The sequence below is a fragment of the Brassica rapa genome, chromosome A07 (genome assembly GCF_000309985.2).
Source record: "Brassica rapa cultivar Chiifu-401-42 chromosome A07, CAAS_Brap_v3.01, whole genome shotgun sequence".
Classification (NCBI taxonomy): Eukaryota; Viridiplantae; Streptophyta; class Magnoliopsida; order Brassicales; family Brassicaceae; genus Brassica; species Brassica rapa.
The window spans coordinates 4,381,002-4,453,090 of NC_024801.2; the positions used below are offsets into that span (position 1 = coordinate 4,381,002).

The 72,089-nt window shown below is 33.5% G+C and overlaps 5 protein-coding genes, 1 long non-coding RNA gene and 1 pseudogene across 8 annotated transcripts in view; 2 read left to right on the forward strand and 5 right to left on the reverse strand.

Moving 5' to 3' along the window:
- Positions 1-5,943: 5,943 nt before the first annotated feature.
- On the reverse strand, positions 5,944-7,824 carry LOC117126723. Its single transcript, XM_033275654.1, has 4 exons — positions 7,631-7,824; positions 7,017-7,560; positions 6,841-6,940; positions 5,944-6,774 (listed from the first exon to the last, which is right to left on the reverse strand). The coding sequence occupies exons 1-4, from the start codon at positions 7,761-7,763 to the stop codon at positions 6,094-6,096; spliced, it is 1,458 nt and encodes a 485-aa protein (XP_033131545.1). The 5' UTR covers positions 7,764-7,824; the 3' UTR covers positions 5,944-6,093.
- A 1,950-nt stretch (positions 7,825-9,774) lies between these two features.
- Positions 9,775-29,543, reverse strand: LOC117126518. The gene is made up of 2 exons (XR_004449129.1): positions 12,351-29,543; positions 9,775-11,498 (listed from the first exon to the last, which is right to left on the reverse strand). It is a non-coding gene; the product is annotated as an uncharacterized LOC117126518 (long non-coding RNA).
- A 217-nt stretch (positions 29,544-29,760) lies between these two features.
- Positions 29,761-32,374, forward strand: LOC103828481 (protein unc-50 homolog). The gene is made up of 10 exons (XM_018653055.2): positions 29,761-30,070; positions 30,183-30,250; positions 30,409-30,434; positions 30,676-30,766; positions 30,875-30,970; positions 31,226-31,294; positions 31,468-31,526; positions 31,626-31,748; positions 31,826-31,897; positions 31,989-32,374. Exons 1-10 carry the CDS (start codon positions 29,975-29,977, stop codon positions 32,051-32,053), a joined length of 765 nt encoding a protein of 254 aa, XP_018508571.1. The 5' UTR covers positions 29,761-29,974; the 3' UTR covers positions 32,054-32,374.
- Positions 32,179-37,223, reverse strand: LOC117126786 (annotated as a pseudogene).
- A 3,954-nt stretch (positions 37,224-41,177) lies between these two features.
- On the reverse strand, positions 41,178-43,502 carry LOC103828480 (triacylglycerol lipase 1). Its single transcript, XM_009104082.3, has 9 exons — positions 43,194-43,502; positions 43,002-43,112; positions 42,783-42,923; positions 42,581-42,691; positions 42,349-42,492; positions 42,231-42,271; positions 42,067-42,143; positions 41,806-41,901; positions 41,178-41,686 (listed from the first exon to the last, which is right to left on the reverse strand). The coding sequence occupies exons 1-9, from the start codon at positions 43,335-43,337 to the stop codon at positions 41,364-41,366; spliced, it is 1,188 nt and encodes a 395-aa protein (XP_009102330.1). The 5' UTR covers positions 43,338-43,502; the 3' UTR covers positions 41,178-41,363.
- Positions 43,503-46,317: 2,815 nt separating this feature from the next.
- On the reverse strand, positions 46,318-48,156 carry LOC103828479 (3-ketoacyl-CoA synthase 8). Its single transcript, XM_009104081.3, has one exon. It carries the CDS (start codon positions 48,105-48,107, stop codon positions 46,497-46,499), a length of 1,611 nt encoding a protein of 536 aa, XP_009102329.2. The 5' UTR covers positions 48,108-48,156; the 3' UTR covers positions 46,318-46,496.
- A 22,906-nt stretch (positions 48,157-71,062) lies between these two features.
- LOC103828478 overlaps positions 71,063-72,089 on the forward strand; it is a 2,605-nt gene continuing 1,578 nt past the window's right edge. For 2 of the 3 annotated variants that reach the window (XM_009104079.3, XM_009104078.3), the window contains exon 1: positions 71,063-72,089. This exon is cut by the window's right edge and continues 331 nt beyond it. The gene's annotated coding sequence lies outside the window, so the exon portion shown is untranslated. The other variant, XM_009104080.3, reaches the window with a different exon arrangement.

Consider the following 72,089-nt stretch of genomic DNA (forward strand, 5'->3'; position numbering starts at 1 on the left):
TTTTTTTGTGAATCTCGTGGACTGATCTAACGCAGATTGGGGTTCATAGGTGAAGTTTCAAGAAATTGTTATAATTTGATTGGTCGATTCTTTTTAATTTTTATTTATTTAGTTTAGATCTAAAAATTTAAGATAAGTCTAAAATCATTTAACATCACTTGCCATATAATCTAACGAATATTACAAATAACAATTTGTGGAAACTAATTCTCGAAATTATAGAAAGATTAATAATGTTTTATTTATTACTTTTAATATTTATAAACTATAAAACATAATAAACGAAATTTTATATAAGATAATTATAATAGTTTTATACTCTACTTGATGAATTGTGTTCGAATATAATTATATAATAACTATTTTAAATATTACAAAATCCAAAAATATTTATTAATATTATTTTTAAATTATTTATCGTTGTTTAAAGAATAAATTTATCATAATTTTAAAATAATTTATAAAATGCTTACAAAATGCAAGGCAAAGTTACAGTTTCAAGAGTTAAGTCGAGATTTGGATTAAAAATCTTAATAACTGGTAAAAAAGGAAAGCCGCAGACAAAAGCATTGAATGTTGTCTACAAACAAGTTTTTCAGAATATTCCGTAGTCACGGTACGTAATTTTAATCTATTTTTTGTCAAATACAAATTTTAAAATATATAAGCTGTTACAATTAATTATTTTTTTTGTATTTGCCAGATGGATTGTGATGAGTTGGGAGACCGATGACGATATGTCAATTTAATATTATTTCATGTTCAATAAAATTTAGAAATTGATAAATCTATCAAATAATGTTAACCCGTCAAATTGCTTATAAATTTTATTTAATTTTTTTGCAGGTTTCTAATTGAATTTGTTTTCTTTATCGAGAAATGTAGTTCATAATTTTTATTATTTATGGATAATATTTTGATTTTTATTATATTTCTTTTAATATGTCTACATAAATGTTTGTTTATTATTTATGGAAAAATAATATTATTCACCTAAAATAAAAAATTACGATACATATACAATATAATTCTAATTAATGATAATATAAAATCTGTTACTTCTAAAACTATATACTATTTATTCCATTTTTTGAATGAAAGTATCTTCTTAAACACACAAAATATTTTGTGACTTTGCAATTATACATACACACAATATTTGTCTTTTCATATTGATGTTACTTTGTTCCCTCTCGTCCATCTCAAATATTGACTACCAGCTTTTTTCCATGACTGATGAATTCTCCCAAAGACGGTGGTATTATGTTGTAAAATATGTTACTTTTAAAAACTATATAATATTTATCCATATTTTAAATTTTCTTATGCCCGCACAGGATGTGGGCCGGTCACCTAGTTATATATTTATATGGACAAACATAGTTTTCTTAGGATTCTAAAAATGATTGTGGTGATGACATGTGGCTACAAAAATATGTTGTAATGCTTCTATTTTAATATATAGGGGATTGACGAATTAATTAACCAAAACTTGTGCTCCGAAATTGTTGCCTAAATTTCCTTAACACAGTATATACCACTTTGATCACGCAATTGGCTGTAAATAAAAAGTTTTTTTCTCTGAAACCTACCTTAGCTATAGCGCATGGTCGCGAATTCAGCAATAGAAAAAAAAATAGTTAATGTCTCTGTCAAATTTGAATCATCCAAATCTCATTTAAAACGTCATACACTTAATTGCATCAAGTAATCAACGAATTTCTATATGCTGCAAAGAAAAAAAAAATTATAATCTCATCAAATCTTTTCAGATTTTATTTATTTAAATGTTGCAAAGAATACTGATATCAATGTTTCAAAAAAAAATTATAATCTCATCTCAATTAGTGAAGATGGTGTCTACACCGACAGAATGGCCGGCGTTCACTACACACATGAAGGAGTTTCTGCGATGTAAGGAATTCTTTCTCAACTTTACTATTCAGCATATACCAAGGGCGCAAAATACTCTGGCGGACAAGCTGGCACGAAGTGCTAAAACTTCGCCATCTGCTATGGTTTATGTTGACTCAGTTCCTCCGAGTTGGCTCTCGGATCAGAAATCTTCTTAGTTTCTTATTAGCCTTTTGTCGTAAAAAAAAAAAAAAACCGATATCAATTAATGTATTGTCAAATTCGAATTGTCCAAAACTCATTTAAAATGAATACATTTAATTGCATAAAATATTAACATATTTTATTTATTTATATATGTCGCAAAGAAAACCAATGTAAGACCATAAAATTATTTATATTTTAAGGTATAATCTCATCAAATATTTATCGTTTTTATTTATTTAAGATTTTATTTATTTATATGTCACAAAGAAAAACAACATAGGACCATAAAATTATTTGTATATTATTTTTATTACATTTAATATTTTATTTATTTATATGTCGCAAAGAAAAACAACTTAGGACCGTAAAATTATTTGTATTTGTATATTATTTGTGTATATTTGTATATATATTTTTTTGAACAACTATATGTTCTGACTTATAACCCGACCATATGTTCTGACTTAAACATAAAATTATTTGTATAATCTCTTTTTTATGAAGACAGTAGGACCATAAACATTTTATTTAATTTGTGTAGACAATAAGACCATATAAAAATAAAAACGTTGACTAATATATGAACATTCCGCGTGGCTTAAGTTTAATATACGAACAGAAACATGATGCAACAAAGGTTGGTTTATAACAATGGCAAATAATGTAATAATTTTAGTAAGATGAGGGTATTTAATTAAAAGGTGTAAGGAGAGCTATAATGATGACACGTAGGAAATGTCATACTCGTTAATAACACATGAGTATAAGGTTACTTTCTAGAAATGCTCCTATTTTAATAAAAAAAGGATGTAGTGATCGTCTTTTATTTTGCAGATCGACTGTTTTCTTCCGATGCACGCTGTGTAAACAAAATATGTGATCTTTTAGAGGAAGAGTTGGAAAGCGTATTTGAAGATGAAATCGACAGTATTTTCGCCATCATATACCTGCAACAGAGCATGGAGAAATAGCTGAAAAGGGTGAACCCAACTTAAAGCCTAAAATATTATGTGGTCATGCAACTTAAACCCAACAGAGTATTTTGATCACCTTCTAGTTTCTATCCCTTTTTTTTTTATTTCTGATAAGACTGATATGAAAACTTTTTAGAATTATCGAGGATTATAAGTAAGAACGAACGATTGCCTTATATATTGCCACTACAAGAAAACATATTTTTTACGAGGGCAATATACGTTGTAACTTCGTCGTAAACGGAGTGTTACGACGAATGAACTTCGAAACACGTTTCGTCGTAAAACGCCCGTCGTAACCGACGATTCGTCGTAAATGACTTGTTACGTTTACGACAAAATATATTCCTCGTAAAGCGCAGGGCAGATATTCGTCGTAAATGACACGTAAAATTTCGTGGTAAACTCCACGTAATGGATTCGATGTAAAGCACACGTAAATTGTTTCGTTGTAACACCCTCGTAAATGTTTCGATGTAAACTCCACGTAAAATTTCGATGTAAAGACCACGTAAAATCTTCGATGTAAAAGACTCGTAAATCATTTCGACGGTAATTAGTTGTAAATGTTTACGTCGAGCCTACATCGACGTTTCGTTTTATAATATATTTTGAATATTGTTTTTAACCTCAAATATATTATAATTTGAATTTATTTAAAATTCAGAATTTTAAATAATTTTAATTTTAAATAAATTAAATTTTAAAACGAAATATGAAAATAAAAAACATATATAAAAAAGCATTTAAAAGTCATAATATTTAAATTCATAATACAAACCGAAAATATTAAAAAAACTACATATCATCGAAGTAGTCGGTGGGGTTGCTCGGCTGTTGACGGGTTGGATCGGACTCTTGGGGATCTCGTACTGGCAACCCAAGAGCGGCTCGTCTCTGACTCAACATTCTCTGCATAACCGGGTTTCCCACGGCCATCACGTCTAGCAAATCCTCAAGAGAGTCTAAACGAACCTGCTGGCTATCCATTCGAGCTTTCATCTGAGAAGTCTCTTCATCCCGTCTCGAAGTGTATGACGAAGTTGCCCTTGCAACTTGGTTAACGGAGCCTATACCGACTATTCGGCCCTTCTTTCTAGGAGCCAGCTATAAAATTAAAACATATATTAATATAGTTATTAAAAATAATGAAAAAAAAAAATTTTAGTTGTACTACCTCTTCGAAGATTCGGTCGGCTTCTTCGGTGGACAATGTGACGGGTAATCCATCGGGAGACTCCTGAGTTAGTTGCGTCTCCCGTTCTTCAATCCGAGTAGCCACTGCTTGAGCGAGTTTCTCAGATGCAGGATCCACAAAAACTCCGTCGGATGTGGCGTGAGTCATCTTGAATAGGTCAGACAGAGATGGTAAGACTCCCGTCTTCTCCAACTACAAAAAAAAAAATATTAAAAGTTATATTAATTGAATATTTTAAAATAAATATTTAAAAACAAAACTTACAACGTCTAGACGGATGCCTGCATGTGGTTTTTGGCCGGTTCTGTGAAGCATGGGCAAATTACCATCTTTATCCTTCGTTCTTCGAGAAGCCGAGCACGAATTGGCCTTTTTGATCGAAGACGGGTGCTTCCAATAGGCGATGAGGCCATCCCACACATCCTTCGTGAGCTCAGTGGGCTTTCCCTCATACCCGTCGAGCTCCCACTTGTCCTTCCAATCGGAGACTGTGTTGCAGAGGCGGATCTTTGCTTTTGCAACGAATTCCGCCTTCACCATCTCGGTGATTCCCAAAGACCAATGCCACTTTTGCTGAAACACAAAAAATTTGAAAAAATTACAATTAATAATAATATTTAAAAAATATATACATATTTAAAAGTTAAAATTTAATTAAATTTAAAAATCTTACCGCAAACATTTTAAACCACGTGATCTTAACGTGATTTGGAGTCTTGCTCCAGTTCGGATATGCCCCGTCGTAGTAACCCTTAATCGTTTTCGAAACGCTCCGGCCAACACGGTTATTAGCCCCAAACCTGAAAGGAAAACAATTTAACCGTTAGAAAATAAAAATATTTTAAATTTTTATGTAATAAAAATCAATAACTTACCAATAAGTTCCTCGGGGTCTATCGGGGTCTAGAACATCCAAACCCTCTCGTCCGGGCTGGGCAAGCAAATCCTCTACCGTATATCTCGCGAATGGGGCATATGAAGGCACACGCAAATCCGGATGAACTGCACCTTCTGGGACAGGCTCAGGTGCAGCCGCTGGAGGAGGAGGTGGAGGCATATGCGGTGGAGGCATTTGCGGTGGAGGCATCTGCGGTGGAGGAGGACTCCAAGCAACTCTCTGAGAAGGCTGAGAGTCTGGAACTGCGGTGGAGGATGATGGACCAGAAGACGATGGACCGGAAGAAGATGTACCGGAACCATCGTCGCCAAACAAATCTCTATAACTAGGTGCTCTGGATTTTCTTCTAGGAGCCATCTAAAAAAAATTAAAATAAATTTTATCAGTTACACATAATAAAAATATTATTCCGTTACCTAACTAATCACCTAAACTAATTACCTAACTAATCACCTAAACTAATTCCGTTACCTAACTAATCACCTAAACTAATTTAAAAAAAAAAAAAAGAGAGAGAAGAGAGAGTTTACCTTAGAGAGAGCAAAGGAGTTTGGGAGGAATGAGCGAGGCAGCCTCGCTCTCGGCGTCCCCTTATATAGATTAGGATTCGTCGTAAAATCGACGTAAATTTACGACGAATTTACCAGGCCCGCGTTTTTCCATTTACGACGAATTTACCAGGCCCGCGTTTTTCCATTTACGACGAATTTACCAGGCCCGCGTTTTTCCGTTTACGACGAATTTACCAGGCCCGTGTTTTTCGTGTTACGACGAAATTACCAGGCCCGCGTTTTTCCATTTACGACGAAATTACGACGCTTAACCCTAAACACCGAGAATGAAATCCCTAAACCCCAAAGTGACATATCATCTAACATCATATCTTATATCATACTACTTCTTACTCTTTCTTTTAGAAAATGTTACAATAGAGAAATCCAACATTTGATACATATATTACATCACTCTAAATCGTTTTCGTTCTCATCACTATCATTACAATCATCATCGTCGCTTCTCTCGAACTCGTCTTCACGTGCTTCATCTGTCGCATCTTCGGGAATATCTTCATATTGAAAGTTTTGCGGGTCGATCAAAAGGATTTCATCAGTTGGTTGTTCTGGTACCTCAACTTCAGTGATAGCGTCTTCTTCTTGCAAGGGCGGTTCTTCTCCAACGACAATGCGTCCACGAGGTGTAACTTTGATAGCAGTTACCCAGTTTATCCCGGAAGTTCGAAGCCGAGGATAAGGAAGGAAGCTAACTTGCTCGGCTTGTGAAGCTAAAATGAAAGGCTCAAATTTGTTGTATCTTCTCCCAAAATTGACATCCACAACACCAAATTTGTTATACCGAATCCCTCGGTTCACAACAGGATCGAACCATTCACATTTGAAGAGCACGCATTTTAGCTTCAATAACCCCGGAAATTCCACTTCAATAATCTCCTGCAATATCCCGTAAAAGTCTGTTTCACCTTTCACACATATTCCGTAGTTACTCGTTGCCCGATGTCTCCCATACTCGTATGTGTGAAAGGTAAATCCTCGTGTGAAATACATAGGTGATGTGGTGACCTTTGCAACTGGACCTTGAACCAATTCATGAAACCATACGGGATAATAAGGATCGTCATAATCAACCTGCAAAAAACATATATATATTCTTAAACACTTACTTAATTAATATAATAGTATGAGATATATTACCTGTGATTTTAACCACTTGACAAAGTGTTTATCTTTACGTGTATCCACATCAGTTGCAGATATTCCTGGTATTGCTTCTTCAACTTGAGATACAAACATCCTGCAAATTGAACAAATAATCAAATCATACATAATTAACTTCAATTCATATAATTAACATTCACAAAATAATTTACCTTTCAAAGTAACGGGTCATTGCATCCTCGCAGTTGAGCAGAATATAAGTGTGGGCACTATGTTTATCTTCTTCACATGACCACCATACTTCTTTCGTTTTACCACCAAACCGTCCAATTTCGCAGAAAATGTCAGGAACACCATCAATTGGATATGATGTCGGTACTCCACCATCATCATATCTTCTAGGAACTCTTTTTCTCGTACGAACAGTTGGAGCAAAGTAGTATGATGTGAAGTTAGATGTTTCGGCTGTCAAACTCCCTGCAACTATTGAACCTTCTACCTTTGCAAGATTTCTTGCTTTCCCCTTCAAATGTTTCATCTGTCGCTCATACGGATACATCCATCCGTTGTGAACAGGTCCACGAAGCAATGCTTCATACGGTAGGTGGACAACTAGATGCTCCATGACGTCAAAAAATGAAGGAGGAAATATCTTCTCCAGGTTGCACAATATGATCGGAATGTTCTGATGAAGTTGTTCGATGACTTCTTCTTTGAACGTACGTGTGCTAAGATCTCTGAAAAATGCTCCGATGGCTGTATATTTTAAAAGGAATCAAATTAATAACATTTCGTAACATAGGTATATATATAAATTTATAATTACCTGCAAGTGCTTCGTGGACATTTGCTGGAAGGAGCTCGGCAAAAGCAAATGGAAGCAGTCGTTGCATAAACACATGACAATCATGACTTTTCATTCCGGAGAACTTTTGACCTCGTTCAATACATCTTGACATATTTGAAACATAACCATCAGGAAACTTAACTTCCGATGCAACCCAGTCAAACAAGGTTGTTTTCGCTGTGATGACAACCGGAAGATGGGAACAGGAACGTTTCCATTGCTCTTGATATGTAACTCACTTCTTGAGCAAATATCAGGTAAGTCCATCCTTGACTTTTTGTTATCTTTTGTCTTCCCAGGGACGTTAAGTAATGTATTCATGATGTTCTCAAAAAAGTTCTTCTCGATATGCATGACATCCAGATTGTGGCGTAAGAGAAGATCCTTCCAATACGGTAACTCCCAAAATATACTCTTCTTATGCCAATTGTGAGATACACCATACCCATCAGGCATATTTCCAGGAACATGCCAATTTCCTCCAACCTTAACTGTTTCCTGAGCTCCGTAATAATCAATGTCCGCTTCGATCTGCTGGCCGGTGAGATATGGAGGAGGACTGTCTCTGACAATTTTTTTGTGTCGAAACAATGTCTTGTTTCTTCTGTACGGATGGGCAAGTGGAAGAAACCGACGATGACAATCAAACCAACAACTCTTCCTACCATTCTTCAGTTGAAAAGCATCCGTGGATCCAAGACAATACGGACAAGATAATCTTCCATGTGTTGTCCAGCCAGACAACATCCCATAAGCAGGGAAATCACTTATCGTCCACATCAGAACTGCTCGCATCGTAAAATTGGTTTTCAAGGAACAATCGTACGTCCTCACCCCTTCTGACCACAATTGCTTTAGCTCTTCTATCAACGGTTGAAGAAAAACATCAAGAGACCGTTTTGGATGCTTCGGCCCTGGGATTAATATGGTCAAAAATAGAAATTCTTGTTCCATGCACATATCCGGCGGTAAATTATACGGCGTAAGAATGACTGGCCACAAAGAATATTGTCTACCAGACATTCCAAATGGACTAAATCCATCGGTGCATAACCCAAGATAGACATTCCGAATATTTGTAGCAAAATCTCCGTGTACCTTGTTGAAATGTTTCCACGCTCTTGCGTCTGATGGATGTGCAACCTCACCATCTCTCTGGACATGTTCGGCATGCCACCTCATCGACGCAGCAGTCCTCTCAGATTGATATAATCTTTTCAATCTGTCTGTAATTGGTAGGTACCACATCCTTTGGTACGGTACCCTATTCCTCCCACGGCCTTGCGGTTTGAATCGTGGTTTTTTGCAGAATCGACACTCTTCTAACTTGTCATCTTCCTTCCAGTAGATCATGCAGTTGTCGATGCAAACATCAATCATCTCCGAGGGTAACCCAAGACTATAAACCAATTTCTGAATCTCATAATAAGATTCAGCAGACACGTTGTCTTCTGGCAAATACTCTTTAAACAACTCCGCCCATGCATCCATGCAATTCTCAGGTAAATTATGATCCGTTTTAATATTCATCATCCTAGCTGCTAGAGACAATTTAGAGAGACCTTCTCTACAACCAGTGTAGATTGGTTGATTTGCAGCATCTAGCATTTCATAAAACCTTTTTGCATCCAAATTAGGTTCTTCTACATTTCCAGTTCCATCTGCTATTGTTGTAGTTGTTTCTAAAAATGCATCACTAATCATATCTTGAACCCTATCATGATCTACCATCTGCTCCTCTTGATGATAATTATATTCATTATGCACATGATTCGGTTCTTCATTATGATGAGCATCCTCAAAATTAGCATTACTACTACTAGCTTCATTTCCCCCATAACCCTCTCCATGTTGATACCAAATGTAATACTGTGGTGTAAATCCTCTGTTTACTAAATGATTCCATACAGTTTCACTACGTGCAAATTTCGAATTTTTGCATTTTGAACAGGGGCAGAACATCTTACCGCTTTCCTGCGTGATCGGTGTACAGCCCGCCTGGTGCATGAATGTCTCTAGCCCGTTCAGAAATGCATTCGTCACTCTCCCGTCGGAATCTTTGTGCAAATACATCCAACTTCGTAACTCGTAAATACTACCGCCACCGACCATTTTTTCTACTATTTTTTTTTAAATTTTTTTTTTTTCCGTTTGTGTGTTGTGAGGAAGAGAGTTGTGTGTTGTGAGGAAGAGAGTTGTGGGAAATGACATATATATAGAGAAATTTTCGAGTTGGGTAGTTGAAATATAACAACGATTTTACAAGGGAAAGTTTACATGGATTTTACATAGATTTTTTACAACGACTTTACAACGAAACTCGATAAGTTTTTCACCTAAATATAACGGTAACATGATTCGTTGTAATAACGATGTAAAATTTCAATTTCGACGTACTTACGTCGTAATATTACATGGCGTTTACGACGAAATTTGGTTTCGTTGGTTTCGTCGTAATTGCGTTGTTACCCCACCAATTACTATTTCTAAAACAACGATAAGGAACCTGTGTCGTTCGTCTGTCTGCCAATTCAGTGGAACGACAAGGAGAAAGTGGACGGAAGTGCAGCTGGTTTGTACTTGAGAGGAACTTTTGACGATGGTCGGAGGTTTCACTCAAGTATAAACCAACTTCACTTCCCTCCATTTTCTCCTTATCGCTCTACTGAATTGGCAGACAGACGAATGACTCATGTTCGTTATCGTTATCTTCGAAATAGTAATTGGTGGTTCGAGAAGAAGAGAGTTGTGTGTTGTGAGGAAGAGAGTTGTGTGTTGTGAGGAAGAGAGTTGTGGGAAATGACATATATATAGAGAAATATGGTAAGTTTTACATGGATTTTACATGGAAAATTTACAACGCGTTTACAACGAACTTAGGTAAGTTAAAGCACTTTCAATACACGTTTTCACCTTTATGTAACGGTAACATGATTCGTTGTAATGTCGATGTAACGTTTACAACTATTTTGCATTCCACGTACTTTCGTCGTAAACTTACATTAACTTTACGACGAATACATTTCGTCGTAAATTACCATCGAGTTTACGACGAAGTCATGTCGCGTCGTAATTGCGTTGTAAAGCTCATGTAAATTTACGAGGAAATTATTTCCTCGTAAAATGCCGTTGTTACTGCTACGTTTTCTTGTAGTGTGCTGCTTGTGGCTGTAACCTGATTAATGGTTTGTTGGTCTATACGGGAATCCTGTGAAATGGAAATTTTCTCTATAAACCTCCATTATCCAACCGGTAGACTGCGATGAACACGTACGATACATTAGAGTTATTTTGCAACTGGCATGAATTGTTACAACCTACGAGAAAAAAAATCTAATATTAATAAAGCTCAACCTAATAAAACTGTGATATAGTCCAGACAGATTATGAAACACGATTATAAATTGTTTTTGGACTAACAATATATGACTTGAACTTTTATCTTACAGTTTTGCTTGCAAGGATGCACTTTGAGAGTTTCTCCTGCCTAGCTGGTATTTTGCTTCCATGAATGAATTAATTTCACACAAACTCCCCAACTGTTCTTAAAAGGTTTGACATCGTTAAGAAAAGACAGGCTTTTTGCGTTACATTTTTTCTCTGAATTGTGAATGTGTACAGGGTAAATTCAGAGTAGATATATATGGATCATAGAATCTAGGTTAAGAGGCTATATATGGCGAGATTAGAACCAGAATGGTATATCTTAATATTCCATTTAAAACAAAATCGTATCAACCCGAATATATTCTGTACGCAACCGCTTGGTATTGTTAAAACTGAACCGCAGAATATGGATATAGGTCTTTAATGATTAGATCTTATAGGTGATCCGAAAGATTTGAAACTAAGGGGGTGGTATTCAATCCAAGAATTTAATAGAATTTGAAAGAATTCATAAATAATAATTTTTGTAGTAGTTTAAAAGATTTGATGAGGATTTAATGCATTTACATAATTCTCATGTTTACTTTTGTTATGGATTTTAAAGGAATGCACTTAAATTTGATAGAATATCAATTTCTCTAAAATCAATTAAAATTTTGAATCTTTATTATATTGAAAAGATAACAAACATTATTTTAGTTATAAAACTGAAAGAAATATAACAGTTACTACTACTACAAAAGTTCACTGATTGTAGCAATTTTATTTCATAAAACAAAATAAAGGTATATTTTAATTGTGCTACACTTTGACGATGAAAAATATTTGTGTTATTTCAATTTTGTCACTTTTTGTTTTCATTACTTAAGAAATGAAAAGAAGCTTAAACATGAAACGTGACTAATACCATCTCGTTCACGTTAAGGTGGTCGTTGAGTTACCCAGGTCCGTTGAATAGCCATCTCGTCAATTATAATACCATACTTGTAAGAAGAATGGAGATGAGGATTACTAACATCACAAAATTTCAGACTTACGATGCCAAATCTCCTCATAAGAGGAAGGAATTGGTTCTTCACATTTTTACATTACATTTTCCATTAAATTCTTTCCAAATAACATTACTACAAAATCTACCAAATATTGAATAACACTAGAATTTAAAAGAATTAGAAAATTAATTACAAATCTTTAAACCAATAACACAAGATTTTGAAAGAATTGATGAAATTCTTAATTGAATAACAGTAGAATTTAATGGAAACTATAATTCTTTCAAATTCCATCAAATTTCTAGATCCAATACCCCCACCTAAATAAGATTCTTGTAATTGTACGGTTAAATAATAAGGTAAACGTGTCGGTTTAGAAAAAAAAAGAAGCAAAAACGTTGTGTTTAATGCTAGTTGCATAAAGTGGTAATTATTGAAGAAAATATGGGCTAAGTACAAAATGTACTTCTGTTTTAATAGTATTGATAGGAGAAGCAGCACCACCCATAGGAATCACAACTATACAGATAAAATGAAAATTTAATGTATATCAAAAATAATACATCCAACATAATATTTCCAGTCATTTGACTCATTTCAGAGTATATATGCATGAATACAATCGCAAACTATTGATACGTTTGACTAGGATAAGACGTAACTAAATTGACGCATTTTGGTATCCATGTTGAACTTACTTACCTTGCAAGCAGTATCAAATTTGAAACTCGTGGAGGCTTATTTGCTCTTCAAATCACCATCGATTTTTTCGGGACACCCAATAACCCCAGATTTCATGTTTTACCTCTGAAAACAAATATTAAGATTCATAAATAACGGAACAATTTCTATATTTCTTAAACCGAACACTACAACTGAACCGGAATCAAAAAATATAAAAATCTGGAATCAAACTGAAAATTGAAAGCATACCTAATCATATTAGTGAACAAACAAACGGATTAATAATTTTGTCAACAAAAATAATCATGCGCTTTCAAAGCGCGGGTCAAAATCTAGTAACTATTAAAATCCTAAATCCCACCTTCCAAAAACCTCTTCTCTCAACTCTCAACCCTAAATATAGATTAGTTAACCTTAGAGTTATAATTATCTATTTACCTTGTTAAAAGTAAGGATAAATGTGGTTAAGATAAACATAAAAAGTAGTATTAAGAATGTGATAGTTTAAACAATTTCGCAAAACAATATACATCCTAAGTTGGTATTCCCAACCATTCATTCCACTAAATATAAGTAATTATGGAACGGTTTTGTATCAAACGCATACCCCAACGGAAAAATAAGTGTTTAGGTGCGGAGGAAGCTAATCAATCCCTAAACCCCATAAAATAACCAAAGGGGGAACCTGAGAGTGATCTTAGATCAAACGAAGAAAGACGAATAGCAGCAACAGTAGAAAGAGAAACGAAAGGAGAAGACGAAGATGTTACCCACAACTTCCAGATCTCTTTTCTCTGGGAAACCGCCAAGGAAAATAAAATAAATCTGAAGCAATGAGTGAAGATTTGATTTCCAAACCTTGCTCTCTCCAAGAGAAGGAAATGAAATCCCCAACATATTCAAATAAAATAAAGGAATGGATTTTATCTAAGAAAATCTCCATGGCTCTCAAGCGTTACAACTAGGATCCTCCAACAAGGTAACTCCTCTCGTCGAGTCCTACCTCTGGATCTGGACTAGAGATCCCTGCTTCCTAGCAAAGAAAAAACCTACAGCAGACTCTGACAGACCTATTCAGTATATTTCACTTGGAAAAATAAGTATTATCATTGCAGCATTCTACTACTTAAGTCATGGCCTAGGCCAGGATCCGTCGACTAAAACAGGGAAATAGATTGCCCATTTCAGTACATCGACAATCCCTCTATCTGATCCGGCTACGCGGCATTAAAATTAGGCTATCATAAGGCTACTTTCCTATAGGTTTGTATGCCATCAATGCCTCGCGCCAAGAAATGGATCTCATTATTCACTAAAATGCAAGTACATGATCACGAATCCTTGGAGATTACCCGATCTCATTAGGCTCCAAGCCTAAAATCGCTTATGGGATAACAATCATCCCTCGACTATTCAAATGTAAATATCTACTACTGGCTTCATATGTGGACTGTGGTCCAGGCCAGAACAACCCAAAAAGGCACTAAGGAAGTGATGTGGTGCTTATGGTAGACCTTGTAAGACCCGTTCCTGGCCTTCCGACCCAACTGGACCCGCGGCCTTACTTCCAGACATTATTGCTTGTTAGATTCATTTTAAAGTATATTATTTACTAATTCATATTCAGATATGAGGTTCTTAAAAAAGCGACCAGATAGTATACAGAAACACAAGGTAAATTGCTTTGTATTGTAGGAACCGAAATTTGCACCGTCGATTTCCGTAATCGGAGGAAAGTCAAGAAACCCTAACTTTCACTGAGGTCTCAGATTCTCTGCGAGAGCCAACGACAAGTAACCAAATAAACGCGAAAAATATGAAAAGATAACAAAACAAATTTATAGAAAAGGTAGATCTTCCTCCGAATCCGCGTAAGAGCGTTGCGATCATTACAATAGGTTATAAAAGCTTCGGCCACGAGAGCTGTCAGCGAATTACCTAGTTCTAGCAACCTAAAACCTAAAACCTAGTTGAGTTGCAGCTCGATAACAGAAGTCGAAAAAGATACGAAAAAGGTTTGATTGATTTCGAACTGAACCCTACGAAAGGCTGCCTACGTACCCCTTTCAAGGATCAACCCGAACGTAGTTCGATTGAAAGAGTAGTACAAGATATCGAACTGCCTTTGCGGGTTCGTCTAGAAATCGAGTGCCAGTCATAGAAACAGAACATGTCGAGAATAATGCCTAAAGTTTCTAAGTGCAGAAAGTTCTCAGAGTAAAAAGAATTGTCCTTTGCATCTTCAACCTCGATGTCTTTATATACTCCTCCTAGAGGCGGTTTTCTCTTTCCATTTCTGCCCTCGGTTGATTTTATCGCTTCGCTGAAATATTCCATTTTCTTTCAATCTTCGTGTTTATCTTTGGAAACTTCACATTTATCCTCCGAACTTGACATTTATCTTCTCCTGCAAATTAAAAGATAAACCGTCATAACGTTTGGGCGATTTCGTGTAAAATCGTGAGTGGGACTTCTAGCTGCGTTTTGGACCCTTTCGGGCCGTTTTCCAACTTAAGCGTTTTTACGATTTATCGATATAGCGCTTCCGAAAAGGCATTGATTCCAAAGAAGGTTCGAATTTCCCGTATAGTGGAGGCAGTTCGATGTGTTTAGTTAGCCGTTGCCGTTTTATAGGATCAATCCAAACTTCATACGAGAAAACGAGTTCTTCTGGTTTTTAAATCGTAAAGTTCCAATGGTGACTCCGATCGAGATGAAACAAGAGCAGGTTCGATCCGATCTCGAAGTAGGGAGCTACGAGGACGGGATGAAGGCAGGCTAGTTGCTCCAACTCGCCGAACGGGCGAGTTGGACGACTTGCTCGATCCAACTCGCAGAACGGGCGAGTTGGACGTCCTGCTCGGTCTAACTGGCCAAACGGGCTAGTTGGACAACCTGTTCGATCCAACTCGCCTTTTCGGTGAGTTGGACGGTGCGTTCGGTCCATAAAGCTTTATGGTTGTTTCGTTGTTTGGGATCCATTTGTCCGGGGCCTGAAGTAACCTTTCTCGAAGACTTATTGTGTGAATCCTTTTCAGAGTTGATACGAAACTCGACTTAGGTTTTCCCGCTTTTCTCTTCTTTTGAATTTTATTCTTCTTTTTCAAAGTGAGACATTTTTTTGAGAACTTTCCGATATGGATTCCGTCGTGACCGAGTGTGACCCCAACATGTATTATTAATCAAGATGAGATCCAATACAAAAGTTACAATGTGTTCTATAAGCTATTATAAGTTTATTCCTAACATGATCTACCCACACACCACACAGCCTCTCGTTGATAGAGTTTTCAAGGCTCCTTGGCTTTACCACGATCAGCCTCAGTTCCTGAAACCACAAACCATTACATTAAGTACAATCTTATATCCTACCAATCGATTCTAGCAATGCAAGGTTTGGTTCCAGGTCCTATATCATAAACCTCTATCAAGACTATCATAGAACAAACGGCCAAACTCAGACCAAGACCAAGACCAAGCCAAGCCCAAACGATCTCGATCCAACCATAGCCGGATCACCCATAGTCTCTTCCAACCATTCGGTTAAGGTCTAGGTTTAGTCGGCCATTCCATAAGTCCGTCCGAAAGGCTCATGGACCTTCTTACCTGATCCGGCCCAAGGCCTGGATCTATACAACCGAGTAAGTCCCAAGCCCATCTGACTGCCTTCTAACCGATCGGACCTTGCAACACTATACTCCGGTTAGACGAACCAAACGTCCATCCGGCTTACAGCCACAAACTGTTCCCAAGTGGATTGGCCAAAGCCTTGATCCAATGACACCGTTTGGAACTCCAATCTTTGGAGACTCGTACCCTTTGATTCACTTGTGTCTCATAGCAACTCATGACTCTTGGCAACTCGTACTCTTTGGTTGTTCCAACCGTTCAGTAACCGACCCATTGGTCTGGTCAGATGCATCCGTGGATTGATATCACTCAAATTACCCAAAGGAGTTATTTATACTCTCTCAAATAAGAGGTCGAGTTGTAGTACTTAGGGATCGAATTCACAGGGAGCTAGGGAACCTAATGGATCTAATATTATTTGTTAAGTAGGAAGTTTTTAAGATTTAAAATGTAAATTTGCAGTTTTGCTTGAGCAAGTAATCGCTCGATTGATTGGTTGAGGTTTTCGTGCTTAAAAGGAAATAGCTAGACTTAGGGTTTCTATTCAGGAAACTTAGAATTATAATCCTACAGATGTCTAATGAGTTGCATGTATGATAATGTAAAGCTCAGCTGTCATTTCAACAAGTCCATCAGCTATGGCATGTTTGAACTCGTCTATTAACTAGATCTAATGACCCAAACAAATGTGTTCGATCAATAGCAGTGTCGATCGATAATCCTATAGGGGTATCGATTGATACACCTTTCGCTCTCTCGATCAATTATCCAATATGAATATAGATCGACGCGCTTCTAGTTAAGCTCTATGTGCGGGTTGAATAAAGCTTACTAAGCTCACTAGATCAGCTATCGCCTTACTCTTAGCAAGAAACTTAGCTCAGTTAGAATGTTTTCAGGATGAGAATGAAACTCTCGCTTTTATCTATCAATCCTATGGCAAGTTCTAGGTAGCTAATTTAGAAACATGCATTAATGAACAATCCTAATGACAATTACCACAACTCAGCAATCTATAATTGGGGCTAATCCCTCATAACCTATTTAAACCCTAAATCTAACAGTGGAACTACTCAGACAAGGCCAAACAATTCATGAAAGCAATTAGGTAAGAAAACTTCATAGAATAGTAAAATAAAAATTAATGGAGTTCCAATCACAAATTATAACTTTGGATCTTCTCTCCAATCCATCACAATCCTAAAACCACCCTTTGCTGAAAGTAATACAACTAAAAACACAGAAAAGCACACTTTGCCTCTAACATGGTGGTAAAGCTTATATAGTTAGGTTAAAACTCGTCAGGGGTAATCTTGTAAATTGGTGAAGACTTGGCTTCAAGTCAGCTGTGACCAAACGGGCTTTCTGCGCGCTTCGCTGTCGATCGATGTTCAAGTGTGAACATCGATCGATATTCCTCCTCCAATATTGACCGATGGTCGAGCTCGATGGTCATCTCGGGTGCTTGCTCCAAATATCTCAAAAATGCTCCAAAATCATCATTTATCTCCAAATCACTCCTGATCTTATAAATATAATAAATAGGTTCTATAATATAATAATAGATAGTAAAAACACCTATAAACCATGGACGAAAATGAGTCAAATCCATGGTCTATCATGGATCCAGCCGATGACCTAGGATCGTGGCTTGGATGCGAATGGACTCGTTCCAGGGACACAACCCTTCGGCCTAACCATCACACCCCTTCGTGATATCAAGAAAAGAAGAGAATAAGAATGTATAGAATAGAATAAGGAAGAGCGGATGTAACCTACGAACCGATCAGACCAAAGACCCGACCATTGGGGCCACCGGCTTAGTCTGATGGATCGCCGGTCCATCATGTACCTTGGAGCCACACTCATGGGTTTCCACTTGCTTCTCCTTTCCGGTTTCTTCCATCTATTGTCGGTTCCTTCTTTCTCAAACGATCGGACTAGCCGAAAGTAACCACCACATGATCGGCCTTTTTCTTGGCTGGATGATATCACTCAAATTACCCTAAAGAGTGATTGAACTCTCTAAAATAATAGGTCTAGTTGTAGCACTTAGGGATCGAATTCACAGGGAGCTAGGGTACACACTAGATCTAAATAGTTATTGATTAAGCTAGTCGAATAGTTTTAAATGTAATTAAATAGCAGTGGTGTGAGCAAAGTAATTGCTCGATTGATTGATTGAGTTGTTTGATGGAAGGATGGTTGCTAGACTTAGGGTTTCTATTCAGGCAATCAGGATTATAGTAGTATAGAGACTAAGGTTGAATATTATAGAAGTCAAACTAAGGAATAATCTATCAACTCTCGCATGTTGATCTTGAGAAAGTGTCGATCGCCGATTCTATAGGAATGTCAATCGATACACCTTTCAGATTGTCGATCGATACATCTAATGAGTTGTCGATCACTGATCCTTCTAGAAAGCTTTAGCGACCAGGTTTGAACTATGTTCACTAGGTTCCTAGATCAACTCTCATCTTTCTCTAGCAATCCTAGCACAATATGAATGGTTCAGGCAATAGACCATGCTCTCGCTTGCACCTAATTATCCTAACGACATGATTCTAGTTAGCTACTCTAGAACACAAGCAGTAAGTTCAGTTCAATCCATGGATATCGTAACAACTTAGCAATCAATATTTTGGGCTAATCCCTCATGATATGTGAACCTAAACCTAACAGGTGAATCTATTCAAGCATGATAGTTGTCACATAAATCATAGAAAGAATAGGCATAGTATAGAAAGCAATATATATAAGAACCAATGGAGTTCCAGGAGGACTCTGAAGGAGTTCCTCCCTTCTCTCCTAACTAAGAACAATGAATAAAGCTTAGCCGTTAAGAATGGCTTAGAAAATACATAAATAGGTTTTAGGTAGTCCAAGGGTATTTTGGTAATTTGTGGTTGCTTCTGGGCTTAAGTCAATCTTGAAATATACTCGGCCCGCATTCTGGAATCACCGTCGATCGACACCAAGGGTGCACCGTCGATCGACGTTCCTTCATCTCCTCGACAGGTTTCTCTCGCGAGACAGACTGACTACTCTTCAGTAAAACAGGCATACCTTCTGATCTAACCGTTGGATTGACCTCAAACCAGTGGCATTGGAAATCTAACTCAAAGCTCTATCTTTGGTAAAACGATAGGCTCAATCTCACCGTGGGAAGGTTTCCATCCATATCTAAATATCTGACAAGTATGTGGAGTTCTGCACTCACAAGGCTCCAAAAGACCCTAAATCACCACTTTCTTCCAAAAAGTACTTAAACCTGAAAACATATTAAAAAGACTCCAAAACAACTATAGTGTATTTAAAAACACTTATATACCATGGCTAAAAGTGGGTAAAATCCATGGTATATCACCGGACTATCTTTCTTTCTTTCTTTCTCTCTCACGATATTTCTCTGAGTTTTTACTCTGGAAACTGATGATATAAATTGAGAGAGAGGCTCTATATTTATAGGAGTCAAGGTCTGCCATTGCCTTGGGCGAACATGCATGACTTGATGGGAGAACATGCACAAATTGATGGACGAACATGACTTGGCCGAATGGTTGCAACCCGAACCATTCCCACCCCATCGCCTATAACCGCCCCCTATTGGGTCGATCTGGGGCCCAACCAGTTTTCCAAGCCCTTGTGGCTTAGCCCACGGCCTAGCCCAAGACCCCTCCGTTCCATGAACAACCTGTCTGGCCAATCGACCCATCACTGACCCGGAACCGGTCCAACTGCCCCAGACCCAAACACTCCATCAAGCTGAGTTGCTGGCTCCCAGCTGACCCAGCTCAGTGAGATAGTATTCCAGCTGGTTGAGCTGACCCAACTTGGAACAGCTAGACTGACCTTGATCGAGCTTCGTCCATCTGACCGAGCTTCATGTCTGCATCGCCCAGCTGCCTTCCAACTCGTCCAGCTTACTTATCCTCGTTTCCTCCTTATTCGGTTAAATCTTAGTCTCTTAGAGCACTTAACCTTCTTTGATAGATCATGATACGCTTCCCTTATGATCTCATGATCGGCTGGTACGGTTCCTCGAACCATGGTCTATCCCGACAATCCTATCTAGGACCGGGGACATGACAGACCTGCTGAGAATGAATCATTCTGGTAAACTAAAGTGCATAAGTTATTACTCGTACCTCCAAGCAGGACACCCCCCCCCCCCCCCCCCCCGGTTTTTTGCCTGGATAAATCCATACCCCAAACTTGGGTCAATTCCTACCTCCAGGTAAAATGAAATATTTTTACCAAAGGGGTGTTCTTCCATATTTCAAGAAATAGAATGACTTAACCTAACTTTCGACTATGAACAACATAGAAAAGTGGAGCCCAAACCCTAGAAAAAGAGATCCAAGTGTTAAACTGTAAAGTTAGGCGACTAGAATTAAGGTTCATAATCCAAACTGTTATAGTTTCGACTCTAAATATCAATAAAATAATATTCTCAATCATTGTTCTTGCTTGTTATTTTTTACTTCTCGTTTCTGTATTACCAACAAAGAGCCTACACATATTTACCCTAATAAATGTCATAGGTTTTTGTACGTACTTTAAAAATCTGAATCATGTAGCTATAATGATTTTTGATAGTGAGATGTAATTTTCTGTGAGAGAAAAATGGACTTGGCAGATATAAACCAACCATGTTTAAACTTTGGTTTTGGATTGTCCTTGTTTTGTAATTCTTTTCAGTTTGATAGTTTTTAAAGTAATAGTACATTTAAATAATTACACATTTGTAAGGAAAATATTTGGTCTAATTCTTTTCGGTTTAGGAATTTTTTTTTAAAAAAGGTTAATGCCACATAGTTTTATATTTATAATGACTTTTTTGGCCTAATGAAGGAAAAATACTATTCTGTTTTATATATTTATTAGAAATCCGTAAGCCCATGTCACATTTATAGCTTTTTATTGACATATGTCACAATCATGTTAATTAACAACTTTCAAAATTAAAAATTATATTGTAACTAATAAAACATACAGAAATTGCTTGAAATATCAAAAGTTAAATACTAATTTCAAAAATACACTCAATCAAAATACTTTAACAATTGGGTTTTGGGGTTTCGCAGTATTTAGCGGGTGGAGTTGAGTTTATAAACTTCTCAAAATAATTCTTAAACATTTGTAAATGATTTAGATTGGTCGGTTTATTCTTTTTTTCATCACAAACTTAAGGTATTTATGAAAATAGTGAATACTAAAGATAAATTTGAAAGTTGTATCAAAATTGTCGTAAATCTATAATTCCCTCTAAGATATATATGATTTTCCCCACTATAATTGTTATTTGATTTTAAATGATTTTGAAAAGGGAATAACTCAGTGGTCAACAAATTTGAAACTAAACTGGAAAATTTTGCTGGTGTAATATTTTGGTCTAGCCTTTGTTTCTGGTCAACATTTTTAAGAATAACTGGATGCATTGGTTTCAGGTCAATATAGGGGTATATATGCATATAAACTATCGAAGAAACAAGGAAATTTAATAGCAGAGTCAAACGAAACATTAAACAAATTCAAATAATGCGGATCTGAAAAAGTGAGCTTCCATGTAAGTGTAAAAAAAAAATCGAGTTGTAAATGATAGAGTAGTTGAACCTATAAATAGTACTAAAGAGGCAACAAGGAATTTAAAAAATTATCATTACTAACATTTCGTTATATTATTTCGTCAGTTAAGACCAAGAAAATGGATAGAAGAACGCTGATGATAATGATCATGGTGATTGTGATGACGATGTTGACAATGGAAGGTGAAGCGAAGACAGTACAAGAATGCAAGAAAATATGCCAAGGCATATGTTTAGGTCCATTCCCACCAAGCATTACGTGCTTAGACAATTGTTTCAAAGAGTGTATCCGCAGTCGCCATGACCATCATTCTCATCTTATTCCTTCACATTAACGATTTTCATGTATTGGACATTGTGTTCTCTAATTGCTACTGTGATGTTCCAGAATTTTGCAAAATAAATTACTATACATGAAATTTGATATTATTCCATAACATATTTGTCCTAAAAAGCCATATTGCCAATTTTGTTTTGCTTTAGTTTAAACTAGGTGGTTGCCCGCGAATTCACGGATATTAATATTGTAAGAAAATATATATTATGTATATAATATCATAAATTTTAAATAAAAATTAGAAAAATTTAAAATATAATTTTTAACCTCAATTAGTTTGAAAATAATCGCAAAGTTTCTATAAATTTGATGTAAAAATAACTAATGAATATTTAGTAATATCAAATATTTGTAAAATTATATATGTAATTATCACATTAACTTTTCCAACATATATTATGCATCTTCTTCGACGTCTTCTTATTTTTTCGTTATCATTTCAACCTTTTTATTAAATATTTGCTAATGTTTTCCTAATTGTTTACACAATTTTGCCAAATATTTATTTCTCTCTCTAAATAGTAATACAAAACATACAATCAACGAAACAAAAATCTATCTTAGAATTCTTTTCAGTCATAACATTAACTTATTCACTATATTATTTGACTTAAATGCAAAACATTTTTAATCAAAATTTTCACATGATCCTTTAATATAATCCTTCCAATTTTAACAGCCTAATTATTTATAAAGCATATATGGACATTATAAGAGATTAGTAATTATTATAGATACGCCTATATTTCTATATGAATATGAAATCGTTATATCGATTTCTATAAATTGTTTTATATTCATTATTTTATGTAGTGTTTAAATATAAAAACAATTGATCAAACACTATTACACTTTCTATATTTTTGAAAATTAGCTACCATTACTTAATGTTTTTAATATCATTTGGATTATTTGGCAAGTGATAGTAATTAGTTTTAGTCTTCTCTTTTATTTTAGATATAATTAAAATAATAAAAAGTTTAAAAAAGTTCCATTCATTATATTATGTAGTTTATAAATATAAAAAAGAATTAATCAAGCGTTAATATTCTTTATATAATTTCAACAATTAGTTACCATAAATCAGTATTTGTAATATAATTTAGATTTTTGGCAAGTGATAGTAATTGGATCTAGATTTTGTTATTTTAAATCTAAAATAAAATAAATAAAATTAAAAATAATCGACCAAGCAAATTATAAAAAAAAAAATCTTAGGATTGTACAAATGATCGACATGTAAGAAAAATTCACTTAAGTGGCTTCTACTTTAATATATAGGAGAATTTTTATTTTTTATAAATGTTTTATAAACTCATATAATAATTTAAAATTAAGATAAAATAATTTTGTAAGCCATGATAGATAATTTTATAAATGCTTTATTGTTCTTATAAATGACTTATAAGACATATATGGACATTATAAGACATTAATAGTTATTATAATTCTTTTTATATAAATATAATGTTTACATAAGAATATGAAATCATTATATCGATTTCTAGAAATTGTGTTCAATTAATAATATTATGTGGTATATAAATATAAAAAGAATTAATCAAATATTATTACACTTTACATAATTTTGACAGTTAGTTATCATAAATCATTATTTGTAATATCATTTAGACTATTTGGTAAGTTATATTAATTGGTTATAGACTTACCTTTTATTTTAGATCTAATTAAAATAATTAAAAATTGAATATACTTCAACCAATCAAATTATAACAATATTCTTAAACTCTCTCTATGATTGACACATAGGCAAAAGTCACTTAAGTGATTTCTCATTTAATATATAAGATAATTTAGATTTTTGGGAAGTGATATTAATTGGATCTAGATGTTTTTATTTTAAATCTTAAATAAAATAAATAAAATTAAAAATTATCGACCAAGCAAATTATAAAAAAAAATTTAAGATTGCACAAATGATTGACATGTAAGCAAAATTCACTTAAGTGGCTTTTATTTTAATATATAGGCGAATTTTTATTTTTTATAAATGTTTTATAAACTCATATCATAATTTAAAATTAAGATAAAATATTTTTGTAAGCCATGATAGATAATTTTATAAATGCTTTTTTTTTTATAAATGACTTATAAGACATTAATAATTATTATAATTCTTTTTATATATATATAATGATTTATATCAGAATATGAAATCATCATATCAATTTCTAGAAATTGTGTTCAATTAATTATATTATATAGTATATAAATATAAAAATAATTAATCAATTATTATTATACTTTCTATAATTTTGACAGTTAGTTACCATAAATTATTATTTGTAATATCATTTAGACTATTTGGTAAGTTATATTAATTGGTTCTTGACTTACCTTTTATTTTAGATCTAATTAAAATAATTAAAACTATACTTCAACCAATCAAATTATAACAATTTTCTTAAACTCTCTCTATGATTGACACCGAGGCAAAAGTCACTTAAGTGACTTCTCATTTAATATATAGGAGGATTCTGTAAAAGTAAATTATTTTAAATAATGGTTTTTTGTATAAAAGTTACTGTGAGTGCTCAAACTAAGCACAAAGAAGCATTCCACAAAGATAGGTAGGAAATTAATCAAGAATTTTGATTTTTCAGAAGAAATAGCTGTTCGAGACAAATATAAAACTATGAGAGACCGATTGAAATATGTCATATATATGAATAAACATATATAAAGAGTATCGAACCGGGAGGAAGAGGCACGAGAACGTCCATGAAGACAGACATGAGTAAACCTTATGACCGATACAATGAGATTTTATCAAAGCTGTCAAGCAGGATAGGGTTCTCAGTAACCTGGATTGATTAGATAATGCGATGTATAACATCTGTGAATTATCATGTTCTTCTAATGGTCAACACATATGCATTATTGTCCTTAAAAGAGAATTGTGTCAAGGAGATCATTGTTCTCCTTTAATATTTATTCTATACACAGAACCAATAGTTAGCATTTTTAATCATGCGAAAAATCAAGGAAAAATAACGGAAATGAGTATCTCATGCGCTAGCCCCGGTGTAGCACCTTCTTTTGCTGAGGATAATCTTTTTTTTTCTGTACGGGAAACAATGAAAGTTGTTAGTACATAAGAAAAAGCTTTGGGAAAATGTATTAACTTTGACAAGTCATCTCTACACTCTGGTAAGAGAATGCCTAAAAATGTAAAGCAATCAATCAAATCTTTTTGGGAATTAATAACAAAGGTGAAATGGGGTCCTACTTGAAAATTCAATAGGATAGTAATCAATCAAAATGTAAATTGGCATTCTCCTATCCACATTAGGATCGTCGGCACAGACCATGGGACAAGGGAACGAACATTCGGTCGAAGGACATCAAGACATGTGTTGCATGGTCTGAAGTAAAGAGATAAGTCCAGGAAATAGATAATTAGCCAAGGAAATAAAGAGAAATGGAGAAATTAAGATGGAACGAGTTAGGGAAGGAATGAAGATAGCTTGACCTAGTGGAAGGAGCTTAGGTCTAAGCTCATCTAGGCCGGATCAGCTGGATTAACTAGCACTCTGGCTCAGCTAGCTAGACCAGATTCCAGGAACCTCAACTTAGATGAAAGGAGTATTAGGTAGTTAGGGCAGTTGGCTGGACAGGGACGGTTAATGGACTGGTGGTCGATCAGGAATTTTTGGGCGACAAGTCTTGGTGCAAGTGTGCTGAGCGGTTGGACAGTTTGTGGCCAAACAGAAAGGAATGGACAGATGTCCATTCGGATGGCCAAATTGCACCTTGCCACTTAGTAGAGTGGTTGGCCGGTTTTCTCTATAGATACAAGGCACACATAAATGATTATACGGAAAACACCCAAAGCACACATAAGCAGAGGCAAATGGAAAAGAAAATACTTGGTCGGAAGGAAGAAAGATCTAGTCGGGCGTTCAAGAGATCATAAGAACTGACTACGGTTACATGAAGATCACTTTGTTAAAGAGGTCAAGCATGGATCCTTCAGTGACAAAAAGAAGAATGTGGGCACTACTGAGCGCACGTCTAACTGATATACCATGGTTTTACCACTTTTAGACAATGGTATAAGTTCTTTTTAATGTCTATTCTATATCTTATTTTTGTATACAGTTTTTATGAAATCATTTTTATTTATTTGAAAATAATTGACCCACCAAAAACATATATGAATATAAATATAGATCTGACCAAACAGATTTTGTTAATCATTCATTTCTAAACTGAAGCCCCTTATCTAACAGTTTTTTATCCTAAACAACAAATAAACGTTCGAATAATATATTTTTTGTCGGGTCCGTATGATCATGCATATTATTTAGAGATTTTCTTGGATTCACCCTCTGTAAGTTCACCAACCAATAATAGTTTGCCACTTCATATTCAGTTTTTTTTTTTAAGAAACAAAATAATAAGAATTTTCCAAGTCATATTATTTAAAAAAAAGTAAAAGTAAATAAAAAATAGTAGTAGCTGCTAAAATATTTTTTTTAACACTGTTAACGCAGTCAGCAAAACACTAAACCCAAAATCCTAAAGCCTTAGGTAAATCCTAAACCCTTGGTAAATCTTAAGTCCTAAATCATAAACACTAAATTCTAAATTCTAAACAGTAAACCCTAAACGCCGTCAAAAAAAATATAAACCCTAAAGGTTTAGGATTTACCAAAGGGTTAAGATTTTTACCCAAGGGTTTAGGGTTTAGTGTTTAAGGTTTAGTGTTTAAGATTTAGAGTTTAGTGTTTTGTAGACGGCGTTAACAATGATGTTAAAAAATTCATTTTTTGTGGCAGTTACTACTATTTTTTATTTATTTTTACCTTTTTATTTTAAAAATGCTATATGGCTTGGCAAATTATTATTGTTTTGTTTTTTTAAACTAAATATGAGGTAGCAAACTATTATTGGTTGGTGAACCTACAGGTACACCCTATGGGGTGAACCTACAGGTACACCCTATGGGGTGAACCTAAGAAAAACTCGATTACATATTATTCCAATCATATAAAAAATTTAAATGGACTTTTAAGCTTGGAAATATCTTTTAATAATATAAAATTTTAAATTTGTTTTACTTTTTTACTTTATTTTATTTGAATATATTTTTTGATTAAATATTAAATTGTATAAGATATTATTTATTCTAATTTTTAGTTATTTCAAATCTTTACTTTATAAATTTTATTAAAACCTCTATAATTTATTTGAATAATTGTATAAATATTTTGACAAAATTTTAATAATAAAATTTAGTTGATGTTAATTTATTGCATTGTATTTATATGTAGTATTTAATTTAATATGGAAGGTTATTTAGATTTAAATGAATGTAGTTTTTAATGAAAATGCAAATATATATATTTGTTTAATTGATTTAATACTGATTAAAATAATTTATAGTATTTAAATATGCAAAAATAAGTTATAATTACTTTTTGTTTTTCAGAAATTAGTTGAATGTTTTAGTCAATCATTTGATTTATCAAATAATTTGAAAAAGTTGAAAAAGGATAAAATCTAATATTTTATATTGTTTGGATACAAGATTAATTTTTTTTTTGGAAATATAGATAGTAGTATAATATTGTTTCCATAATCTATACTATTATTTGTGTAGTGATTTTTATCAATGGAACTCTCACTTTAAAAGTTAGAGTGTCTAATGTTGTTGTTACCCTTAATGATTTTATATATAATTTATTATATATAAAAATTATTTTATATTAGTAGATTTAGATTTTTGAAAATATGATAATTCTTATATACATTGTGTTTTTATATTGAAATTCTATTTTTCTGTTGGAAAACTTAAAATTTAAGATATAAAACAACTTATAGTTATATAAACTATAAAAAATTTGTATAAAGATATTTCCCAAACAATTTCTAATATGTGAGTGTTTAAAAAATTTCAACACAATAATAAGGATATACATTTTAATAAAAAACATTATCATATATAAATAATCTGATGTTTGATTTAAAATTTTCGAAAAATAAATAATAACTTATCATGCTGTTTTTTTATTTAATATTACATAATATAATTAAATATTCGTAAGAAAATTATGTCCACATGTGCGAGCAAAACATCTAATTACTTTATAAAAGAGAGGTATTTTAATTTACAATCTTACAAAAAAAATTAATTAGAAAAATGTTTTGTGTTTTAATCGATTAAAAGTAAATAGAATATACACCTATTCTTTCCATTAAGGTGCAACTGGATTATCAATATTTATAATAAAATAATATGAAAACGTATTCTATCAATTCCTAAAAATAATTCAGCATTTGTCTTCAATAGAATGAAATGAATGGAATGGATCTATTCCGTTTTTTTCTCTGCTTTCCATTCATATTATTCCATTAATTTTAATTCCATCAATTCTTAAACATGTAAACCAGTTACAACTTACAGCCTAAATATAAGTAAACTAGATGATAACCCGCACGCATATACGGAGTGAATTTTTATAATAATGTTTGTTTATTAAATAGTTTTAACATTTTGTAACACCACAATCTTTAGCGATTATAAAATGATCAATATAAAAGTTGGTCTCTTGAATATATCATCCTTGTTGAAGAGTGGATGTATTACATCTTATTTTAATTATTTTTAAGATTTCATATGCACAAAAGGAAATTAAGTTTTTGCGGCCGACACAAATCACCAGAACCAAATAAGCAACATCGATTGTATAATGACGAAAGAGGATAAGGGTTTCTTCTTCCAATTTGTTTACTATTGACTCTCTATAAGTGATTTCATTTTCTACCTCTATAAAATTGTGCTTTCGTTCTGGTCTTTGTTTCACTGATATGAGTTAAGTTTCTTTTTTTTAACTTATTCTATAAATTCAGTGAATTACATAAGTGTCAATTTAAAAAATGGACATATGTAAAAATTACTTTCATTCCAGATGCCTATCTAAAAATCAAAATTTTGAAAAAAAAAATCACCGGCAAACTGTGTTCAAATCTAATATATCAAGCTATTATAAAATATACGTGCAGACTCGAAATATAAACGCATGTCTAGTATATATTCATCAGCTCGGTCTAAAAATCATCTAATTCTAGAACAACAAAACAAATTACTTATTTCACCAGTTCGGGTAAAATCTAAATCCAAACGAGTAATATCCGAGCCCGAATGGATATCCAAAGATAACCAAACATAAGTGACCCTATATTTATAGTTTACTTCTCTCATTTTACTCAAAATATTTATATTAATGATGCTTATTGTTCAAAATTAGATAATATACATATAATTATGGACAAAATCATTTGCTACTCACTTAAAATAGATATCAAGCTGTTGTTTCTTGCATTAACAAAAGTTGCATCTAAAATTTTATCTAAGAAAATAAATAATATTCTTTTGTATACTACTAATTAATTTGATAGTAGTTTAATAAAAACATAGTATATGTTTGTATGAACAAACTTATTCTAAGAAAAAAATGATACGTCGCTAATGCTCAATGATTAATACATAGTGATTGTGAAACGGTTTTGTATCAAACGCATACCGCAACGGAAAGAGAAGAAGCAAATCAATCCCTAAACCCGAAAAATAACCAAAGGGGGGAACCTGAGAGAGATCATCATTAGATCAAACGAAACGAAGAAGAGGAAGAGCAGCAAGCAACAGTAGAAAGAGCAACGAAAGGAGAAGACGAAGATGTTACCCACAACTTCCAGATCTCGCTCTTCTTCTTCTTCTTCATCATCCCGAGCTAACCCAATGTTCCTCCAGTATTTTCGTCGCATCGTCAAGGTTCTCTTTTTAATCGCCATCTCAGATATTGATCCATTTTCATCAACTGATATTGCGACAAATACATAGATTCGTAATTTCTTAGATCGAATAATCCTTTTCTCCATTGCAGTGGCAACAAATGGATATTGAATATACTTTCTGGCAAATGCTTAACCTTTGTACATCTCCCAAAGTTGTGTAAGTCTTTTTTTAATTTCCTGAGAGACTCATGCATCTCAAATTTCACAACTGGAAGGCTTTTACTACAGAGCTTATTGGAATAGACTTTGAGATTGTCTCACTTCAAATTTCTTATTCTTGTCCAATTTTGTATGTGAACGCAACTACGGCATCAGCTATCAACACACTAAGTACCACAAACGTAAGCTTTAGCTTTCATTACCAAGCCTTTATTACGCTACTGCAATCAGCTTTATCAATTTGTGGTCTTATTTAATATGAATATGTTACTTGCAGAGAAGCATCTTCTTTGTGAGTTTCTTGTTTGCCCGTCTTTATTAATATACCTCCCCTGGTCTAATACTATTAAGAATAAGCTAAAACTTTGCTAATGGCATTGTAAAATATAAGTGAGTTCCTTTTTCTTTCTTTCTTTCTCTCAGAAACGAAAAACCAATGGGCACGTGATGACCCTGCTTTTATTGTGATCTGTAGCCTGCTTCTCATTCTTTCAACTTTAGCCTACTGTGCCACGTAAGTATTTTGTAATTGTGCATCTTTTAGAATGTGAGAGTTAAAATTATTTCCTTGGAAAACTACTTTGTTATTGCTTTTGACTGTAATCTCTCGTCCCTGCTTCAGGTATGACCATAGTGGCTCTCATGCTGTCGTCCTAGTTATATCAGTTTTCCTTACTCATTTCTTAATCACGGGAGGACTTATAGCTACATGCTGTTGGTAAGTACATTTCTTAAATGTTGCATCCATGTGTCTGTGGTAATTGCTTGCTAATTTGATCATATTTATAGTGCAAGACAAACACTTAAAAATTTAATACTAAATCTCCTCTTACGAACGTTGCCAGCCTAGTGAAAATCGCTCTTGCAAGAGTCTTAATCCTTCTGTATGGTTTCCTTGTAATATCATTGCAGTTTGATTGGTTTCTTATGTCAAATCTACAATGTCTCTCTGACTTGAGGTATGGATTATCAGGTTTCTGACGAACTCTTACCTGCGTGAGGAGGCTCCAAACAGTCATGTGGTGGAACAACGCGTTGAATGGTAAGTTTATTGACTGACTGGTCTCTTGTCCTAGTTATTATTATCATTATTATTATTTTGATTTTTTTTTTCTCTCTCTAAGACAGAGTCCAGTATCCATATTCCATATCAGTGTTTCTTTCTGTCCATGTGTGAGCTTGTCAGTGACTTTGCTTCTATGTAAATTTCTGTAGGCTGTATACATTTGATGTTCACTGCAACTCCTTCTTTCCAATGTTTGTACTACTCTACGGTAATTCCATCTTCAAACACATCACTCAGTTCTCAAAGAAGAATCTCCGCAAAAAGAGATTGTATCGATGACTTATACTTTCTTCTTGTGTCGCTGCAGTCGTACATTATTTTCTATCACCACTCCTGATAACTCACGGATTCATCCCTCTACTGCTATCGAATTTGCTTTTCATGGTCGGGGCTTCGTATTACCATTATCTTAACTTCCTAGGATATGACGGTAAGTCTCATAAATTTTATTGTTTCCTTCCACAAATAATCTTCTGACATTGTTTGCTATGAATGAATCCAATACAGTGCTTCCATTTTTGGAACGAACAACATTCTTCCTTTACCCAATCGGGATCGTGATTGTCCTGTCCCCTATCTGTAAGCTTAGATCATTCATTAGTTTCGCAGTTTTCTCTTTTAGAAAAAATGGTAGAACATCATCTTAAGTTTGTTTTTATAATATTTTCAGTGATCTTAAGTGGATTCAACCCGTCCAAATATTTCATGAACATGTACTTCAGCCAAAGGTTATGAGAAAGCAAGCCACATCAGTTGAATCCTAAGGGCTCTGCACTGCACATACGTTATCAAGCAAGGAAGAAGAAGAGAGTATGATTCCTTTTTTTCTTTTTTACCCGTAACAGATCATCGTAGTGTTCAGTTTCTGGTACCACTTCAAAGGCTACGTAATAGAACCGGTTAACATTTTTTTTCTAAACCTGACCCCATTTAGCAAGACTTCTGTTAAATGTAGTGTATTTAGGGGCAACTTCCTATTGTCTTTTTTTTTTCCTTCAAATTCATGGTATTTTTTATGTGTTATACGTGTTGAGATGGATCTTTGGTTTCGTTAAAGTCTTGGGCACCCATTATTCTATAATGTGCTTGGCCTGCTCCTATAAACCCTCCGCATAGTCTCAATTTAGGGTTGAGCAAAATATGTGTAAATTTTGAATGTTTTGATTCAAACAAAAAAAATTGAATATGTGAGATTCTATGAAACAAAGCAAATAATAATATGAAGCATGCATAAAGAATGAAACAAATCATAAATACTAATATTTTTATGGACATATATATAAACATATATTTAATTAGTTATATATTATATTTTCTGTAATTGTACAATGTTTTAGTTATTAGTTATAAAAGGTAACTTTATTTTTATAATAAAATATTACTAATTATATTATTTTTGAATTAATATTTATTTTAAAAATATATTTTATTTTGTTTGGATCGAAACGAATATCCAGTCAATAATATAAAAAATTTTGAATATCCAAACACCGTATATTCGGGTAGCTACAGATCTGATCGAATCAGATAACCATATTTTCGGACGAAACGGATCGACTTCAAACATGCCAAAGATAGTAGGCTACAACGATAGTAGTAGGGATGTTAAAACGGGTAAAGTGCCTGTGGGCTTTGACAGACAGAGTTTAAACGGGTAGAGTCCGTATCCGTTTATTTATACAAGGTTCAACAAAGTTTACCCTTTAAGGTCCTGTTATTTATTTTATCCTTCATAATATATGAAATGATGTCGTTTTTATTAGTTTTTCTACATCAAAAGCTCAAACTCATCATCGTAGATGAAATCTGGAAAAAACTATATGAATCGAACTTGAGAAATCGAGAAAATGGTCCTTTGGATTTTCTTCACTAAGCTAACTGCTTGTTTTGACATTTTTCATCTTCTTCAAGAGTAATCTCTAAAACAGTTCTTCTTTTGATTTTGATTCTGGGTTGCAGGAGGTTTGGTTGTAAACTTCTTGTCATCGTCCTCCTCTCTCTCGTTCACTATCACTTAATCTCTGTCCCGAAACTCTATCTTCGCTTCAATTGTAAGCACCATAAACTCATCCATGTGTTTGTCTTTTTTTTTTCTTCTCCACAGAATTGAAGTGTTGTTGTTTTGTTGATGCTTCTTTTTCTTTATTGAGATTCGTTGATTGAGTGGATTATTACCCATCTCGTTCTTCAGATTCAGTTTCTTCAGATTTTGATACAAAGTTTGTTCTTCAGGTACAGGCCAAGAACGTGGTACTTCTTCTACTCAAGACAATATTTTCAGATAACAAGGAGATGGAGAAAGGATCGTTGATCTATACTATTAAAGCAAAATCTTTATAGGATTCTGCCCTTGAGTTTTCAAGTAATTTACAAGTTTATGCCATTATCTTTTTTTTCCTGTTCTTAAATAGGATTTTGGATCCCAATAATTTGACCAGTGCCATTCCTTATTTTTCGAACAATTAAAAAAATAATCCGGCCAAGCATTTATTTTACCAATCATATGCACCAACAATTACTAACATTCCATTACTTATTTTCAAAGAATTAAATGCCACTTTACAATTACTTCATGTCTACACGATTCTTCTATATATATATATATGGTAACTGCATTTCCAATATTATTAATTCTGTTTCCATAATACTATAGGCATATACTGTTGAGATTTGAAAAGTGAAGTACTCAGTAGACATAGCAAGTTGCAATTACCTGTTTGTTTTTAAAGAGAAAAGAGATTTTGTGGAAGTAAAACATTTTCAAGTTGATATTGTTGGTAGACAATAAATTCATAAAAATTACTATACAATAAATTTTATTGTAAATAAATTGTATCATGTCTAACATATAAGAATATTTTTCAAACATAAACAATCATCACAATTATAAATAGATAAGATCATTTTATATAGAAACACAATTTCATCATTAAAAATATTTTTAAATTTAAAAATAAATTAAATTATTATTTTTTCATTAAAAATATTCTAAAATTTGAAAATAAAATAAATTCTAATTTCATCATTAAAAATATTTTTAAAATTTAAAAATAAAATAAATCATGCGCTTTCAAAGCGCGGGTCAAATCCTAGTTTGAGATTATAAGAGGAGGATGAAGTTCGTTTCTATCTTATTTTCTATGGTTTGCAGTTTCTTTATGAAGTAAACTTTATGTACTTTCTGTTATAAAATAACTTATAATTTTAAAGTGTCGAGAAATTTAAATAAGGATGAAATTTTATACCCGGAAACTGAAATAATACTGATATGAGATAAATATGCGAGAGAGAAAATACTTATAAAGAGGGAGAAGAGATGTTGAGGTGCAAGTTACAATCATTGAACTTCGTTCATTTATATAGAAGTGAAAAAGTAGGATTTATTGTGTGTGCATAATTACGCAGGATCCACATAATATACATACACACGAAAACACCAAAATCATTCTTCATGTTTATAACACTCCCCCTTGGAGACCGGTGTCACTATCGTCTCTTGCTTAACGTCTTTGTTGCCTCGTTAAAAATCTTTCTAGGAAAACCTAATGGAAAACAACTACGTAAGCTCCCCCTCGAATGAGCAGTCATAGATCCTTCCGATGACACATTCCAATGTTATGGAAATGTTTTCTGAATACCGAAGTCGGAAGTGATTTTGTGAAGAGGTCGGCTGCATTGTCGCATGATCGGACATATCTTACTTCAATCTCTTTCTTCTTCACGAGCTCTTGAGTGTATGAGAAGAACTTCAGATGAATATGCTTTGTTCTATCGCTTTTGATATATCCTTCCTTTGTTTGAGCAACACATGCCGCATTATCTTAGCCATACGCATTCTCTACTTGCTTCATGGAGTGCGATGATTTCGGCATGATTTGAAGAAGTAGCCACGATCGGAGGCACGAGCGTTTGTTTCTGAGAAGGCCAAGATATAGCAGTGCCTCCGATCGTGAAAACGTATCTCGTTTGCGATCGGGCTTTGTATGGATCTGAAAGATATCATGCATTTGCAAAACCAACCATTTGACCTTTTGAAAGATTCAGCCAAACCATTTTGAGTATGAACATGAGCAACAAAATGTTCTACTTCAATTCCCATTACCATACAATAATCATTGAATGCTTGGGATGTGAATTCACCAGCATTATCTAATCTAACTCTTTTAATAGTATAATCAGGGAACTGTTCTCACAGTTTGATTATTTGAGCTAGAAATCTCGCAAATGCCACATTTCGAGATGATAATAGACAAACGTGTGACCATCTACTAGATGCGTCAATTAATACCATAAAATAGTAGAATGGTCCACAAGGTGGATGTATTGGTCTACATATATTGCCTTGAATTCTTTCAAGGAACTTTGGTGATTCTTTATCGATTTTGGTTGGCAATGGCCTTACAATCAATTTTCCAAGAGAACATGCAACACATATAATTTTATTTCCTTGAGAAATCTCCTGGATTTTCAGTGAATGACCATGTGAGCTTTTTATGATTTTACGCATCATTGTGGTGCATGGGTGTCCAAGATGATCATGCCATAATGTGAATTCTTCTGGATTTCGTTTCACTACATAATTTGATTCAATTTCATCGATATAAGTATGACGCAATCCCGAAAGATATTCTGGGAACTTTTCCAATATGTGCTTTTTGCCACATTTACCAGAAGTTAAATACATGTACTTCTTTCCATTCTCAGTTGCAGACTGAGTATCATATCTATGAAGATATATGTCTTTGAAACTCAACAAATTCCTTTTAGAATTCGGAGAATATAGAGCATTGTTTATGGAAAAATTTGTTCCATTTGGTAACGTAAGTTTGCTTTACCAGTTTCTTCAATCACGTCTGCAGGACCTGATATTGTATTGACGATAATTCTTGTCGGTTTTATATCAGAGAACATTTTTTTGTCTCAAAATAGTGTGCGTTGTTCCACTATCTGGTATACATATTTCTCGAATCCGTTTCTTGGATTTTGCTCCATTAGCATTGTGATCGATTTCTGAAATTGTCATAAATATTAATAAAAGAAAACATAGAATTCATTCATATAATAATCATATAAGGAAACACACAATAGTTATACATTAAGGTGAAGTTAAAACATCATTATTCGTTTAAAGCAGGAAATGTAATAATTATACATGACAATACTGAATACTATTCAGTAGTCTTTTATAAGTATTTCAGTTCTCTTCAGGAGGAATCTAGTCCAGCTCATTTGCGAAATCGGATGCTTCGAGGTACGACATCCCTTCAAGGTTTTCATTGAGATTTACTTCTTTAGCTTTGCCTTTCGTGGACTCTTGATATAACTTACAGAGATGTGGATGAGTATGACATGTACAAAACCAATGTCCTTTACATCCACATTTGTAACATACAGTCTCACGCTTCTGGGTGGTATCCTCTTGAGTTTCTTTACCCTTAGGAAGTTGTTCAGATCTAACCCATTTGTTAGATCTCTTCCACTTTGGATTATAAGTCTTTCCACGTTTGTTGTTGAAACAGCGACCACGACCTCAGTTTGTCTGGTTTCTCCTTTCCAAATTTTCTACCGCCGTAACATTCACTTCAGGGAATGCCTTGGCTCCCGTAGGTAGGGAATTGTGGTTTTTGATTAGTAGCTCATCGTTCTTTTCAGACAACATGAGCGTAACCATCAATTCAGAAAAGCTAGTGTACCCACATTTTCTGTAAATTCGGGGTGGAACTTTATGCTCTTTGTGGAAAGTGTTGTATGTCTTGTCGAGCATTTCTGCCTCAGAGACGAGACTACCACAATACTTTAGTTGTGCAGCTATCCTCAAAACAGCAGAATTGTATTGCACAACTTTTTGAAAATCCTGAAACCTTAGGTTTTTTTCACTCTTCAAGAGAGTGAGGGAGATTGATTTATGATATCACTCAAATTACTCTAAGGAGTGATTTATACTCTCTCAAATAATAGGTCGAGTTGTACACTTAGGGATCGAATTCACAGGGAGCTAGGGCACACAAAAGATCTAATAGTTGTATGATTAAGCTAGGCTAATAGTTTAAATGTAAATGGCAGTGGTGTGCAAGTTAGTTGCTCGGTTGATTGATTGAGTTGTTTGATGGAAGGCTGGTTGCTAGATCTAGGGTTTCTATTCAGGTAATCAAGATTATAATGATATAGAGACTAATTGTTGTATGCAAGATATTAAAGAGCTCCACACTTAAGGACAAACCGATCGGCTCTCGCTTTCTAAATTCGTCTATTGACTAGATCTATTGATCTCAACTATCGTTTGTCGATCAATTAGAAAGTGTCGATCGATGATTCTAGAGGAATATCGACCGATACACCTTTCACGACGTCGATCGATTATTCTATTGGAATATCGATCGACACGCTTCTAGCAAGCTTTGCGCCCGGGTTGATAAAGTACTCACTAGGGTTCCTAGATCAGTTATCACTTGTTTCTAGCAAACTTAGTTCAATGAGGATCTATTCAGAGAAAAGACCAAGCTATCACTTGTGCCTAATGATTCTAAGATCAGGGCTCTAGTTCGCGACTCTAGAACACAAGAAGTAAGAACATACTATTGATGAATATCACAAACTAGCAATTCTATATTTTGGGCTAATCCCTCATAACCTATTTGAACCCTAAACCTAACAGGTGGATCTAGTCAAGAATGAAGTTTGTCATAGAAATCATAGATGAATAGATATAAAACTGCAATAGAATAGATATAAAAAACCAAAAAAGGTCCAGCAGGACTCTGAAGGAGTTCTTACTTTCTCTCCTAACCTAGAACTATGAATTAAAGAAAGCGTGTAGCCGTCAACAATGGCTTAGAAATACATAAATAGGGTTTCTGGTCGTCCATGGGTATTTTGGTAACTTAGTGTGGCTTCTGGACTTCATTCGGTCATAAAATATGCTTGGCCCATATTATGGAATCACCTTCGATCGATGGCTAGGGTGCACCATCGATTGACAGTCCTTCATCTCCTCGACAGCTTCCTCTCGCGAGGCAGACTAGCCACTCTTCGGTAAAACGGGCATAACTTCTGCTACAGGATGCTGATTGACCTCAGACCAATGGCATTGAAAAGCTAATTCAAAGCTCTATCTTATGTCAAACGATGGGCTCAATCTAAGTGGGAAGGTCTCCATACATAGCTAAAAATCAGATGCATTTGTGCAGCTCTTCACTCAAAAGGCTCCAAAAGACACCAAAATCACCACTTTCCTCCAAATCGTCCCTGAACCTGTAAATAATCTAAATATACTCTATACCAAAGTAAATATATCTTAAAACACCTATATAACATGGCTAATAATGAGTAAAATCCATGGTATATCAATTTCCTTCTAGTTATCAAACCTCTCCTTCAATGCTTGCCATAGTTCGGCTGGGTCCTCGACGTTTTGCATAGTTGTGCGTTAGATTCTCATCTAAATACTTCTTCAGGAAGATTATCGCTTCGACTATAAGCTCGGGCGGCGATTTGTTACCGATTTTTATCGTTCAGTTAACTTCTTCATTACGAGATAAGGTTTCACGTTTGTGACCCATCCGAAATAATTTCGCCAGTTATTTTTAGAGCTGGGAACTGGAGCTTATCGATGTTTTCCATTTATATTTCTAAAACACAAAATAATATATTTTATTAGAATTTCGTAATTTTAAAATGAACCTTTTACGTTAGTAATAATTAGAATTTCATAATTTTAAAATGAACCATTTACGTTAGTAATACACACAATTACAAGGAAAAAAAGCGCATAGAAAAGTAAACCGACATTAAGCGTAAATTCTTCAAGAGTAAATTCTCCAATAAAAAGACCGTACATAGAGGCAAAAATTAGAATTGCACATAAAACCAAAAATATGCAAATCATCTTTCTTGCAATGAAAAACCGGAATGGGGCGATTTGAATATATTTGAGAGAAGATGAAATGTTTTGGATGAAGTAAATGAGTGAAGAATGAGTATATTTGTAGATGAAAACACTATTCATACCCGTTTGAGAAAGGTAAAAATTTTGATATTTTTTTTTGTGACCGTTGGGATTAAATCGTATGAACCAAAAATCAATCTGATAATATTGTAATAATAAGTCAACCAAATTCCGTAAATTTCATAATATTTTATATAGGTGATCAAACATTTATATAATAACCATAATAAAATGAAAAAAATAAATATCAATCATATTATGGTGATAGAAAAATTATAACATTAAATAAATTATGCGGCAGCACAACCATGCCAATAATTATAATGTATTTAACAATCAAGGTTTATTAACGAGGCGACATACCGCCCACATTAATATAGGTAAATGATAATTAATTAAAACAATTACTACAAAATAATAAATAGTAATATAGGCGGTATAGGCCATTATAGTAGGGTATATATGATACATATAAATTTTACCGAATCGCAGAGTGATCGTGTTATAAAATAACTTATAATTTTACAGTATCAACAAATTTAAATAAGGGTAAAATTTTATTCCCGCAAAATGAAATAAGACTGATATGAGATAAATATGTGAGGGAGAGAATACTTATAAAGAGGGAGAAGAGATGTTGAGGTGCAAGTTACAATCATCGAACTTCGTTTGTTTATATAGAAGTGAAAAAGTAGGATTTACCGTGTGTGCATAGTGACGCGGGCTCCACATAATACACAGACACACGAAAATGTAAATTTTTGTTGCGTATATTCTTGACATTCATTCTTCACGTTTATAACACTTTCATATTTTCTATGGTTTGTTGTATTTCACTTTCTGAGTTTCAGATTTTAAATATGTGTTAGATACACAAATCGGGTTCATTACATATTATTCAAAACTGTATGTAAAAAATATGGTTTGTAAAATAAAAATTAAAACTGCATTAAGAAGAGAAAAAAACCTTTACACCAAAAAAAAAGAAGATAAAAAGCCATAAACGGATCTAAATGGGCGGTACCAAAATAACGGGCTTAAAATTAAATGAGTTTAAACGGACATGTAAAAAAACATGCTTAAAGTTACAGAATCTAAACGGACAGCGCCTAAATGGACCCAGGTAGCCCGTTTTAACACCCCTAGATAGTAGTCATAATGTTGATCATGATGATGACAAAAATACAAATAAAAAAACACAACTTGTCACATATTCTATCTTGGTGAATCGTCAATCTTTTGGTGTTCACAAAAATAATATACTGTAGCATTATCAACATGTGAGTCCAAAGTTATGGCGGGTATCGAAGCAGCAAAGTAAGCGATTTGGCTCCAAGACTAACTTAGCGAAGTCATTGGATTATCATGTGAGAAAGTCGTCATTTAGATCAATAATCAATCAGTAACTTCTCTTACTAAGAACTCAGTTTTTCATGGTCGAAACATACGCACAAAGTATGACTTGGGAATATGTTGTAGAGATAGAACACATTACCCGAAAAGAATAAAAAGCAGATATTCTAACAAATGCTTTTGGTATGACCAAGTTTAATGAAATGAGAGACTTCATTGGGATTCAAGATGTGTTGAAAGATGATTTCATATTTAAGGCAGATAATGTTGACTTAAACTTGAAGATAACTTAAGTCATAAGTCATCATAATCCTTCTGAGTTATGGTTTCTAAAAAGATTACAATTAGATAATATAATTAAGAGTTATCTAAATATAAGTTACCTAATGGGATAAAGAGATGCCACGATGTAGCATAGCTTATGAGTTTAAAGATTGTTCAGAGAGAGTTTTAGTTTTGAATTATGATGAAGCATCTCCTTATCTCATTTGAATTATGAGTTTTAGTTTATTCCTTAATCTTGATCTTAATAATCTTTTCTATAATAATACTGCAGATTGGTGAAAACAATAGTCACATTGGGTTTATATCTCATTTATGTATCTCATTTAATGTCATTCACAAGGATTAGTCTATCTAGTTCAATTTTATGGAAGCCAACTGAGTTTGACATATATATATACACAGACGTTATCAACTAGGAGACAGATAGCAGATGACATGTGCCCAGCCTTGCAGTTAGTAGTTTCACCAACTAATGGATTTTTTCCTCGCCCTGAAGAATTGAATCATGTGCTTATACACATCTTCTTTGGCACTTGTACTAAGCACAAAATCAATGTGACCATAATTCTCAAGATATAGCAACTCTGGTCTCGAAGGTAGCTCGGCGAGAGTACGTTCCACATCCGTCACGTCTGCTAAAAGATCACTTCCACCGTACCCCATCCACATTGGTAATGATGCCGGAATGAGGCTAAGTTTGAATTCTGGAGGTTTTGATGTCCCATAAGTCAATATGTTTTTTAGAAAGCCGTAGTCATATTGTGCAAAGCTCCCCTTCCGAATCACTTGAATGCATTAGAATCCAAAACCAAAAGGGAGTGTCAAGCGTGGATAAGTAAAAGCCAAGGCCATCGAATACAAACTATGAAAAATGACTCGAGAATCAAATGAGTAGAGATCTCACTTTGGAAAAGATGTCGCAAGTTCTTCACAGATGATGGGTGAGGCTCGTAATCTAAATAGTATTCTATCCTCGAGTCATTGAAACAACAATTCTTCCCTGCCATTCGTTAACATCAGTTCAAAAGCTAGATTAGAAAGGCGCATGAATTCATACACATACATACATTATCAAACACTTTCCACTATTTTACATTTTTTTATCTGTTTTTTCCTCTAACAAACATAGTTATGGAACGAATATTAAAAAATATATTGGGAAAACCTGTTATGGACGAGAGGAAATCAGTGCAATCCACATGCCCTTCGCATAACGAGTCAACAAGTTTAACTAAAGTCTCACTGAGATCACAGAATACAAGTGTTAGTAAAGAAAAGTCACACTATATACCAACACACACAAAAGCTAGATGAGACACGAGTCACGACCTTCGAAAGTTTATTTGATGCAGGCCAAGAGCAACGACCATCTAGAAAGAGAACCGACCAATGTTGTTAACTAGATTCTCTGGAATCGCTTTCTATAATATTCAAGAGCCAAGAATACCTGATCGAGATGCATAAAAACCATTCTTTCTACAAGTGGAGCTGTGACATGATCCAAATACGATATTGGACAAAGCAACGCGGCTGCTTCAACCATTTCCGCAACACGTGGCTGAGTAAGAGCAGCAAAAGACATGATGGTCCCCTGTCGAAAGAAACTGAAAAAGTTTAGTTTACTAATCCGCAAGAGGGGACCTGACAGACCCCTTATTCAGTTCAAGAAGAACAATGACCTGAGAATGTCCAACAAGGAAGATTTTGGAGTTTGCAAGTGAATACATATACTGAACCATTTCTGCCAAGTCATACATAGCCAAATCTTGCCAACTCCAATCCCAAAATTCCTGTATATAGAAAAAGTATGACATCACATTCAAATACTAATAGGCATAATATAAATAGAGAGGAGCAAATAAACATCAAATCTTAAAATACCTTGTCAGTTTCAGAGAAAGTTACATGCCCGTAACTATAGCGCGTACCACGAACGTTTCCTACCCAAACATCGAACCCATGATCTGCAAGAATGAAGCCTAAGGACTCTTTAGGGGAATCCAAGAACCACACGTCTCCAGCCTGCCACAAAAAGACAAGACATTTAAGCAGTTTTGTCCTTCATTTAAGTTGAATTTGCGACCAAGCAAGCAAGGATACCATAAATAGACCGTGCTGAAGCAGAACAGGCGGACCATACTGAAGTGTTAGATTCTGAGCAGGAGAAGCCACGCGTTGAAGAGCTAGTATGTACCCATCTTTCGTTTGAATCTAAGAACAAGAATATGAGAGATGTGAATGGTACAATCCAAACAGGAATCTTGATTGGAGACTGGAAAGCGATGAGATTACAGTGTGTTCGGTGCAGGAGTAACCGGCCGGATGAATGAGGTCAGCGCAGAGAGAGTTGACCGGAGATCCAAGGAGGATATGAGATTGTGTCACGGCGGAAGAAATCGTAAAAGTGGTCAACACGGCGACAAGTAACCACTTCATCGTCGCCGGAGACGACGGGCTGTTCTTATCCTAAAACGTAAGATTACAACCTTACCCTCTTCGTTTATAAACGAGAGTGAGACGTTCGTTTCTGTTTGGTTCAACGACTGTGAATCTTATCTTCACTTCGCTTGGATTTAACATTTTATGACAATTTTAGCTTAACTGACAATGACAAGAAAATATTATTTTATAACTTTTATTCGACGACTTTTATTTAATCTAAGTTTTGTTAAACGATTATTTAAGATAAGAAGAGTAAATTTCGTGGGTGTTCAAAAAGACGTTTTATTAGAGTACCGAGTTGCAAGAGTTTAGGTCTGAAAACAGAAAGACAAGGCCAATACTTTGGTCGAAACAGATGACCGGAATGATAAACCCTAATTCTAGTCGTTTTAGTGTCGTGTACTTGATTTATGATGCCTCTCTTTGTGCTCTTCGTCACCTTTTTATACTTTGGTGTCCCAAAATGCTTTTCGGTCCTTGATCTAGTTCGGTCGAGCCGAAAGGCCGAAGGTGTTTTGGACCGAATTACCATGGACCGAGGTGAGGTGTCTTCTTATCTCTAATTTTGGAGCGAAATCAATATCTATTAGGCCTTCACAGGAGAGTGTAACCCCTTCAAACAACTTTGGTTTGACGTGTGCTATTTATGCGATAAGTACTAGTATATAGCTTGTCCATTGAAGTAGGAACTCTTGGTAAATATTTTTGTACTGAAAACCGTAAGTTTATTTATCCTTGAATTAAAAGTTACAAATGTATATCTCCGTAAATTAATAGTTATATACTTAACATCTCTATGGTTTTAATCGGTTTACTTTTAACCAAAACTGTTTAAACAATTAAACCAAATATTTTTTTTAATTTTAATAAAACATGGATTGTTTACATGTTTGTTTATCTCTTCTTCTCATGTCTCATAAGCTAGTAAAAAGGATTTACTTTTCTTGATTAACTTTGTCAAAACAAATATAGCAAGTTGTCTCTATGCTAAAGCTGACAAATCAAAAGATTTAGGCACCAAATTATGTTATATAGTTAAAGAGAAATAAATTTAGAAAATAATAATTGTGGTATAGTTATTTAATCTAACACTAACGGCGCAATGAGACATGGTTCAAGCCTTGAACATACCATTTTCGATAAACTTTTTCTTAAACTAAACTCAAAGGATTTGGCTTTTAGGCGCCCCAAGAAAACAGACCTGGCCGGAAGCTTGGAAATTACTTAAGTATTGGATACATGAACAATAAGAATAAGCATTACCAAAATGAGTAAAGAAAGCGAACATGATGAACAACCAAAAAAGCATACCAGAGGACTAATGATGAATGTTCCTCTGAGTTAACTCACCATGAGTAGCCCAGTTAGTTCGTGTGTGAAATTTCATCGTGAAAATAGAAACATCATCCAAGTTCAAATTTAAATTTTAATCTCCGCAAACATAGATCACATCACAAGGAAGAAAAAGGTTTGATTGGAAATGAAAATCAAAGATCCAGAGAGTTCGTGAAATTTTCGTTTACGGAATTGACAAACAACTAATTCAATGTTCCTAGCCTGACAAAACACGAGCCATACGATTTTATCTTTCTGGAAAAAAACTTCGCTGCATTTTTGGCCAGTTAAGGCCCAATAACAACTTACACTTAATGTATGCAATTTTTACACAACTTACAGCCAATTACATATTATAAATGTTATAACATGAATATCTACCAAATTTGGAAGTATGAACATTGTTTAAATATAAATACATCAAATAAACCCAACCATGTAAACTACTCTGCCTACACAACAAATACAAAACACCAATCACAAAAAGTAGCACAGTTCATCACCCCAACTCAATCCTATTACAATACAAATCTTAGAGAATAAATGACGCAACAAAAAACCAACATCACAAGCACGTCATCACCTCCACATATTTAGATAGAGCAACAACAACGTCCACGACTCCGCGCTTGCGCGGAGCTACGCCCCTAGTTAATTGAAAATTAGACAGAAAGTTTAATACGAATAACTCCTAGATCATCATCCAATTATATTGTTCAAGTGTTAAAAATAAACTAGAAATTGAATGTAAATTTTGATAACGGACTGATATGCTGATATCAACTACTTATCAGTTGTCACCGTTAAAGTGTTTAGAACAAACTGAAGGCAAAGAGAATAGCTCATATAAAGTTTGAAATTAATTGGAAAGTGAACGTAAATTTTGGGTAGAACTATTATCATCGTTCTTTGGTGTAAAATGTGTTGAAATAATTACTTCACATAAAGAACAATTATCACCGTTCTTAACATGCTTATCCAAAAAATAATATTTCTTCCGTTTCATTTTAAATGTCGTTGTATAATTTAGAATCTATTTCATTATAATTGTCATTTTTTTAATTTTCAATGCAAATGTTTGATAGTTCTTTCACTTCATTTTTCAGTTCATTAATTAATTAAAACAAATAAACAGTGTATTAATTAATGATATAATAAAAAATTTAATAATTTTCTTAATATGTGTGAAAGAACCTAAAATGACATATAAAACGAAATGGAAGGAGTAACATCTATGTTCAATTTCCTACGTGCTCTTTTAGTTCCAAATGTGAAAATAATAAGTTCACATATTTTATGGTGTACGAATTTGTGGTTACAAACAACAGAGATAAACTATCATGATGGAAAAACTAACCATTTCAAAATACATCCAGATAGATTTTTTTTTTTTTGGTAAAAAATACATCCAGATAGATCATTTGGATAAATTATCTTAATGGATTATTAATTCGTTTGCAGATGACAGATGGAAAAACGCACATCACCGTAGCCATTGGTAAGAAAAAAAACTCGGACACTGCAATTTTCGTACCTCTGTGCGGCTTCTCCGACTTGGCTACATATTGACTCTAGCGAAATTGGTGTCCATCTATGACGAAACCAAACTTAGTTATGAATGTTTTGTAAGACTTTTAGGTAAAGAATATTCTATAACATCCATCAATTCTTACTTGAACAAGTACCATACAAAAACAACCATGAGACATGAATAAACATACGATGCGAAACTCTGAAGAACAAACGTAAGAAATGGTCCACAAACCAAACAAAGATAGATAGTTCGATAAAATAGCCAACATGGCCTAAACCACAAAATTAAATATCAATCTCAACCGGATATCTGTCCATACAATCTTCCCACGGATTGTGAACCGAAGGCTTAACGTTTCGTAGAGCCACCCAAACAGAACTGTTACACTTAAAACCTGATCCCAAAGCAATTTGCCAAATCCTGTCGCCTTCCTTCATCCTTCCTTTAGCTTCTGTATAAGCCAACTCATACCAAATCGAGCTCGAAGAAGTATTACCAAACCTGTGAAGTGTCATTCTAGACGCCTCAACGTGTAATGGAGACAGCTTAAGATTCTTCTCAAGCTCATCTATTAGAGCTCTTCCACCAGCATGGATACAGAAATGCTCAAAGGCGAGTTTGAAGTCCGGGGTATAGTTTTTCAACTCCGGCCTAAAATACTTCTTCTTGAGGAATGTCACAAAGAAAGCTAGCTTCTCTTTCATTGGAAGAACCAGAGGACCCAAAGTGGCGATATTGATCTTAAGAGTCCTTGCAGCCACCATTGGTAGATTCTTTGTCAAGGTAACTCCGATTATACCATCTTCATCTTCTTCCTGTGTTGCACACTCAAAGGACCTATCATCAGATCCGGTATGGATCCTTACGGTATGAAGAAGCTCGTACTTTGCGCGTGCCCGGTCTCTAGATCTGTTAGAGAGCAGAATAGCGGCGCCACCGACCCGGAACAAACAGTTGGTGACTAGCATTGATTTGTTTTTCCCCAGATACAAGTTCTGAGTGATGTTCTCTGTGCTTACTACGATGGCGTAAGTGTTCCTATGAACTTGTAATAATCCCTTTGCAACATCAATGGCTATGACTCCAGCACTGCAACCCATTCCTCCAAGATTTAGACTCTTGATGTTGTCTCTGAGTTTGTATTTGTTAACAATCATGGAAGCAAGTGATGGAGTTGGATTAAATGTGCTAGAATTCACCACCAAGATACCGATCTCGCCAGGCTTAACACCGGTGTTGCGGAAGAGATTGTCAAGCGCTCCGAATATGACTTCCGCCGTCTCTTTACGTGAAGCCGCCATACCCTGCTGAAGCGGGAAGCATTGGAGACCCTCGGGGATACATGTTTCTTGACCGAGACCGGAACGTTCAAGAATCTTCTGCTGAAACTCAATCAAATAGTCGTTCTCTTTGTTCTTCCAACACACGCCTGCTTCTCTTGCACGTCTCGCATGTTCCATCAGTGTTTTGACACTGACCTTGAGATGGGACGGTGGGAGGTAGCAGGAGAAGTCGACGAGGTAAACGGGTTTGGGTCGGCTTAACATGTAGATGGTCAACAGGAAAAGCAGAGGAAATGAAAGAAGGGTTATGGTTTCTAGGTTATGGTGAAAAAAGTTTTGTAGATCTTCTAAGTTGATCCCAGATCCTTTCATGGATAATGCTACCATTAATGAGATGAACAAGATCTTGAAGAAAAACATCTTTAAATTCTTCATTGGAGATTTCCCTAAACAGTGGAAAGAAGAGAAGAAAAAGTTTGTTATGTGTTTGCTCTTAGTAAGCTGTGTTGTGGCCTTTCGTTTCGAGATGGCTCGGTTTACATATATAGAAAATGGACCGTGAATTGAGCAAGCGATAACCAAACAAATTAATTTTACTTGCTCTTCTTGCATAATGAGGCAAGATTTTATATTTATTTTTAATGTTGTTCTACACACCTGCACACTAGTTCGGCTAGAAAAGAATATATATATATATATATAATTAAGATAATTAAACACCCGTTAGTTTGAAACTTGAATATAAACACTTAAGTATATATAAATTTCTTTTGCTTCGAGCATAGCTCTCAAGAGAAATTAATTGCTTTGTTTTTCTCTGAATATTATTCTTTTGAAGGACAGATAAACGTTGGCAATCATCATTGTTATATACATCTATACTATATATATGGTTCTATGAATAGCTAAAATTAACTCAGTACAGTATCAAATAAATCAAATCCCGCACCTATTATTTGTCGCGTTTCTTTAAATTTTTACCAAAGAAACAGTGATGTATAGATAATGCTTTATTTATGGAGTAACTACCCACATTCATGTGTAATAAATAGGAGTGAAGAAAGAAGCAACTACTTCTTTTATCTACTGTCCTTTATTTCCAATTATATGTTCAGAATTCATAAACATGCCGTTACAAGGTAACGTGGCCTTTTCAACTTGGATGAGAATAAAATAGTAAAACTTAAATGTGGGGTGGAAGAATAAATAAAGCTAACTAGGCCTGGGCATTCGGGGTCCCAATCGGGTTTCGGTTTTTTGGGTTTATCAAAATCAGCCCCATTCGGATTATATGAAAGTTCGGTTCGGAACCGGTTCGGGTTCAATCGGGTTCGGGTCGGGGTTAGTAAATCTTCAAAGAACCGGTACAACCCAATATATTTTCGGGTTCGGGTAAGAAACATAGGAACTTATTTGCCCAGCCCTAAAGCCAACCATCCAGTACATATTATTATATTCACACAATCTTGAGGTTTACCTTTTAATTTTGATTTAGGATGTAACTGTTGTAAGTTCTTCAACTCGGTTATTGTGGAGGCTCGCTTTTTTTTTCTCATGTAAGAAACATAGGAACTGAATTCATTTTTTTTTCTTTCTTTTTTTGTTGAGCAATAAAATACTTGGATTAAGAAATAGGTTTTTAAGTAACAGAGGATGGCTTACTGATTAAATGGGCCGCTAAACAACATTTCGCGAGCCCATCAGCAAAGCCATTTTGAGAACGAGGGATGTAAATGAAACGATAAGACTGAAAAGATGAAGACGGTGAGAAGGCTAAATCGCCGATATCGGCGAAAACCCCGAAGAGTTCCGATGATCGTCGGCGAGAGGAAATCGTGTTAACGAGTATTTGAGAGTCTGATTTGATACAGATATGGTGGTAATTGAGAGAGGATGCTTGTAGAAGGGCTTCTCGGATCGCTAAAGCTTCGGCCATGCACGGCGAGGAGACAAAATCTTGAGAACATGATCCTCTTTGGAGCTCCTGCGAAGAGGGTCGGTGAAGATCCAGGCCAGGCCCACCGATTTGATCCCTCCCTTCCACGAGGCGTCCGTATTGCAGATGATTTCCCTAGAGGTTTCTACTGGCGCTTGATTCTGGTATAAGCTCTTAGGAGTTGGCTCCTTCTTTGATGGCTGCGCTAGTTGCCATTCTTTGAGGGATCCTATGGCTTTTGCGAAAACTTCTCCTGCTGATTGTCGACGATTCTCAAAGAGGAGGAGATTTCGTGAAATCCATAAGGTGCAGCAGATCGATGGGAGGGCGTTTTCAGTAAAACCATATGGAGGAAGAGGGACTTGGAGCATAGCTCTAAGACATGTGTATTTTCTTTTGAAGAATTAAACTTACATTTAGTGTACAACTAAATTCGTTGTATGTGTTCACAATAATAAAATCCATTCAATGCTTAGAATCAAACTCATGCATGATTTATAAGACTTTAAACTTGTAAGGATTTTTAACGCGACAATCACTCAACTAAGTTTGTTTTGGGTAAAAACCATTAAACTAAGTATTTTTCGAAAAAACTCTTAAACTACCTTTATTTAATGAATTAAACCCTAACATGTTATAGTTACCATTACTACCGGTAGATATTTAGTTGGGGTTCTACATTAAGTAAACATAATTGAGGGGTTTTACCATAAAAAATCTAAAAAACCAAAAAAATCAAAATTTTATAATAATATCTAAACATTAGTAACTTACATTTTCAAAATTAGCATTTTTAAGTCTTTTTGTAAAATATATGAGTTTCATGTGTTTTTAACATCCACATTATATATGTATAAATTAAAAATGAAAAACCTAGAAAATATAATAAAAAGTATTTAAAGATATACTTGTAATAAAATTACTAAAAGATTAAGAATGTAAAAATAAGAAAATATAATAAAAATTATATCTTATCTAATAAAAATGTAATAATAAATTTTTGGATAATTTGTATTATATTTTTTTGGGGTATTATATTTTTTTGGGTTTTTATATTTTTAATTTATACATATATAATGTTGATGTTAAAACCACATCAAACTCATATATTTTACAAAAAAAAATGCTAATTTTGAAAATTTAAGTTACTAATTTTTAGATAATATTATGAAATTTTGATTTTATTTTATTTTATTTATTTTTAAGGGTAAAACCCCTCAACTATGTTTACTTAATGTAGAAACCCCTCAACTATGTTTACTAAAGATTTGTCAGTTGTAATGGTAATTATGACCTGGTATGGTTTAATTCATTAAATAAAGTTAGTTTGAAAGTTTTTTCATTAAATATTTAGTTTGGAGGTCTTTACCCAAAACAAACTTAGTTGACGGATTTTAACGTTAAAAATCCAAATTTTAACCACTAACTTAAGAAACTTTCACTAAATATGATCTTTTAGTTTCATTTAATAAGCCTAAGGCTAATGATAGGAGAATAAGAAAACCATAAATTTTTTTACCTTTTATATACAAAAAAAACATTTAGTATTAACTAAAAATTTCACCAATAATAAAAATGTAATTAAATTTTAATAGTTATAGCGTATTAGATAAATATAAAATATACATATTTTAAAATAAACCAAAAACATTTTATATATCTTAGATCATATGAAAGAAGGAATATTGATTAACTATCTCTTTTATTAATTTAGAAACAACATATAAATTTTGATTAAGAAAAGAAACATTATATAGAATTATCTTTAAGCTCACATGTGACTTGAGAAATTTTCATTTAGAAATATTTATACTTTTAGATTTTCATTAGGAGTAACAGTATCATATCAGTTTAATCTTAATTTACATATAAAACTTTCATAATCTATTTTGTTTTATTCTGTAAATTAATATATTAACTAGATTTTAACCGGCGTTAATGTTTCTTTATTTTTTTATTTAGAAAACCGACAACAAATTATTGTGAATGTTAAACCATTTGAATTCAACCCAAACGAACTTATTTGCCCAGCCCTAAAGCCAACCATCCAGTACATATTATTATATTCACACAATCTTGAGGTTTACCTTTTAATTTTGATTTAGGATGTAACTATTGTAAGTTCTTCAACTCGGTTATTGTGGAGGCTCGTTTTTTTTTCTCATGTAAGAAACATAGGAACTGAATTCATTTTTTTTTCTTTCTTTTTTTGTTGAGCAATAAAATACTTGGATTAAGAAATAGGTTTTTAAGTAACAGAGGATGGCTTACTGATTAAATGGGCCGCTAAACAACATTTCGCGAGCCCATCAGCAAAGCCATTTTGAGAACGAGGGATGTAAATGAAACGATAAGACTGAAAAGATGAAGACGGTGAGAAGGCTAAATCGTCGATATCGGCGAAAACCCCGAAGAGTTCTGATGATCGTCGGCGAGAGGAAATCGTGTTAACGAGTATTTGAGAGTCTGATTTGATACAGATATGGTGGTAATTGAGAGAGGATGCTTGTAGAAGGGCTTCTCGGATCGCTAAAGCTTCGGCCATGCACGGCGAGGAGACAAAATCTTGAGAACATGATCCTCTTTGGAGCTCCTGCGAAGAGGGTCGGTGAAGATCCAGGCCAGGCCCGCCGATTTGATCCCTCCCTTCCACGAGGCGTCCGTATTGCAGATGATTTCCCTAGAGGTTTCTACTGGCGCTTGATTCTGGTATAAGCTCTTAGGAGTTGGCTCCTTCTTTGGTGGCTGCGCTAGTTGCCATTCTTTGAGGGATCCTATGGCTTTTGCGAAAACTTCTCCTGCTGATTGTCGACGATTCTCAAAGAGGAGGAGATTTCGTGAAATCCATAAGGTGCAGCAGATCTATGGGAGGGCGTTTTCAGTAAAACCATATGGAGGAAGAGGGACTTGGAGCATAGCTCTAAGACATGTGTATTTTCTTTTGAAGAATTAAACTTACATTTAGTGTACAACTAAATTCGTTGTATGTGTTCACAATAATAAAATCCATTCAATGCTTAGAATCAAACTCATGCATGATTTATAAGACTTTAAACTTGTAAGGATTTTTAACGCGACAATCACTCAACTAAGTTTGTTTTAGGTAAAAACCATTAAACTAAGTATTTTTCGAAAAAACTCTTAAACTACCTTTATTTAATGAATTAAACCCTAACATGTTATAGTTACTATTACTACCGGTAGATATTTAGTTGGGGTTCTACATTAAGTAAACATAATTGAGGGGTTTTACCATAAAAAATCTAAAAAACCAAAAAAATCAAAATTTTATAATAATATCTAAACATTAGTAACTTACATTTTCAAAATTAGCATTTTTAAGTCTTTTTGTAAAATATATGAGTTTCATGTGTTTTTAACATCAACATTATATATGTATAAATTAAAAATGAAAAACCTAGAAAATATAATAAAAAGTATTTAAAGATATACTTGTAATAAAATTACTAAAAGATTAAGAATGTAAAAATAAGAAAATATAATAAAAATTATATCGTATCTAATAAAAATGTAATAATAAATTTTTGGATAATTTTTATTATATTTTTTGGGGGTTTTATATTTTTAATTTATACATATATAATGTTGATGTTAAAACCACATCAAACTCATATATTTTACAAAAAAAAATGCTAATTTTGAAAATTTAAGTTACTAATTTTTAGATAATATTATGAAATTTTGATTTTATTTTATTTTATTTATTTTTAAGGGTAAAACCCCTCAACTATGTTTACTTAATGTAGAAACTCCTCAACTATGTTTACTAAAGATTTGTCAGTTGTAATGGTAATTATGACCTGGTATGGTTTAATTCATTAAATAAAGTTAGTTTGAAAGTTTTTTCGTTAAATATTTAGTTTGGAGGTCTTTACCCAAAACAAACTTAGTTGACGGATTTTAACGTTAAAAATCCAAATTTTAACCACTAACTTAAGAGACTTTCACTAAATATGATCTTTTAGTTTCATTTAATAAGCCTAAGGCTAATGATAGGAGAATAAGAAAACCATAAATTTTTTTACCTTTTATATACAAAAAAAACATTTAGTATTAACTAAAAATTTCACCAATAATAAAAATGTAATTAAATTTTAATAGTTATAGCGTATTAGATAAATATAAAATATACATATTTTAAAATAAACCAAAAACATTTTATATATCTTAGATCATATGAAAGAAGGAATATTGATTAACTATCTCTTTTATTAATTTAGAAACAACATATAAATTTTGATTAAGAAAAGAAACATTATATAGAATTATCTTTAAGCTCACATGTGACTTGAGAAATTTTCATTTAGAAATATTTATACTTTTAGATTTTCATTAGGAGTAACAGTATCATATCAGTTTAATCTTAATTTACATATAAAACTTTCATAATCTATTTTGTTTTATTCTGTAAATTAATATATTAACTAGATTTTAACCGGCGTTAATGTTTCTTTATTTTTTGATTTAGAAAACCGACAACAAATTATTGTGAATGTTAAACCATTTGATTAGATATTAGGTTGTTTGGGCTTGTGTTACTAATGTAGTGATCGGTTATATCTGATTTTATTACTTACGCAGTGAAGTGAAACTATAAGATAACGATCTTTATTAGAAGTTGATTTATGTGGAAACATATAAGTGCATTTTAGTGGTTACAGAAATTATTTTTTGAATTTATACAGTGTTCAGTTGTTAAAATCCAATTTTTAAAGTGTTTGTCAAGTATTTTAAACAATTCTATATAAACATGATTGCGAGATTTTTGAAAATATTTGATCAGTTTCATAGGTCTTTCATGTGGTTTATATTTTTTATATATACGGAATATTCTAAATTATTTTATATATATAATTTATTACCTTTTAAAACTAATATATATTCTTAATATATTTCTAGGATTTGTTTGATTCCAAAATTACAGGAAAAACTCTTAACAAAGTTTTTAGGTTTATAGTTAATATTACAGAAAACTTATTTTGTTTTTATTTTTAGTTAAACAGTATTCCATGACACCCTAAAATACTAATATATTGTTTTAGCTAAATGTCACAAACTAGCTGAGTGATACAATATATTCCTTGTCACTAGTTGTTAAATGTTTTAGGTTTTTAAACATTAAGAAATTATTTGCAATTATACTCTATTTTATTTTTGTGTTTAATTAGTATTGTAGTTTTCAATTTTTAAAAAAAATTGAATTATTAAGAAATAAATTAAGAACAAGAACAATAATATACTTAGAAATAGAAGCATCGTATATTTTGAATTTTATTCCTTTCTAAAATATACATCACTAAAACAGAGGGATTATACAATAGATTAAAAAGTTATATGAATCACGGTAGCATAAAATCATCACCAACATAACTCTAACATATTTTTTTTTTATCAAACATAACTCTATATGTTTTCTAAAATAGTGAACTATATTATAGATGTAGATTTTGTTACAATGCATTCCTCTATTGAAAGGCTTATCTATTTTTTAGAAAATATTATATAAAAAAATTTGCTTCTAAAAAAAAATATATATATATATATATATATAAGAATAGTTTTCCTTAAATTTTATGAAAATAGATAATTCGACTATTGAGATATACATTGGAACAAAACTTATCTTTATATTATAGGTTTTATAAGAAAAAAATAGAGGTTATGATGGGTATATCTTATGATCTAAAAAGACACATTAAACCATATGATTTGATATTTTTGAAGTTACTTAACACTTTTGAAAGTTAAAAATATATATCTTAAATATACAAGTTTTATAAAAATTAACGTAGAAGACTTATGGGGAAGTCTTCTCTCATTAGCTAAAAACATTAATAAGCATGAATGTTGTAACCTCATAATCATCACCAAATAAGTTATGAATTTCATTCAGGAATTCCAATATTGACTAATATACATGAATTAACAAAAAAATGTTAAAAAATCTTTATAACTTTGAGAAAAATGAAAGTTTATCAAACGTTGACGTAAACTACTTCTATGGAAGTCTTCTGACATATTTATAGGAAGTCGTCAATAAAGTCATTTTTGCAATTGAAAATTTACAAAAGAAGACTTCCCGAGAAGTCTACTCTACATCATACTTCTTTGGAAGTCTCTTTTTTTTTTTGTAAATATTAGCTTACTTTTGTTTTAAAAAAATCTCAAAAATACCAGAGAAGACTTCTTAGTAAGTCGTCTAAGATAAACATGTTAGTTTGGCATTTGACCAGATTGTGTCAGAAATTTGACTTTTCCTAGACGACTTACAGAGAAGTCGTCCCCAGAAAAATAAAACTTAAATATTTAACTTTTTTAGACGACTTCTATGTAAGTCCTTTTGGATTACTTTTGCAACTGAAAAATAAAATTAAATATTTTATTTTATCCGGACGCCTTCCATGTAAGTATTTCGGCAGACGACTTACACGGAAGTCTTCTGTAATAATCAAGGTTTGACCAGAATCTTGGGATAAAATTCTGGAAGACTTTCGTGTATGTCATCTATCGAAAGACTTGCAGGGAAGTCGTCCGAATAAAATTAAATATTTAAGTTTTATTTTTCTTTTTTTAAAGTAACATGAAACGACTTACACTGAAGTCTTCTGACGATCAAATCTGAAAAAAAATGATTTTATAGTTTCAACCAGTGAGATAACTTTTTTAACTTCTCCAACCACACAAAATTTCACCACCAAAGCGACCCACTTGTTAATGACCAAGAATCATGAGCTTGAATGACTTTATGAACCTTAAAAAATTTAGAATCAAAATCTTGGGTTTTTTGGATGAATATAGAGAGAAAGTGAAAGATAAGTTGTTTAAGTGCATAAGAATTAAGAAATGAGATAGAATGATTGAAAATCGATTGTTAGGTGCATTAAGAGCTTCAAATTGGTTGTTCATGGTGAATGGTGTATTGATGAGAATGACAATATTGTAAATATTTGATAAAAACGAGAATAATAGAATAAAATACTCATTTTCTAAAAAGAAAAAGTAATAGCATTTTTCGTGAATAATCCAAATTTTTGAGGTAAATAGAACAAGTTAGAGTTTCAAAAAAGTCATGAGTTAGTTTTGTGTTTGACTTTAATTTGTAAGTCATATTTGCAAAAAAGCCATATTAACTTTATGACTGTCTAAGACTTAGAAAAAATTAATGTCCTGGAAGTCACATATTACTCAATTTATTCATCCAAAAGCGTTTAGATTTCATCATTTTGTTAATAAAACGATGAAATATTTTTACAGCCTACAAAACATGATTTTTTTTACAGCTATTAAAATTCTACAATATTAAAATTCTGAAGCCAAAAGTTATTATCAAGCACCAAGAGAGTTAGGTAAGAGATGAATGGTCCGAGAGATAAGTTATTCAATGCTACCAACCACGGACTCAAGTAGACCCTATATAGTTTCTTTTTAAAAAAACCTAGATCATATATCACATCTTTGTGGGTTTTGAAGAACTTCAATGCCGGTGAAGGTTTCAATAGATTAGAAAGTAGTATTAAAATTCACGTACTTTCGTTCTTGGTGTGTACTACTAGTATCTGAAGAACACAAATGTTGGGTCCCGAGCTGCGGGGGGCTTAGATTTACATCTCGGTTGTGTAGTTGGGTACTTTTGGATCACCACATTTTGTCCAATTTATCTGTTGTAAACCAATACGATTCCCGTTTGGGTTGATTAATAAAGTAATATATCGATGAGATGAGATGGGTGGGCGCTCGCCGCTTGGGACTGTGCAGATCACGATACCCATACGGAGTAATATGGTTGAGGGAGAAGTAGTTGCTTTTAAGGAAAACTATCTATCTTATTAAAACTCAAGTACAAAATTGGAGTGTTTGGAGACTTAAATAGGATTATTAAAAAAAATTGGAGTGTTTGGAAACATGAATTGTAGTCTTTTAAAAAAAAAAAAATTGTTTGGAAACAAGGATAGTAGTATTAAGAAAAAAAAAGTAATGGGCTTATGTTTTTAAGAAAAACTAAAAGTCCATTATATTATAAAAAACTATCTATCTCGGCCAGATTTAAAATATACGAAAACGGGTCAATTTAATTGCCTAAAACATTTCTTTTCTAAACTAACCATAAAACAAAATTTAAACTTTATACACATATTTCAAATCAAAATAATAATTTAAAGTTGATTTATATCAAAAATTGATTAAAAATTAATACATATATTCAAAAATGGATTTTTACTAAACTATTTTTCAATAACCATTATACTAAAATGTTGTCAATATATATAATAAAAATACAATACAAAGCCCAATTTGAAATACCAACTCAAATTATGGTTTTTATATTTCCTATTAAGTTTTATAAATATAATATATGTAATTATTTATATGATGGTACGTATAAAATACTATTAATTATATGATTACTTATATGATGGTACATATAAAATAAAATTAATTATATGATGACAGTATACAATATATAATAATGAATAGGGATGGGATTTCGGGCACCCATACGGGTTTGGTTCTGATCGGTTTGTGTTTCGGGTTTTCGGAGTCAAAGATTTAAGCCGTGTTAGGATGTTTCTAAATTTTGGTTTGAGTTTGATTCGGATCTTTGCGGGTTTGGTTCGCATTTGGATAATCCATTTAAATTATTTTTAAAGTTTTAAATCATTATCTATTTTAAATTTCTCAAAATTTATAAATAAAATAATATATTACCTATAAATTTGAATAACATATGTCAGAATACCTAAGCTTAACATATCAATTGGTTTGATTTAAAATTTTGGATACAGAATCAATAATTATTTTAAGTATTTTTGGTGATTTGAGTATACATTAACTATTGCAGATATTTACTTTTGACTATCTATATATATATTTTCAAGTATTTAAACCAATGTAAAAGTATCATTCTTAATGTTCCGGATCAGATTTGGTTCTCTAAATAACAAAATTTTGAATAATTCGAATATTTAATCAATTTATATTCGGGTTTGGTACTATATTTTTGGATCGGTATCGGTTCTGTTCCTTGGATTCATTTTGTAAAACCCTAATAATTACATGAAAAACAAATATCAACATATTTTTCAAAATATACACCCGCGCGCCTGCGCGGGTCAAAATCTAGTATAATCTTAATATTGTCGCAAATCAGTATAGAGTATGAAAACTCAAGAATCAGAAACTGTTATAGAATATAACAAACACAATTAAGTTTCTTTTTTTGAATAGTTCAAAGATTCAAACTAAATTAATAGTCATAATCATGAAGATATTTTGTGAATAAAAGTGGGTATATATAATTAGGTTTGTTTATTTTTTTGGAACTGCAAATACTCTTTTCTTTATTGAACCTTAAAATGACACTTCTGTTTTTCGTAGGTTAATGTTTTATTTTTTTCCCATTAAAAGTCATCCTTGTTTTTGTTTGGTTGTTTGTTTTAGGTGATACGAGGTGTTTGCCCGCAATTTTGCAGGTAGTTATATTATATAAAATATATATATACATATATATTATGTTATATTGTTATAATTTTTGAATAATAATTAAGATTTTAATTTTAAATAGTTGGATAATCAAAATTTCAGTATATATTTTTAGAAGATCAATGGGATTTAAAATAGTTCAACAACATTAACCTTAGTCATTCAAATATTTCTCTTACAGAAAAGTAATATTATAATTAATTCAGATACTTGGTTGTAGATTTATTTTATATTTTATTTTAACACGTGAAAATGACCGGGAATACTGAGGCTTTCAAGAAATAAAAAAGATATTTTTTTGTGTAGGACCAATACAATGATCAGATGCTTTTATCATGAAGATATTTTGTAAATGTTTTTGTGTGGACTTTAGAAAACATAAAAAGTTCTAATATTTTTTTACCTATAATTATTTTATATAAGAATATATACCCATTATTTTTTTCAATAAAAAAGTTAAAGTATTTTATTTAGAGTATTTACACTCCCTATACAGACATTACACCATAATTAGTAAACTACCTAAATATACTGTTGGACACTGTTCTTTTTTTTGTTAATACCAACTTGCCCATATATTCTTGGGTACAAAACCTAAACCTATTTAGTATTTACATTCGAGAATTTGTACTCCTTACACACCAAATATCCCCTATTTGCACTTCATACCTTATATCCCTCCAATTATCTTTTCTCCATCATTACTATTTTTCCCTCCATTCTATGGTATCCCACCCTTTTTAGTATATTGAGCTAATTTGCTCTTTACATTCATGTGTTCTTCTTCCGCTTTATTTCTTCTCTTTCCTAGAAAATACTTTTTTTGTTTACTTTCTTTTTTCACCATCTGGGTTCTTTTTCTCTTTCTTTAGTTAGATTTTGTTCTTTAAGATATGTTACACAAGATTAGTGGATTAATCATGTTGCTGGAAATTGGTCATGATTTAGAAACCAAGCTACTTTTCTTGTTTTTTTAGGTCATGATTTGATAAACTGCAAGCTTGATCTAAGATTTGAATTTTTCATGATTTTGTTTTTGTACATATGATAGATTTAAGCTTAATATAACTAAAATATATCCCTAGTGTTTCAAAAAGAAAAAAACCTAAAACCTATCCCTAAGAAAAAAAATAGAATCAAACTAGCCTGTGGGGCTAAGCACGTAATTTGCTTGTCCTTGAGTTGCGTCACTGTGTTGTCCATCTATATATCGTTTTAAGCAATTGCCTAATTTCCACATTTTTTTAGTATTCTAAGCCAATATACTCTTTTATTTAATTATATGTAAATAATTGATAAAGAAAAAGAAGTTGATAAAACATATATATATATATATATATATATTATTTCTCCAATTCTACAATTAGTTACCATAAATCATTATTGGTAATATTACATGTGTTATTTGGTAATTTATATTAATTAGTTGTATAGTTACCTTTTATTTTTAGATCTGATTAAAATAAATAACTAATAAACACAACCAATCAAATTATAACATGTATTAAGAAAATGGTAGTCTAAGTAATTTTTTCTCAAAATTTTGTCAAATCACAAATCACACTTTCTCACTCATTTTTTATTTAGCGTTTAACATAAAATTTAAATGGGTTAAACAAAACATTTATTCCCTTAAAACATACATATTTTAATTAAATCTAATTAAAAATAATTTTTTAAATAACGAAATGTTGTTATTTTAGGCATATATACTTAATATTAATGTGAGCTCCAATATTATATCAAAATAAAATATTTTTATTTGTATAAAATTTTTTAAAATTTTATTATTGTATATTTTAAAAGTTTATTATACCGCAAAATATAAATCTCATTATTTTAAATAATTTATCATACTTGCAATTTATATTATATTTTCTATCTTTGACTTTAACCATTGTAGAACATGTCATTTTTATTGATCTTTCTTACTCAATTTATCACAATGTTTTACAAACATATAAACTAATTAGTTAAGATTTATAGTAAGTTAGTAACACAAAAAATACACGCATCTCGACAGACAAATAAAGTTAAATACATAAGAATATAAAAGAACTAAGAACGCAACAAACATATTTTATCATTCATCTCTCATATTTTTTATTTATGTCTCTTTTATTTTTTTACTATTCAAAACAAACATGCTAATTTTATTATAATCAAATCTATATGAATTATTTTAATAGAGTATTAACTCTAGGAAAAGCATGTGAAAAATACTTTGATTAATTTAATTTTAAATGACTTACTATATAATAATTTTATATGAATTACCACAATATACAAATAGCCATGAAAAGTTTCTTTCTCTTAACCACGCAGATTTTTTTTGGTAAAATTAACCACGCAGATTTGGTCGAGTGATAATCATTTTAGATTCGAAATCTATCCATCTGCATGGTCAAACAATATATATAGATATCTAATTCCACGTAAAATATCGATTTTGCTTGTTGCCGGTGAGCCAGCCTCCAAAATATTAGTAGGCTTTTCAAATTTGGATACCCCATGTTATAAAAAAAATCATTTGTTTTCAAACCGTTTCAATTTTTTTTTATCCTTTTCACGCAATGAGTATTTTAATGTGTTAATAATTTAATTCACACCAGGAAAATAATTTAAGTTATTTGCTTCCAATAATGCTCATTTATGTTGATAAAGATATTAGGTATGGGTCAATAAAAATAAAGTATTACAGAAAATAGTACAAGGTTTATCCAGAGAAATAGGGGCAACTCTCCTGAAAGCTCTCCAGAGAAAATGGTGTGCCCTCCTAGATGCATGCGACTCGGCACAGCTTTCAATAGCAATTACTGAATGAAATTAAATCTCACTCACCTGTTAGGTTAATGTTGATCGGTTTTTGTACTGCTTTGCTTTTTTGACGTCATTAGAATTTAGAAAGATACTACAGTCTATCCCTTTGTTCAAAATTAAAACATACTATATTCCTATAATATTTGTGATGCAAGGAGTATTAAATTGGAAACAGCTACAGCTACAGCTACAACTGCAAGTCTCGTTTGCTGTGTGAACAAAATGTATTGTTTAGTTCGATTTGGTTGGCGAAGCAAGAAGTTTGGTTGTTTGGTGTAGAATAATTCTCACTGAATTATTTATTTCAAGTAAAGTTTCGTTAGGTTCCAAGTTTGTTTGGGTTAAAAATCATTACCGAATAGGAAAAAAAACGGGGAAAGTTTACTGAGATATACAAAATTTTAGGATAATTGATAAGAACCATACAGATCTTTTTTTTATTACTAGTACTTTTTAAATACCAAGCGTGCCTTTTTTTTTTACGTTATGAGAAAAAAACATATTTACAGGAATGCCACTATTTTTCGCTGCCACATAAGCAAAAACCCGGCGCCACGTAGGAATTATGTTCCGTGTTTTCATTAAGCCAGCCATAATTCGCTACATACGTCGTTACGGCTGATTTAAATCTACATGTCGGTTGAATAAACAAACGCAACTGAGTTAAGAGGAAAAGACTGACGTAAGAACATAAGTCAGTCGGACGGTACGGCTGAATTACAAAAATGTGGCTGATTTATGAGAAAAAGGCTGACTTACAGACAAAGGTTACGGCTGACTTATACATCGGCGGTTTGTTTTCTGGAAATTTGGCTGAGTTGTAACTAAGAGACGACTGAGTTATGTTTCCATGGCTGAATTAATGAATATCGACTGGCTGAGTTATATAATTTACGGCTGACTAATGTGATGTTGTTAAAGCTGAGTTTATGATAAGTCGGTCGTAATAGGATGGATTAACAGTAAACTCAGCTCGATTACGGCTGACTTATTAGCGAAAGATTAATTACTAGAATATCATTCGTTTGATGGCTGATCTATGTGATGATACAGCTGATTTATCGTTTTCATCTTAATTACGGCTGATTAAAGATCAAAAGATTAATTACTGAAATATTTCCATGGTTCGGCTGACTTACATTGTAGATGAGAGCTGATTTACGTAGGCTGATTTATATATTTGTTTGTCGGCTGATTAACCGATTTTCCATGTCATCCACCATGTCATCAACTCGGATTTGCCATGTCATTGCTAACGAACTACTTTACAACTACGTTTGTTTGTCTGTTCATCTTTTTTTCATCTTCTTTATCTATCTATATATCTATTTTTTCATCTTATTCTTCATCTTTCTCCGATATCTTATGGATCCGGTAATTATTGTTTATGGTAACTGGATTAAGAAAAACAGATATGTATTCAACGCCGACATGAAGAATTTGCAAAGTTTGTACTCGATGATTACAGATTGAATGAATTGAGAACAACAGATTGAATTCGCAACAACAGATATGTATTCAACGAACGACACTCCACCAGTTTAAGGAGAACAATGATGACGAAATGAATCGGAATGACATAGCAAGAGAGACGATGAAAAGAATTGGGTATAAATGTTTTGTATAACGGCTGGGTTTTGGGTTTTAATGTTTTACATTACGACTGAGTTATATAAACATGTTACGATTATATTGTATTTTCTTGATTAGTATAACGGCTGAGGTATGGATTTTAATGTTTTTGTGTGATATGCAGTATTTTCACGATATTCCAAGAGAATGGGTTCAGAGGGTAGGGAAACTAGTGCGATTTGTGAAATGGGGATGGGGTTTGTGGCATTCTGACGAGTTCCTCCAAAATAGGGCACTGTTCATTTCAAAGTTTGTTCCGTCGTTCTACAGATGCCAATGTGCAACACATGTGTGGCGACAATGTCTCTGCTTGTCGCACCTTGATACGACTAAGGATAACAACATGTGTGAGCGCTGTTTCTGGATCAAAGAGTTTGGCTTATTTTTTCGTGATCTTGAACCGATAAGCATTATCAGGGACACAAGGAAGTGGTGAAGATGTAATCTATCGGTACCTTATTTTTTTAAGCTCTGTGCTATTTTTTTTTTTAAGTTCAAAATAATGTAATGAAGGCTTGGTTATTGTTTCTTTTGGCTGATTTATTGTTCAATTACGGCTGCATTACTGTTTTATCATGGCTGATTTATTATGCATTAAACACTTGAAAAAAGAGGTTCATTTACGTGCATTGCAAAACGTTCAGATTTCTTAGTTTACATGCAGACATGTAAAACGTCAATTACAAACCAACGGATGGAGTAATAATTAGCATCGATATTCTCATATCGTTGGCTGAGTTAAAGTAATAATTAGCTTCGATATTTTAAACACGCGTCACCATTAATCGACAACTCAGTCCAATCAAGCAAGTGGAAACGTCCCATTAATAATGAAAGTGGGTGAGTGATAATGTTCGTTGTGGTATAAACGATGATGAGTTAACTGAGTTACTTTACACTTTACGACTGAGTTACTTTATACATTACGGCTTCACGGCTGATTTACTTTACACTTTACAACTGAGTTACTTTATACATTACGACTGAGTTACTTTATACTTTACGGCTGAGTTACTTTATACATAACGGCTGAGTTACTATAATACGTGAAGTCTGAATTACATTAATAGTAGGCTGACTTACAAAACATTACTAAACAAAGTAGTAGTAGTAGCAAAGTAACGACATTCCAACCCCACAAACAAACACATTCCTTAAACACCAACCCTGACTCATACATACTTCTCCTTTTCCCCAGACGTCGTCTTCATTACTTCAATCTCTTTCTCCAACAGAGCAACGTTAACTCTGAATTCCGAGATGTTTTTGTTCATGCCACTTATCAGTGACTTAATATCATCAACCTCTTCAACTAAACACTCATCCGCCCATTTGAATAAATGTCTCTGTTTTCACAATATAACCAGATCTAAGTACTACGTTACAGAACATGCGAAATAAGAACCAAAACGAATCTTATTATATCCTTTTCCGCAGCAATAGTACAATCTTCCTAGATTTGTAAAGGTTCCAGATGTAGAAATGTAATAGGGTTCACCACACCAACACTATTTCGGCGTTCCTCTTTCCGCGTTCAAACGGCATCTGTGAGAATTTCTTGAAACTGCCGATGAAGAAGACATTTTTATTCTCAAAACAATTTCAGAAACGAAATGGAATTACATGGAATTAGGGTGAGAAAGACGACATGATGAAACGACATCGTTTCCACACGCGCCATAATTAAAATAATATTTAAATGTGTCAATATTGTAAATCCCTCGACTCCCCCGTCAGAGTGTTAATAATTAGCCTCGATATTAGGTTTGAGCCGTATTTTCCACATGCGCCATAATTAATCGACAACTCAGTCCAATCAAGCAAGTGGAAACGTCACATTAGAAATGTATTATATTAACATTCACAGCTGGGTTTTTCCGTTTTACAATGGCTGAATTATGATTAATTTATTTACGGCTGAGTTTTGGTCACTTATGGCTGGGTTTATCGTAAACTAACATTCACAACTGAGTTACCTTATACGTTTTAGCTGAGTTATTATAAAGATACGGCTGAATTAAACAAACACATTATGACTGGATTATAGTACTTAATATACAAGAAATACAAATTCGACATGTTTACATTCAAGAACCGAAATTAGCAGATTCAAAATACAGATAAGGCATCACTTTCAGAAACTAAAATTTTCGGGACCAAACTCTTCAAACATGTGGACGAGATCCGCCAGACTCTTGTTAACATCCACGGAGGCTTGTCGCCTCCGATTGCCCAAGTTCTCTTCAAATAGTGCATCTGGCAACGAAATAGCGTTCTGGCCACAAGATTAAAATGTGTCCAAACTGTCAAATTATGCCTTCGATCCCACGTGTTTCTTACAGCGAGTTGAAGAAACCAACGTTCCTTAAAATGATAGGGAATTGCGCAGTATGTCGGCCAATCATGAACCCAGCCTTCTGCAAGAATCGACGGGATAATGAGAGAGAGATCACTTAAAAATTTGAACCAGATAGTATTGGTTGTGTCAAGTAATTCACCCGGACCAGGGTATAGAAGAGGGAGGTTTTCACGATTTGCAGAGCTTAGTATCGCATTGACACTGTTCTCTAACATCGTCAAATAACCAGGAACAATTGGCATAACTTTTGATGGGGATAGAGAGTTTTTGTTTAGTTTTTTTTTAGAGAGAAAGTTGTGAGAAAGGAGACAATATATAGAGGTACAGAACGTCAAACATCTCGAGTTAAAATTTCCAAAAGAAGCAGTTATCTTTTTCCCGTCAAACATCAGGATGAAGTTACACTTTATGGCTGTGTTACAGACCACATTTACGGCTGACTTAGTAAATGGGTTTAGGATTGCTTATTTAGGATTTAGGTTTGCTTTTTCGGGTTTTTAAGTTTGGGATTTGGATTTTATAGTGCAAGAATAATTATAAGAACACAAATTCATGATAAATAACACAATAATAGTTTATGAGTTTTAAATTATGCTCACACCTCATATGTATCAGTTAAGTTTATGAGAAATTATAAGACAACATATACCTCAAGATCATGATTGATTCTAAACTCGTAGATTCAATAAAGAAGACACATTCAGTTGATTATATATTCACTTCAGATATATAATTGGAGTTTTAATTTAACATTTTAAAGTATAAACATTTTTTTTTTGATTAATGGGTATGTTTGAGGTATGCCTGAGTTATAATATCTTTTTATATATCTATATTACGATTATAGGGTATGTTTGGGGTAAGACTGAGTTACGTATATACGACACGACAGGGTTATAAAAATGATAAGACTGAGTCAAATTTTCTAATAACAACATAAGTCAAGTACAAAATAACAACATAAGTTCATCATAAAACAACAACAACAAAAGTTAAGTACACCAAGCGCTAGACATTTGAATATTTCCTCCTTCAGCGAGGATATCTGCTGCCATCTTCATCCGTAAACCTTGAATATTTTGATCGTTTATCCCATCAAACGTTACACCAAGCGCTAGACACTCCACAAACTTCAACAAATACACCCCACAATTGCCAATCTGTGTGTTTTGTGGAGTGTATCTTTTGCTCCTCCTTCTGAATGAGAACTTCTTACTGCTAATGGGTCTGATATTGGCAGGAATATGTACACTCAACTTAGCGGGAATCATGTGCATTAGCGGTTTAAGTGAATTCAGAATTCTCTGCTCACTTTCGGGTGTTACCTCTCCAAAGATTGGATCGTAGCAATTAATCTTCTCCTTCTTCAGATCCACGTGATACGCAACCCAATGATTTCCGCCGGTTTGAAGACATCCGTACAAGTGATCCACATCTTCATACCACTTCAGGTTTGTTCGAGAATGATCGGGAATCCTACCATTTATCATATGTTCATAACCATTGCCTTTGAACAAGAACATTGTGGGTTTCATCTTGAACTGAGTGTAATCGTGAAGCAAAAAACTTTGCCACCAAAGGTCAACGAAGACAATCCGCTTGGACCAGAATGGAGTGGACTCTCGCATGAACCTTTTAATGAGGACGTTCATATACGCCACGACATGCTACACAAATAATATGAACAAGTTAGCCGTAATCAAATATATAACTCAGCCGTTATATAATAAAAGAATATATAACTCAGCCGTTATATAATAAAATAATATATAACTCAGCCGTAAAAATTAGATAACACAACCTTAATAAAATAAAATAATATATAACTCAGCCGTAATAAAGACTTACATTATCAAATACCCATCCATACTCAGCCTCCGACCACGGTCTCTCATAGATGAGTATGCTGTAGAAGTCACTCTCATGATCAGCTGTTAGTACTTCTTTTTTACCTGGTGGTGCTGGTGGTTTGGGTGGAATTGTCTTGATGTGTTGCATAAGTTTCTCCAATAGCATCGGATCAACATGTGCTAGAGGGTCATATATTGCTGATGAAGGAGTAACATTCTTCCTCATGCACGTCGTTCCATCATGTCCTACCATCGGAAAAACAAATGATGAAGAAACTGCCGTCGTTGACAACCCTTTTGGAGTTAACCGAACATTTTTCTCCCGGAATTCCTTAATTATGGCAGATCTAACCAATGCAGAATTCTCGACATCAGACTCCGGCGCGAATTCGTTCTGTTCTGCAAGAACTTCGTCAGTTATATCAGCCAATGAACTATCCTCTACATCAGGTTGTACATTGCATCTTGTTACACCGTCACGTGGTGGAGTCACCTTTTTGTACTTTGACCCAGCCTGGTTTTGCTTCTTTAGCTCAGCCTCTTGTTTCTTCCTTAACTCAGCCTTTTTTTTCTTAGCTTCAGCCACTTTTTTCTTAGCTGCAGCCCTTTTTTTCTTAGCTTCAGCTTCTTTTTTCTTATCCTCAGCAGCTTTTTTCTTAGCCTCAGCCTTCCCCTTCCTCTTAAACGCAGCATCTGCATGCGCTGCTTTTTTCTTCTCATTGGCTTCCTCACCCTTAAAAATACGCGTGCGCCTGCAGCCGCATCCATAAGCTGGATCCTTAGCAGCCTTATCATCCTTAGTAGACTTATCATCCTTAGTAGCCTTTGCAGGAGAAATTACTAGGAAATCAAGAAGACGCATATCAGTATCTTTATCGACACTACCAAACTCCTCATCCAAAGCCCTTTTCACCCCTGATTCTTTTTCAAGCTTCTTGGCCAAATTCTTTTTCGGTCGAGGAGTCGCATCTACTAACGCTGGACTATTGACAGACTTCTGATGCGTTCGAACCACCGGTGATGCCTTCGATAATGGTGCAGTGGGGTTTGATAATGGTGGAGAGGGGTTATCATGGTTTTCGGGAATTTTCCCAATCCCCAGATCTTTTAGACGCTCCTCCAGTAAAGCATTCACCCTGTCATCAATGGTCTTTTGGTCCATCAATGGTCTGTTCCGGTCTAACTCGTAAGCTTCTAACCGTGAGTCAACCTGATCAAATTTTCTGCAAATAATATCCAGAGTATTCACAATGGTCGTTAGAGTCGCTTTGTTCTCCAACTCCAACTCTTTGCTACCTTCCTTCTCACTAGAACCCTTTCCCGCTGCATCAGATTCAGACTCATTTCCCGCTGCATCAGCTTCAGACTCATTCTGTGTCTTAACTTTCTTCTGCTTCTTAGTGGGTGGCTCAGCTTCTGACGAAACTTCACCCTTCATTCTCTTCTTCTCATTCCCCTTCCCCTTTCCCTTCCCCTTTGCATTCTCCTGCACTTCCCACAAACCTTTCACAAATCTACCTGAATGTATGTCTATTATCAACCTAACGAGTTGTGGGTCGTCATCTTCACCCAGCCAAATAGAAAACATCTCTTCAATTGAGTCCTTCAAAACCATTCTCCTCACACGCACCTTCAACACCAGGTTATAACAAAACTCAGCCTCCAAACTAACACAAAACTCAGCCATCAACTAAAATAATTCAGCTGTGATTTAACACATAACTCAACCATCAACTAACATAATTCAGCCGTAATTTAATACATAACTCAGCCATTAAGTAACTACGAACTCAGCCATCAAATAAATTAAATCAGCGTTAAATCTTATCTCGCCATGCTTTTCGATTTCGGAAAACAATTTATCAAAGCTTGCACGTGTACACTTTCCACCCCATCGCAAAAGCGGAACGTTTTCGTTATTGATCACTCTCCCAAAACTCTCACCGAAGCATGTGACAGATTCATAAGCCCAAATCAATAACGCGTCCTTCATGCCGCTTATTGTGTATGAACCTCCATCTGGAGCCAACATTTTAATAGAGTCAATTAGAACTTCGTATGCAGTCCGACCCATGGATACGACCTCATGGCTTCATTGTTGAATACCCTTATTGCACTTTGAAAGGGTATCCTTGAATTGTGATGCAAACAATAGACTCTCATGGCTTGAAGAAGTAGCAGCCCCAACCACTTGCGCTTTTCAAACTCCAACGCGGACAGAACGCTAATGCTGCCTTCAATTCATCTAACTTTGGTCCCATCCCAAGCGGCACTTTCAACTCCCCCCCCCCCCCCAAAACTCGTTGTATTGACCAGGATCAAATTTTTCTGTTGGCAATGGACCTGTGTTTAGCCCAGTGATCTCACCAAACTCGAGCAAGCTAAACCTGATAGCCTCATCAGCCACGAGACACCATATCTCCTTCTTTATAACTCGCAACAGTCTACACAGTAGATAGTGCACGGTCCTACCAGACCACATGCTTTCGCGTTCAGCTAGCCTAGCAACTACTCCAATGGGAGAGTTCACCAGTTCTTCCCACACATCAAGTTCTATTGTTTCTCTAACGTGGGGGAAATGCTCTGGATGGAAATTGTGATTAATAACTTTACTATCTAGGTTAGAAGACCCTTCAGGGTAAAGTCTTGGTGGGTAATCCCCTGATTTAACTTCAGCAGCATCCATCTGATCATATAACCAAACAATAAAATCAGCCACAACAAAACAGTAACTCAGCTGCATCATAAGAGTAACACAAGCATAACATAACAATAACTCAGCCGCAGCAAAACCCTAACTCAGACGCAACGAAACCCCCAACAAAACAAAATCACAGCCGCAACACAACCCTATCTCAGTCGCAACAATATAAATCAGATGAAATATAATACATAACTGACCCACAAACTCAACAAAACAAAATATATAACGTCGCGATATCCTACCGGAAAGACGAACTCGTAGATAAGAATGCGGCGAAGACGGCGGCGAAGACGATTTCGTACAAACGAGTTCAGATTTCTGTCTATGATGAAGAGTGGGAGTATCCTCGCGAAAGAGGAAGTTAACACAGACAATGTCGACAGAGAGCTATTTCGACGATGAGGAAGTTAACACAGACAATGTCGATGACGAAGAGTGGGAGAAGAGACGGGTTTTTTTTTTCTTCGATGGTTCCTTCTTTGAGACGAGAAAACAATGTTCTTAGTTAGTTTTTTTTTAACTTTGATTTAGTTAACTCAAGAGAAGAGACAATTTAGTTTCTATTGTGTTGGTGATGTGTAATTTTAATTAGTGATGTGGATTATATGTTTAAAAATAATTTTAATTTAAAAAAAATAATCAAAGGCCCTTACAGTCATTTATTATGAGTGTCCAAACATTCTAGTCATTTAAAAAAGATATTCAACACTCTAGTAATAAACCAATTTTTGTTATACATTCTAGTCATTTTCTCATTAATCTAAGCACGGAAGACCTCCGTCCAACACGATCTTTAAAATATTTTGGACTACGCTCTGTATTGTTATCACTTATTTATAACACTAGTTTGCATACAAACTTTCATTGTTATAACCTGAAATAACACAAAATTCAACATAAGACGCATCAGACCAATATAAGATGTCTAAATGCAACTAAAATTTCAGTTTCATTGACTATTGATGTGCTCTCTCTCTCTAAGAATAGTTTTGTCCTACAAAATTTGGTCACAAAATTGGAGCATGGTTCGCTTATAGCATTCATTAATTGGAGCATGGTTGATACTTGGTTTGGTGACTATGTAAAAACCAGAATCGAAATCGGTTTTAGGCTTTTAGCTTATTTTTTCAATTCTGGTTTGACTACTAGTCAAATCGATCAGCAACATTTTCAAAATCTATATGATTACCCCGTTCGTTTTGACCAAACCAGTCAATAAACAAAATTTTCAATTTTTCAAATCAAATTATACCAAATTTGACCAAACTATCCCAAATTTGATCAAATATATTAAACCATTGAATCGAAAAAGCCAAACTAGTTGAATTGATTGAATTCAACCAAAGTATTCTAATTTATATTAATTTAATTGATTTTGACCAAATTTAAACAAAAAAAAACTAAAAAGATGGTTCATTTTAGTAAAAGAATAAGAACAGTGGAACCAACCAAATTGAACCGGGCTAAATTAACCGAGGTTGCATCTATTTACTAGGGGAAGTCGAAGTTCCTCGAGGGTTTATGAGAGTAAGATTATCGGTTGCAACTCCTAAGAGGTTCTAAAACAAAAAAAAACTATTATAATCATTTAATTATGCTTTAATTCTGTAAAACCAATTGAAACCTTAATCAAGTAACATCTGTCATTTGGAGTTAAGAACCGGTTGTTAAAACCTCTACGTTTAGAATTTTTCTTTATTCTCTCTCCAATTTTAATTATTTTTTATTTTTTTTAAATGGTTAGAATTTTTTTAGAGTTGGCCGATGGAGCTGCTATGAGGTTTTTTAGTCG

Bases quoted from the DNA above. Each gene is read 5' to 3' on its own strand.
- LOC103828481 (XM_018653055.2), top strand. From the start codon at position 29,975: ATGTTACCCACAACTTCCAGATCTCGCTCTTCTTCTTCTTCTTCATCA. The intron at 30,767-30,874 runs GTAAGTATTTTG...TCCCTGCTTCAG, and splicing joins ACTTTAGCCTACTGTGCCAC to GTATGACCATAGTGGCTCTC. The intron at 31,295-31,467 runs GTAAGTTTATTG...AAATTTCTGTAG, and splicing joins GTGGAACAACGCGTTGAATG to GCTGTATACATTTGATGTTC.
- LOC103828479 (XM_009104081.3), bottom strand. From the start codon at position 48,107: ATGCAAGAAGAGCAAGTAAAATTAATTTGTTTGGTTATCGCTTGCTCA.
- LOC103828480 (XM_009104082.3), bottom strand. From the start codon at position 43,337: ATGAAGTGGTTACTTGTCGCCGTGTTGACCACTTTTACGATTTCTTCC. The intron at 42,924-43,001 runs GTATCCTTGCTT...TTTTTGTGGCAG, and splicing joins TTCAGCACGGTCTATTTATG to GCTGGAGACGTGTGGTTCTT. The intron at 41,902-42,066 runs GTTTTCCCAATA...AACGAATGGCAG, and splicing joins TTTCCTCTCGTCCATAACAG to GGAAGAATTGTTGTTTCAAT.
- LOC117126723 (XM_033275654.1), bottom strand. From the start codon at position 7,763: ATGTCAAGATGTATTGAACGAGGTCAAAAGTTCTCCGGAATGAAAAGT. The intron at 7,561-7,630 runs GTAATTATAAAT...TAAAATATACAG, and splicing joins TGTCCACGAAGCACTTGCAG to CCATCGGAGCATTTTTCAGA. The intron at 6,941-7,016 runs GTAAATTATTTT...TTCAATTTGCAG, and splicing joins ATGACCCGTTACTTTGAAAG to GATGTTTGTATCTCAAGTTG.